The 59703-nt window shown below is 34.6% G+C and overlaps 3 protein-coding genes across 3 annotated transcripts; all 3 read left to right on the top strand.

Annotated features, from left to right (window-relative positions):
* The first annotated feature begins 1048 nt into the window (after positions 1–1048).
* Positions 1049–19421, top strand: LOC102808992 (uncharacterized). The gene is made up of 22 exons (XM_085500602.1): positions 1049–1336; positions 2743–2884; positions 3197–3316; positions 3937–4059; positions 4256–4426; positions 9177–9440; positions 9776–9931; positions 10079–10336; positions 11019–11138; positions 11368–11481; positions 12118–12141; positions 12546–12656; positions 13000–13303; positions 14056–14165; positions 14883–15046; positions 15465–15554; positions 15827–15932; positions 16300–16372; positions 16468–16525; positions 17390–17460; positions 18948–19023; positions 19171–19421. Exons 1-22 carry the CDS (start codon positions 1049–1051, stop codon positions 19306–19308), a joined length of 3081 nt encoding a protein of 1026 aa, XP_085356728.1. The 3' UTR covers positions 19309–19421.
* An 11715-nt stretch (positions 19422–31136) lies between these two features.
* LOC144344652 (perlucin-like protein) lies at positions 31137–34128 on the top strand. Its single transcript, XM_078006531.2, has 5 exons — positions 31137–31251; positions 31365–31448; positions 31855–32218; positions 32787–32860; positions 33417–34128. Exons 1-5 carry the CDS (start codon positions 31137–31139, stop codon positions 33455–33457), a joined length of 678 nt encoding a protein of 225 aa, XP_077862657.1. The 3' UTR covers positions 33458–34128.
* Positions 34129–37800: 3672 nt separating this feature from the next.
* Positions 37801–58863, top strand: LOC144344653 (uncharacterized). Its single transcript, XM_078006532.1, has 25 exons — positions 37801–38085; positions 38498–38639; positions 39054–39173; positions 39328–39450; positions 39656–39766; positions 40072–40215; positions 41462–41599; positions 41693–41812; positions 42039–42302; positions 45099–45236; positions 45414–45674; positions 46752–46871; positions 52077–52190; positions 52607–52630; positions 53013–53123; positions 53906–54209; positions 54690–54799; positions 54939–55102; positions 56241–56330; positions 56665–56770; positions 57211–57283; positions 57903–57960; positions 58219–58289; positions 58411–58486; positions 58705–58863. Exons 1-25 carry the CDS (start codon positions 37801–37803, stop codon positions 58861–58863), a joined length of 3426 nt encoding a protein of 1141 aa, XP_077862658.1.
* The last annotated feature ends 840 nt before the right edge of the window (positions 58864–59703 follow it).

The following is a 59703-nucleotide window of genomic DNA, read 5'->3' as shown; positions in this document are numbered from 1 at the left end:
TATAAAATCATGTCATGAAATATAAAATGTAAATTTAACTCTAGCCATAGAGAGACTGAAACAGGAACATACTATAGTGTGATCCCACCTGCTGTGCTTTAACCCTTTATTTGAGGTATTCGAACTTTCTATCCACATGAGACGGACTACTAATGTGGCTGAGGTTGTGCTCAATGACATGTTGACCTCCATCTATCCGATTCAGTGTGATCATAGTAATTGGATATGATAATATGTCAATATTATTCACAGTGTCTCAACAACTGACAGTTAATACATTATTTAATATATGATGAATTGAGTCTATTGTCAGCTTTTCCACTTAAATATCTACCTTGAGTGCCCCCAAATCGTTGATTGTGATATTGGAGAATGTGATACCTTCGCCATTAATGAATTAGTAATTTAGTAGGTTTGTGGATCACTATAACATTATGTTTGGGCGAGTGATCAATCAGCGCATTTGTATGAGTAGATTGATGCAGGGCACAAATACCATATATACCATAACCCAAACTAACGCTGTTGGCTGCTTTAACTTTACAATGTCGCATGACCACAAGTTAGCATTTGTTTCATATTCGTATTTTCACATTAAACGTTATAAGTAATTTTTATGACGATCTGAGCAGTAATCTTCCGTGGTTATTCTATTCATCAGGATTGACCCACAAAAATTAGGTTCATAATTTAGTTAAAATCATGCATAGATATTCACCAGATAAAAAACATGATTATCAAAATGTAATAATTTTTTTTAACTTATGTTACACTAATAATAGAAGTTATGTGGAATTTACTAGATTACAAGTTGTTATACATTGGTCTAGCTATGTCAATTGCTGCTATACTACATCCGATTCTAAAAAATAAAACTTGCATGTTGCTGGAGGACATACTTAAATACTGAAATGTCAAGATTTGCGATGTATTGTAACAGGGTTGGGCTGCAGTTAAATGCATGTGCATTTACATATGAGAAATTGCATGATATATCGTTTCATTTGTTGTGTGTTGAAGGTTAAAAAAGAGAAGGTATATATATACCATGGGAAGCAGGCATGAACTTGAAGAATTAGGTTTAAACGCAGAAAAGAAAGGCGTTCTACCAAGAAGTTCTCAAGTATCGGAACCCGAAGATGACAACGTTGTTAAAAAGATTGTTGATGGATTTTTGAACAGCACCACAGTGGCTGGTTTGCCACGTATATTTGAAGGAAGGGGACCTATCGTATCTTCATTTTGGGATGTCGCTTTCATCCTGGCTATGGCGGCTTCCGTGTGGCAAATTGAAATAATTTTCGAACAATACTTTGAGAGAGATGTTAACGTCAGGGTAAGGCATGCGTATACTGGTAAGGTTTTATATATTATGTGGCAACCATGTCCACCATCATTTCAATTCGCGTTTTAAATATTGTTTCATGTGATCCCGAATTGATAAAATCATTTATATAACCCTTTTGGGGTAGGATTTAAGAAAGGCTTATGAATGACCAATAATGACCATGGTTTATTTGTCACAATGCTTGATATCACAACATGCACCTTTTAACCCTTTGAGACTTTTTTGGCCTTTTAACGTTCACGGTGATCAGCGGAGTCAATGCACCCTCATCGATAGACTCAGAAGGAAATTAATAGAATTATATGTACATGATTCAAGTAAGATTAAATTGTGATCCGTCTGTGATGTATGTGAAATCCACTCCCTCTTAGTGGTTATTTTAGAAAGACACCGGAAACATCCCTTAGTATTCTATTCTTATTAACCTTTCTTACACGTGGAATTCCCGGACACGACATGAATTTGTATGTGAATAGCTGCTCACTTCTATATTTCAAACTACCCGTTTCAAAACAAATGAAAATCGACCGTAGAACAGCATAAGCTATTACTAGTAGTATTTTAAGTATTCGACTGCAAAGCAACTCGTGATTTTGTTGTACAAAGTTTAATTGTTTACATGTGATCACATCCTACCCACATCCTACCCTCAACGAAAAACAGATCGTGGAACAAACAGTGAGATTTCGAGGGATGGTAAAATATAAATCAAAAACAGATGGGGAGCGCGTTTTTTATTCGGGGTGAGCGCCTTGAAGCCATTGAAGCGGAACATTGGAGGAAAACAGATTTGAAACCCAAATGTATGAAAACTAATCTAGCCACAATGAACTAAACCAGTATTGATGTAAATATACACTTTAAAACCAAACAATATAGTAAGCGTACGAAGATTCAGTCACAATAAATACGCTACCCTGAGTGCGCATAATCCATTCCTTGTCGAATGCATTCGCGTATCAATGAATTTTCTTTGAAATTTCACTTTAAAATGTGATCGAGATCTCCCGGCAGACAAAAACTGTTTAAAAATGGGTAAATGGGTGCGTGTCGCCGTATGATTGTTGAACGTCATAACGATCAAAGAGTTGAATGGTGTCACGTGAATTCTAATATTAAGTACTTGTGCTTTGAATTCGTTGTTGCTATATGCCACTTTCTAAATTGGCTATCTAAACGCGTCCATGCTAATAAATGATTGTTCACTATAATGAATGGGAAGAAATAAAAGTGGTGTGTTTATGTTTTTATTGTAAGAACCAGAATACTCAAAGGGATAAAAGCTGTGCTTATCAATATATGGTATCGATTAATATCGATCATTATGCGCTGGCAGCGATTGATCACGGATTATAAATACGTGCAAACAATACACGTGTCTTTTTATTTTACAGATAAAGGTCGTCACAACTCAAGGCTTACCTTTTCCCAGCGTTTCAATCTGCAACACAAATAAATTTCGTAAATCTGCAATATCAATGTCGCCATACTCCAAACTTGTAACTGTTGACACCGAAATAGTACGGTCATATTATGGTAAGTGCGTAGTAACATGTCTTGTGGAGATATTCATATTGACGGGGTGAACGGTTCTGAACAATTGTATATTTCAATCGGTCAGTAATTGTGTAATATTCATATTTTGAGGCGTATATTCAATAGTGTAATATATGTTTTTTTTCATATCCTTGCAACCTTACGAAATGCGCTGTCGACCGAACACTTCAACCATGTGCTAGTGTTTTAGCATGATTTATTAACCGATGTTATCTTAAAACGATAGTAAATGAAAATTACACAGTGTCCAAATCCCTTCAAACAAAAAAAATCGGTGCATTATATTTGCAGCTCTTCAGTGTCTTGAGGGAGATTTTCCATGCAATAATAGTGGGTGTATCAAGCCATATTTACTTTGTGATGGTTATGATAATTGTGGCGATAGAAGTGACGAAAAAAACTGCGACTATGGTGAGTTCTATGTCGACTTCTTTCTCTTTTACCAATTCAGAGATCTAGGTATTATACATATTTGGAGAATACAACGAATATTTGTTAACAACGTGTGACTAGTCATTGTTGACTGAACGTTAACATTATGCTCAAACGGAAGTATTCTAGGATTTTCTCATTTATTTTTTTACAAAACCAAATGGCGCCAGCTGTGTTAGCTTTATGTTAAGCAGAACATCAACGTTAATGAGAAGTTTATTTTTCTCGAAAAGATCTCAACAATACCACAGTGTGCTGTGCCACATTGTTCTTGCTCTACTTAGTTGATCCTTCCCTAAGAAGTACTAATTCAATTTTGTAATTCAATTAGATAATCAGTTTATTCAGTTGCGAGTGCAAAACGTAGGCTATCTGGTTAGGCTATCTGGTGTCGGATATAAAACATGTCTTCACAAAATCGGATGACTAAGTTGCGACTAGATGGATCTTGTGCACGTTAATAAACATGTAATAATAATTAAGAATAAAATGACAATGATTTGATTCTGAAGTATTTGTCCTGGCAATCGATACATTGAAATATGAGCACTGACTATAATACGTTACCATGCTTTTTTCTAAACCTTCATGAACTATAGGCAGTTGCAGCAACGATCTTTTTAAATGCAAAACGGGAAGTGATTTTGGTGTTTGCATTAACCTCAACTCAAGATGCGACAGAATATTAGACTGTTATGGGGGAGAAGATGAAGACGACTGCGGTGGGTTGATAGTTTTAATGGCATGAGACTAATTTGTTAAATTGTAATAGAAATTTAAATAGTTAATTTGTTTGTTGTTTTTGTTGCCCAGTGATAAATAAATTCGTTTCAGATGTGTCCACCTCGATCTCTACAGTGTAGAGTTTTACCGAGACTGTAAGTAGTACCACTGACAATGACAATATTTGTATTCCAGAGTGTATAGATAAGAAGGAATACAAATGTTCGGATACTGGTCGCTGCATCAAGTCTTCTAAACGGTGTGATGGTGTAGACGACTGTGTAGATGGCAACGATGAGAAAAACTGTGAGTTTTGTTATTTCCTGTCTAGAAAGCATGCAGACAAACACGCACCTAATTATATTTGCCAGTAACACACATAATTATATCAGCTTATGCGCCTGCACAGACATTGCAAGTGATCGCTGCTATCTTCTTGTGGTGTCAAAATATTTCCCCCAATGAATCACCTTTAATTGATGGTCAGATCTAACAATTCAACAACTGTTTTTGAATGGTAAATCATTTGCCAAGATGTAATATGCTGACAGTTTTTCAAATATCACAGCGTACACAACAGCTATACATCACATGATTTGTACGCAAAAAAACTAAACCGAAAAAAAAAACAACGAAAAATGTCTCTGTGAAAACGATTCTAATTAGTTCGACCATACACTGCGTTATCACCTAGAGAGATATTGTGCGACGGACGAAACGATGAAGGCGTATTCACACCAGATTTAAATTCAGATAATGATTTTATTTTAGCACAAATTAAAAATATTTTGTAGGGACTAAGAAAATCTAGGAATTATATAGGAAAACATGACATTGGCTATCTACGACGTTAAACACGACATATTAATAATTACTAAACCCAATCAACGGCCATTTCAGGGCCCCAATATCGAGGACTATCGTAATCTTCACATTCAATAATAAATTTACGCATTACCGAACCACGATAACACTCACTACTCCGATACATGTTTCAGTGAAACTCCACATCAGCACGGCTTGCGAATTTAGCTATATCCTGACTGACCATTTTGTAAATAGCATAATATTAACAAGCGATTATAAAGATGACTGAACATTTAGTATGTTTTGTGAGTGTTTAACACACATTGATGGGCACATTTCGGGTTTTGTACTACGTGAATTATCATGATAAAAATACACATAAAAACTAATGTAATAAATCAAATTCAGACGTATGTGGACATTTGAGACACGATTTGTGCTTGACGTTCTACTGTAACAAGTTGTATCGTAAAGAAAATGTATAAAATTTTGACTGCAATGTTTCAATGCTGATTACAATCACGACAAGGTTTGTCTAAACATACTTAAACTCAATACGGACGCTCATAGTAAAGCAATTTTAATAATAAAAACTATTAGAAATAGAAATAGCACGAAACGCCTACTCGTGTATTTTTCCCTAAAGTATATTGATAAATGTATAGAAAAATATGCACATACCTAATATTGAGTTGTACAAAAAGCACAATCCAAAAACCATTATTAGCAAATATTAGATATTTTCATATTTGTTTTTGCATTGCTGATTATGTGTTTCTTTTTAAATGTTATGATTTTTGTTCCATTCCAGTTAGTCCATTTTTTTTTCTTTGGGGGATCTCTTCAGTAAAAGAGAAATATTCTCACACCAATTACAATGTATTTTGCATATCGTGCATAAATTACTTATTTGTTCGTCTATGATATATTATATCATAGAAATATTAACCCAGGCCGAGGTGGATATGTAGAAGTGAATATTGTTGACCGAGGCAAATCTGTATATGGACCTTGGCTAGGTCAATATTTGTATATACCGATTAAAACAACCATTTGTAAAAGGCTGAATTTCACCATCATTGCTGGCCATGTTTTGGCAACATCCCGAATGTTCTCAATTCATTGGTAGCTGTTTCATCACACTTTGTATGGTTCCCATGTATTTATATTCCATAATCCTTTTCAAAATATACTGTAATAATTACAATGTGTGTAGGTATCACTGGTTACCGGCGACTGTTTGACACTTTAGAAGCTGCGACGTTTACACACGACGCGTGCAATACATTTTACTTGATGAGATAACTAGAAGCATTAAACGACGCCAATAAATCACGGAATGCAGTGCGAAATTGAAGTAATAAACGCTAGCTATGTGTACGGTACGGCGACTGTGGTCGGTCCTACCGATATAGTCGTGTTGTTCGATGACTATCTCACGGTCAAAAATATCCACATAAAACATAACTCGTCCAATGTAATGGAATATACATTGTTGGGCAAATAATACACAAGTAAAGGTGAAACTTAACGCCAATATGTGTGTTTACGCCCTCTCTTGTTCGCTTCGCACTGTTCTATGCATGCTCTGTTTTCTTCATGTATTAAGAAATATTAAGAAATATGAGTTATTTCCGCTTGTTTAGCGCTCCAACTAAAGTGTCTTGTTGTAGTCCAAGCTTTCTATACAACAGGTCTTTCAAGTCAATTATGCAAATACAAGGACCATCAATTGTACGTGTCTGATTGGCTACGATGTATAATCATAAATTATCTTATATTATCGGTTCACATTCAGGCTCACTCAGCTACAATTGTCCAACACGTTCTTTCAATGTGATGATGGACGTACGTGCTTTCCACAATATTATCGATGTGACGGCGATTTTGACTGTCTAGACAAAACGGACGAAACAGGCTGTGCAAATCGATCAATCAGTGATGGTAATTATTACTCATATATTGTATCTAATGTTTATTTGTTGCCACAATAAGTCTGGCTAGGCTAGGATTGGCTAAGGGACAGATACATTTTTATAACTAATTTGTTTAATGATGTTGAATAAAAATAAATCAAAGTTGTGCATCATTAAACACGTTTTGCAATTTTACCAATGTGATTTGTCAGTGTCATTTCGGACTTTTACAAATGTATGCGATCATTGATTAATTGATTTATCTTATAATTGAACGCCCAAGCAAGTAAAGTTATTCAAAGATAAACATAATAAATATATACTTCTATTATTAATATTGTTATTGCCATATATTTGTGAGTCATGCTGCCGTGCATGAATAACATTAGGTAAATATGTTCTGTTATTGTTATTGAACTTATTATACTTCTAAAATAATAAAGGAAAAACGGTAAGTATTGTCAATGTTAAAGTTTCAATAACATGATAGCAAACATTTATTTGTTTGCAATTTTCTCTATTCTCTGCAAGTCAACTGTAAATAACCCAACTATACAATAATATGACGCTCACTCATATCACATTTTTCTGCGATGAAATTACCAACTGAGAGGGAGTACACCAATCGTTATTTGGTTCGTGACACAACTGACAAGCGTACAATATACATACTTTTTGAATATGTACTTTTATTTCTATAATGCATTCGAAGTGAGAAAACCGAATTCGTATTTTTTTAGATAATGTTACCTGTCCAGACACTATGTTTAAATGCGAAGAAAAGTGTATACAGGATATGTGGGTTTGCGATGGATTTGTGGACTGTCTTGATGCCAAAGATGAAATTGGTTGTCATATATATGGTGTTATTGGTAAGATGCACCCCATAACACAGCTAATCTCAACAATTCCAATTGTACAAAATGGACAATGAATATGAAAACTAGTGGTGCACGTGGTTGACAATTTTAAATGTTTTCACAGCCTGCAACGACATGGAATTTCTCTGCGATCTCAGTCAATGCATTCCTAACACGTGGCTTTGTGATGGAATGGCCGATTGTTTCGACGAAACTGATGAAGACATGCAGAATTGCTACGGAGGTAAGTACAGGGACTTTTAAAGGAATATAAATAAATATAGTATTACAAAAAACAGCCTGATCATGGTATGAATAGAAGCACATTACCTGTTGTGTGACGATGGTCCATCTTGCAAATAACAAGGATAGAGTATGAACCGTAGTGGTCTATGGGTCTTTTATTAGAAGACAAGACGAGAAGAACAAACGCAAGAAACTGTGGCACAACAACTCATTATTTTTACAAAAACAGTCTCAGTTAAATCCGAAAGCACATCAATTTTTAATGTAACATGATACATACACAAAAAGACCTACCTCAAGTTAAGTTTGTCAATACATACAAACGATAAAAATACGAAAACTCGTCTTTATGGTGAGAAACCTGCCAATTATATTACAATCACTTTAATCATCACCATTCTAACGAATCTAGTATAACACTAACACCATTATCAGCATGATCTCTTCATTCTCCAGTTCCAACTCCTATATGTTGTACATCACTCCATTTGACGCGGGGCTACATATGTTCTACTATTACCAAATCAGCGAACATTTCACGACTGTGTTTCATGTGCGCGCCTGTATTGAGTATACAGTCCAAGTGGCGAGGAATGTAAACAAATAACTTATTACCGACCGACTGTCCGCATTCGTACACGTACCATTTACTCCATTTAAACTTTCATCCAGGACGCTTTCTTAATTTTTTGGGGGTGGCTTGTTTATTTCATGTTATAAAAGGTATCTGCAACGTTTTCAATTATTTACCGAAATCCTGACATCGTGTCCATTTAACCAGACAAAAAACTTCTTGACTTTACCCAGTATATTTTAAATATTGATGTTTACTTTAGCTTTAAACAAACGTGTAAGAAAAATACACATTTCTCTGATCGACACCAAAACAATTAACTCAGATTTTATTGGCCAGAAGAGATTCACTTACCACACTTACACACTCCACAGTGCATCCAAAATATAAAATTGTTCTTGTCGCAAAGAGTAGCGGTTTATACTGAAATATCCCTCTCAAAACATGTGTATGCTGTCTCTCATTTTCGAGTCTGTATATAGACTCCAGGCCTGTTGACAGGAAACGATAATATCTGTTGGTAATAAGCATCTTTAATTTGATAATCATTGTCTGAATAAATAAATAAATAAATACATTTATTCATTTTGAGTTCTATTTAATCAATAACAGTTTATCTCAACAAGATTGTGCTACACTACACTACATTTACCACAGAGGGCTTCATTTTATTAGGAGAACGGGAAATATAAATTCACGTTTAATCTTCACAGGTGTTGGAGAGTGTTTTTTCGATAGCAGAGGAATAGATTATCGAGGTACGGCAAACATCACTGTTGGCGGCAACATATGTCAGAAATGGAACGCCCAAACACCACACTCGCACATTTATACACCACATGAATACAACAGCAGTGGCATTACAAATCATAACTATTGTCGCAACCCAAGTGAATCATCCGCGACGTGGTGTTATACAACAGATCCAATGGTGCGATGGGATTGGTGCGATATTGGTGAACCTGGAGTGAATTGTAGTAAGTAACAATGTTTGAGGACATTTGTACAGTATTTGTATTTCTACCATGTGTTCAACACCATATTACAACTTAAAATAATAGTATGTACAACTTCATAATAGTGAGTTCGGGTTCCAGCTTGGCCATATTTATTCGACAAACGTCGGCATAAATGATCATTTAAATGTAGTATACTCATCGTAGTTACAACAATTCATTGAACAATATTGTTTATTTCAAAGTTAATATGGTTACAGCCATTATTGAAGTCATCTTTGTCAACATAGTCATATTGATGAATCAAAAGGATTGTATTATTGAAACATATTTTATATTGTTGTTATTTTTTGCAGAAAAGCCTGTTGATGCCTGCTATAACTTTGAATTGAGATGTGACGAGACGTGTATACACAAAATGTTGCTCTGTGTTGGTATCAAGCACTGTCCTTCAGGAATCGATGAAGAGAACTGTGGCGTAATACGAAACAATAGTATGTTTATACAAAAGAGTAAGGTGACAATACGAGACTAACCACAATATTAAGTCATATATATAATGGACTAATATGTGAGATGTCGCCATGTGACATAATGTCATTGTTTGCTACTTCGTGTGCTTGCCTGTTTCGGGCCTGTATCTATTATTTGTATTACAGGTGAATGTTTCTACGGTTTTAATGGTGAAGACTACAGGGGGTTGAGGAATTTCACCATCAAAGGCAAGCCATGCCAGAAATGGACGGAGCAAACACCGCACGCACACGCATACACTGAACACGCGCTCAATAACAGTGCCTTTGGAGATCATAACTATTGTCGTAATACAGGTCGCGATCAGGCAACGTGGTGTTTCACCACTGACCCGGCAGTACGTTGGCAGTGGTGTTCTATCGGTGATCCAGGATTGAATTGTGGTATGTAGTAGAACTTGTGTATATTTTGCTAGCTACGTGTTATTACTGCCATCGGTATTACACGCTGACTCATTTTAGTACCTGAGTCTAATTAATGATTTACTTAGTCCGTTTTTTCTGGTTTCACATTAGTTATTGTATATACAAAACAGACCAACGCGGCACCATATTATTATTAAATTCTTATATTCAAAATTCAACATTCAGTAAGTGCAGTGTTCCATCGCCGTGTCATTTTACGGGCATTCTGTGCACACACTTCGTTCACAATTTCTTGTTGTCCCATTCTGTTCAGACAACACCCCGTCCCCATACCGCGTGAATCGGTGAAATATATTTTCATCAATGATTTTTATATCGATAACCCAACTTTCTTCTTAATCTAGAAACGCGATGAAACGTTCTGTTGTTGTGAAAAACGTATATATTGCGAAATAAACAACATGAGTTAGTAATAGCTCGGTATCAATTTGACTAAAAATACCATTTGCTTGGCGACTAAAACAAAACCCTACCTACCTAATTGTATCATTCACATAAATATAATTATGTTGCGGCAAGTGTTACAGATTGGTCACTTTTGATCATAGTATATGGTGCTCCACATATTGCAAGAATATTCATTATGAAATATATGTGTTGCATCGTTATATTAATATGCATTATATCATTATACTACTAGGGGATACTTGTGATAAACCAAATTTTGAATGCAGCGACTCCTTCTGCATTCCTGGTGACTGGGTATGTAATGGAATCCGTGATTGCTTCGAAGGAGAAGATGAAGCAGGATGTGAATATAGTACGTATATAGCAACACGTGATACAATGCAAAATATCAGATACTATTTTAGACAGGGTGGTGCCACATTTGGGGCTGGCTGCAAAACTCAAAGAAATCGTATGTAGATTGTTTTTTATATACGTGTATGACGTCGCCAGGATTTTCTGAAATTTAAATGTGATTGTAGGACAACACAATACGAATATGTCCAAAAACATAAACGTATCTTTTCTACATCACTTATTAGGCACAGATGTATTTATTTGTGATGGCGGGAAACGTACAATTAATATTCATTTTCTATGTGACTACTATTTTGACTGTGAAGATGCTACCGATGAAGAGCCAAGAAACTGTCCAAGTAAGTTCAAATTAATGAAATTAATGTCCTTTAAAAATATAAAAAGTCAATATTCTTATATATATCTCTATATTATTTGTTTCATTGAAACGCTCTTGCTACTGGCTATATTACATTGCGCTTTTCTCTACACAAGATTTGGTTATTGTGACTAGTTTTTATTATACAAATGAACACCCCAACAGAGGTAGACATAAAGTTTTCGCGACCTGAAGAGCTCATTGTCAATTGGCTCTGAACGCAAACCTGGCAAACTAATCAGTTCATGAATATTGCCGCGTATCGTGTTCCCTCAACAAATCAGGCAAATTCAGGAATAAGGTATCTGGATGGAGGTAGACATACGAATATGGCAGCGGGTCGACACACGAATATGTCTACCTGCAATACGCAAATCTGATTGGCTGTCATGGCCATGATGTATAATATAATGATATGTCACTAATGTGATACGTCGATGGCTTATATTTAAATCAATCGTGTTCAAACTATGCTATTTGTTTACGACATCGTGAAACAAGATACACAGCTTTATAATGAAACAAATTAAAAATATATATTTCACAGACATGTCATTTAAAATAGATCGTTTTTAAAAGTGCTTATGTTCATTTTTCGCATTTTTCTTCTTCTCAGATGTGACAATTCCAAAAGCACCGGGTGAGTTTTCAATTTTTATTTACGGGGCTATTTATTTGTTATCGGCAATTCCAGTTCCGATTCAAGAACACTTTGTCAATACAAAATATGAATTATATAGCACATCTCTGTCCCCACCTAAATTTTAAAAAAAAAAACATGAAATGGACCTTTTTTATTCAGGATTACGAAAGTACAACATTGTTCAACTATGATATGCTTAGATAATACTATTATTTCTTTGACCTTTATTGGTTTGCATATGTAAGTCACAATTGGAATAACGTATAACAAAAGAACTGCATACATAATTATTTTCCAGATAGTAGTTATGGAAACTGACCAAGCATATCATGATTTATTTGTGATATTTATGATATTTGTTAACAAACACAGTATTAGTGATAACATGCTCACATTTTCAGGTTTCCCAGTTTTCCGATGTTTTTCAAATGGTAAAGAAGTACCACAGTTTAAAGTGTGTAACAATGTGATTGATTGCAATGATGCCAGCGATGAACTTGAATGTGCACATGGTAAGCTGATTTTGCTTTTTGAACATCTCAATTACATTTCGATTGTGATTTACACAATCAAAATCGAATTGAGATGTGCCGTCTAACTATACATCACAAGCTTTTTCTGTGGCAGTTGAATTTTTTAGTACATGCCGTTGGAAACATGTTAATGCTTGTAAACAATTGTGACATGTTTTACATCCAAATTATCAAAATTCATACCATCTGAACGCAGGAAAGGGAGTCAATTCTCACATCAACTATGGATTGGTAGACTTATCCATTTAAAAATAAACCAGGAAGAAGGCCAAACAATTTTAGTTACAGTTACATGATCTACAATTATTTTTACATATTCCAGGTGAACGCGCAGATTATCATTTGACTGCAGCTGGTTTACATTCACTATATTCTAGCATTACTAATGATATGAACGTATTCAACGAATTCGTGGATAATATATACCAGGACCATATGCTAGGAAGAGTAACTCATGAAAATCCACCAGATTGGAACGGGTTCATCGCTTACAGCAACGCGCCTGACAACAGTGATCTGGTGGATGTGTTGAAACTTCCCGTTGAGAAAACAGCAAAATATGGCCATCAGCTAAATGATTTTGTATTGGAATGTACATTTGATGGTAACAAGTGTAATATGAGTAGGTAGGTTTTTTGTTATTATGTTGGCGAATGTAATATGTTCTTACATTTATATACATATATATTCTGTTTATCGAGTCATGATCATAACTGTCTACAGCTGACATACATGTACTATTATTCGTCTTCATTCTGATTTGTAAATCGAAAATTCAACTAGCGATACAAAGTGCAGTTTTTCTGCAAAAAATGCCTACGTCATTCAACTTATCATCCTGTTGAAATTTAGACGAAGATATTATTACTTCCACATTAAAATGATTTCATGTCAGATATGCTGTTTCACAATAGCTGTTTCAAAAATTTATTTCATCGATCCGATCTTAATTAGAGTTCATCACAAATAATATTGTAAATAATATTGCACAGAATGATTGTTCTTACCAAGAATACATGTGTCTTGAAACAGTATTCTGACAATTCCTAGTATGGTGATGTCAATTGCGTGACTGTAATGCGCAATAGTCAACTGTGATTAAAGTATAACGGCTCCCATTCTCCTAGTTTTTATATTGACTGACCTATTGGCACTCACCCAACAAGTATTTAGAGGGTATTGTTTTAGAAAGTATTTTTCAGATATGTTTTCAAACGTTTTGTCATATGAAACAAATACATACACATCTGAAACAAACCAATCCTTGCGCAGTATCTAAATATCTGAAGAAAAATAAAAACCATATTACTGACTCTTTATACAAAACTTTGTTTTTTCCGATGAAATAAAATGTATTTTCTACACAATTTTTTTTCAGTGATTTTAAAGAGTTTTATGATGGTCGTTATGGCAACTGTTTTCAATTTAACCCTTACAACAATGACAGGAAACATGGGCATTTCTCAACGAAAACTGGTGCCAAATATGGTTAGTAAATGAATAGTCCATGTTTGATTCTAGACTATACATGTTCACCCTTTTTAGCTCCGCTATCGACTTTGTCAAGCGGAGCTTATTATATGAGTGATTGTCGGTCGTCGTCCGGCGTCGGCGTTTTAATGAATACTTTTGTCATTTTTGGTAAAAAAGTGATATTTTCAACTCATTGTTGAAAAACGCAAGTTTGATTGCTTTGATATCATATATGTATAGTTAATACAGATGGACCTCTCTCATATTTGTTCATTTGATGATGATATCTTCAATTATTATATTGAAATGTGCTTTGCCATCTGCGGAGCTATCTCAGCCGCTGCTTGTCCCCGTTTGGACACAGTCCGGACCTGTATCTTAGACATGCCTGTACCAATCACAATCAAACTTCACACATACATCGCACATAGTATTATACACATACACATCAATTTGTTTCACGGTCTGATTCAAGATGGCCGAGAGGCGGATATTTTTGTGCTGAAAAATCATCAAAATCAAGCATTTCTCGGCTGTTACAGATGGATTTTGTTCAAACGTGGTATATACATTAGACATTATGGCACCTTGATGCAAGTTATTTTGTTTTTCAGATAAGATTCAAAATGACCGACTGGCGGCCATTTTTCTCTAATGAATGTGGGTCTAGTGCCATATTTCTGATTTGCTTTGACTGATTATGTTCAAATTTTAGTAATACATTAATTTCAGGACTGAAGATGACGCTTTTTACTGAGCAAAATGAATACATCAGTATATACGGACGTGATTCCGGTGCAAGAGTCGTGATTCACCATCCAACATTGCGTTCCATGCCCGAATCTGAGGGAATTACAATACCGCCAGGAATAATCACATCGCTCGGGATGAAGGAGGTGTGTTTTCGTTTAATGTTTTGAATAATTCACAAAACATATTTAGTTATCGGAAAAATCAATGCACTATGTCTGATATAATAAAAATAAAGTATGGGACTGATAGATAATGAACAATCAATATAGCTACAGGATATTACAAATTTATTCGAAAGGCATTCAGGTCCAGGGAGTATAAATCCAATTACGTGGCTATGGTGAAATGATCATGGATCACATCACATCACATAATATACGTTAGAGATGATATTAAATGTATCAAAAGAGTATATTACAAGTCGTCATTGGGGCAGCTTGTGAAGTCACAGTCTAAACTTGCGTACAAGGAACAAGTAAATTTCCAACTGTTATAAATATCATATAATCTCATGAAATCCACACGATACTAAACATGTATATGAGTGTTTGTTAATTTCAGACCAGGATAAGTCGACAACCAGACCCCTATGGAAACTGTACTCAACAAAAATATTTTGATAAAAATCATGAATTGTTTTACTCTCAGACAGTAAGTAGGTATAAGAAAATGTACAACTTTACATCTATGTGTATATTCTCTATCTATTTCACATGTGGGTTTATTGCACGCCTGCTTTATACTAACATAAAATTTTACTGTTGATTGACCATTCTGAAAGTAATTAGCTTATCAATCTTCCTTGGACATGTGATAGTAACACGTGGTTATGAAAAGTACAAACAGTACAAACGTGTATTTTTCATAGAGTGGTTTATAATCGCTAAAATACCCTGTTTTCCTCGCCATCTATATTACTCCAGATATGTGAGGAGTCGTGCTTACAAGATAACATGTTAAAGTATTGTGGGTGTGTCGATACAATGTTACGAGGTGAACCTCAGTGTCTGTTGCTCAATAGAACACAGGGTAAGTTGCACATGTTTTTACATAAAAAATTAAACCAAGCAATCATAAGCGCAGCAATATTGATCTATGCTAGGGTTGTCAGTAAACCTATTTATCTAGTCAAAGCTGTGGGTTACGACGTCCTTGTCCGCATTTTAAAATACTGCAGCTGTAAACTTTAAGCATTTATATTCAAGCCAATCGCATAGGTCCTGTCAATCGCCACTGTCTTTTTACTTTCCATGATTTCCTTTGTTTTATACAACTAATTCATGTGGAGAACTACTTACAACATTCGCTTGGACGTTGTTTGTAAGTGAGATTGTTATATCTCATTTGTCAATTACAGATGTTAAGCAATATTTACCCATTTCTGCTTATTCATCAGATTCCTGCAAACAGCTGATACAATTTTTTGCCCGAAAGTTGTTATTGGGCTGCAAGTGCCCTCAGCCATGCACGTGAGTATTACGTCAATTAGGAGACCCAATGGCTATTTGAAATGATTGAGCCTGTTATATTAATATATTATTTATTTTTACGCTTTCAATTTCAGACAGAGTTGGTACTCAACAACAGTATCACAGTCGTTGCACCCATCAAATAGTTTTCTTGTAAGTGCACGCAATTATCTGAATTACATCACATAGATTACACAATAAATAAAAGAATGTGATATTATTCTTTAAATATCGGGATAACACAATCATAGAGAAGTTGCATACTATTTCAAGTCATGTCAAACTAACCTTGAACTAATGTCCCGCCATAGCCATTAACATGAAAAGGCGGCCTTTAAATAAAGAGAAATGCAGGAATAACAACAAACCAAAACAACATACAAGTTCTTAACCATTATAGACAAATTAGCTCAAAAACACAAACTGAATGAATAAATAATATAGTGTATACGATGATGCATCGTGTTTAAAAAAACGAACACAGTCTTCCCTACCCGATATATATATATATATATATATATATATATATATATATATATATAATGAATTACATATTGCTTAATGTATGACCTAAATCTCTTTTCAGCAACTTTTATACTAGCACACTCATCGAGTGCGTTTGGATTTCGCGTAAACACGCGTATTGTATTCGTCCCTTGAGACTCGCATCAAACGCGCTTTGATGCGTCTGCTATGTACCTTTGATAAATGCAATAATAAACGGCACGTGCACTGATGGCTAAACAGCTGAAATAGATTTTAGCTGAAAACACCAGCTAATGGAAAGGCATTTCACTCATTCCTATTAGCAGACCGTGCAACTAGGATAAGTTTATAGCTCATAATAATCAATTAACGTTTAAATTAGTATCAAAAAGTTATAATCTCTGTCTGTGTTTAAACATTGCCAACAAGACAACTGTATGGTTATGGAAATAGGCCACATGATCAAGACTTTTATAAGTGTTTACACTTTCACATATTAATATTTTTTTTTGCGAATTTTGTTTGAAACAGAAACATTTACTGAAACAGATTCACCATAAAAACGCGAAGACCAAAGTGATCAATGACTTGGAGGGTTTTAGGTACGTCTTAGAGTATATCACGTGAGATAATGTATGTGTGTTTTCAATATCTTCTCATAGTCCATTGAAACAAGAATAAAATAGCTGAATAGAATCACAGAAGTATATTAGAATATCTATACAGTGGGTATAACCAAGGGATTTCATATTCAGATATTGAATGACAAGTTAATTACCATTGCAGTAAACAAACAACAATAGTTTGTAATGTTCAAATTAAATTTGGTAACATTTTATTTTTCAGCAAATTTTGAACCGTTTTCGGCAATTATTTCCTGAATAATCCATGTAACGCAGTGCCAACATTGTTTTCTGTATGTATATAGGATATAAACTTGGTGAGAATTTGCCTGCTAATGCAAATTCAGTATTCATACAAACCTGTATAAACAAGTGACATGATAGTGAAAAATGTTACCTAATAAGTATCAATCCAAACGCCCTGACAGTTTTGCCGAAAAATAAAGATTTGATGACATCATCACGAAATGATCAAATCAGAACTTAAACTACACATTACTATACATTATCAACATATTAATTTGCTACATTTTGGTCATTTGTTTGTTATTCACAGTCCAAACAATTTCACATGGAAAATTATTAATTGTGACACTATGCACATGGAAATACAATACTAGTACACAACTCCAGCACAAAACTCTGACTTTCAGATTTTTGGAAGAATACAAATCAAAATATAAAAATGCTCATCAAATATGACCTAGAAATGCAATGCAATCATGAGATTTAAGAAAAATGAAATTTTCACCTACATAACATCGTAACAACACTTTTCCATCTCCCCCACCTGACATTTATATCAAACCCCAACTTAACGGTTTTCCAAAAATAGTTCCATTTACAAATCACAAATTTACACCTGAGGAATTAACACTATGAGGAATCTACACTTCATATTCTCGCTAGCAAATTAGTAGTTAGAACATTGAACATTGTTCTGCATGATTGGCAGATACTATGCTTTATTTTTTACTTTATATGTAGTGGAAACCATTCTCTTGCCTGCGAGTTCATGATTAAAAGGTCATGTGATCATATGCGCACATGTGATTATACGTAAATTATTGTATAAATATAAGGGGAGGGTAAATATAATAGATGACGGTATTCAGTACAAACAAGCTAACGCCTGTAACAGAAAGCATTACTGGATACCATTGAAATAATTGCCAATATATTAAATATACGTATCAACCTATAGCAACAAGTTCAAGAACTACATATAGGTTCTTGCTCAATATACCAATCATTGTTTCGACAATGACAAATACATAGCTACATGATTCAGGAGCCAATTAACTGTTAGTCGACCATTAGTTTTAATTCAGTTTGTTCTCTACCAGTTTTAATTAGTGTTCTAATCAGAGTTTTACTTTGCTAATGGCTAATATCAATCTATATTATACGTAATTGTGGCTAAAAGTACGCAGTGTAATTAATCATTTGACGTATTTTCTCTCCAGGCAAAACATTGTACAGCTAGAGGTGTACTTTGAAGAACTGAATTATGAAACTATTACTGAGGTGCCTGACATTACGGTGAGTTTCTCACACCAACAATATAACGTCAAATGCATTTGCACTTATATTTGTTCGGAATATTCGAGTTCATATACGAGTACTGGGTTTTATTTATTTTTTGATGATTTCTTTAACAGATTTCAAATAAGAGTTTTATATTTGCAGATGGAGAACCTGCTCGGTAATATTGGGGGTATACTAGGATTGTACTGCGGTTTTTGTGTCATGACAGTAGTAGAGCTTATACAGCTTGGATGTGATTTAATCCGGGCAGCCTGGATTAAGAAGAGTAAGACACACTAGATATCATCATAAATCAATATTTTATTTGTGCGAATTATAAATTTAGTTTAGTTTCATTGCGTGTTATGTATTTTTCAATTTCTCACAAAATGTATAAAGGAATTATAAATAGACCTGTGACAACGTATCTGTGTGATAGTCGTATTGAATTCAGGCTAGTGCTGTTTAGTTTTCGATTTATAGATTTTTGCCTGGCACACTAAAAAAGCCAATCTTTTGTCGAACCTTGTCATCGATAAGGTGTGTCTGCCTCACAGTGCAGCCCATACACAAACGTAAAAGTGCATATAACTGGATTTTTGGCCAAACAGTTGGGTTTTTTTTTTGTCAGCTTTCTACACATTATCGAAAATGCTATTTTGAATTTCCACACAAATTGCGTGACCGAAACCGGCCAGGGGCGGATTAATTGAGCCCCGGAACACTAGGCAAATGGGCCGCTTCAAAGACTTAATATAATATAATATGTCATGAGCTGAACGTTTTAACACCAGGCCACTTCGAAATACTCGAACAACTAATAAAGATTCTGATATTTTAATTCGACGTGTACAAAATGTTTATAAAAATCGACAGAATAAACATATTAATTTGTTCATTAATTTAGGAAAATATATTTGTTTGGGGGCTTTTGTTCAGTTGTTACAAGACTGAATACTAAATTGTATCTTCTTGGACCCCGTAGACCCGCTTGACCTCCTTCTTACAACCCTGATAATAAAATATGATAACCAACGGCCCCATACCCGCAGCTTTCTTGTTAATGTTGGGCCTACGTCCTTACGATTGAGACAACCACCGACCCTACCCGAAATTACTATAGTCTGCACCTAGAAAAGTAGCAGTTTCTTTGCCGTCGCTAGAGTAAAGTTGGCTGGACCGATATCGAGGTCATGAAGCAGAATTATTTTGCTTCAAATGCGTGCAGCGAAATCAGATATTTAGTCCAAATTTCTGGATCGGTGTTTTGAACATTTGCACATGTCAGTCTATGGTGTATATGTACGTGGAGGGCGTCAAATTCAAAATCCGTAAAACAAAACCCGTTACAAATAAAATAGAATATTATGAAAAAACAATGGTCAAATAAATACAATGATGATAATGTATAAACTGTATTGGAAAGGGACTTATGACTATATATCATTTTGAAGTGAGTGGCAATTAATGTTTATGTTTTAACTATGTTAGTCAGCTTATCGCTGGTTGCTATGAACGTTAGCGTGGTTGTTAGGGACTTTAGGGATGGATACTTTAACTTTCTAAGTGCGAAGGCGATACTTTCATCCATGTTTACTGAAAACAAGTCGATGTGAATGTCCAATGTGTATAACTAATCTTTCAAAATCGGTGAGAGGTCACGTACATTAACATAGATAATATATGACATATACAGCTGTACTCTTATTCGTTGTCAATGCTCGTCAACGGCTTTAATTAGCATAATCACGGGAGTGCTTCCGCTCCAGTTTTTACTTCAACGCAAGGGGTCGCCTGCAGATGCGTCCAGTCGGGATTTCTTTCACAGTCACGCTAGTTTTCACGTTAAAAAGGCTAAATTGACAATTAATTATATTATTAATTATAAGTCTCGACTTTGCCAGTCCACGCTAGTCCCAAAATATGAATGTTGTCTGTGAATACTGATAGGAATATCCTATTAACATTGTATGGAAAATTTTAAATGAAGAGCGCCACCATTGGAGCCACTCATTACCTTATTTGATTATGAACGTGCACGTTCTCTAGAATATGAGAATCAGAATAAATCAACCATGTACGGGTTGTGGTGCATTTGATTACGTACCATCACGTGACACGGATCTGGCTGCGCGTGTGTGTTTCTTTCTTTGTTAATAGTGAGAGAGATGGCGTTGAGGGCGGAACTGTAAGAACGTGTGTTGACTGACCTCCGTAACGAACTAAACATTTCTCAAATTAGATGCTTAGCTTTCGTATAATTTTGCCATCAACTTGAGTTTAAGTATTGTTACTATTGAAGTAAGCCATTTATGGGGATCTCATGGAACCAAAATTTTTAAAAGGGCCCAGAATTAGATCTTCTACCAGCTCGTCCAGCAGTGAGATGGCGTCCATTGAAAACGTGAGTATTGAACAGTCTGCTATTACGCAACACGCTCACGAGGACAAATTCCCGGAGCTTTCATCACCTGAACTGAAGATTTTAGCAAGTATTCTTACCAACCAAAATGGAGAACTGGCAAAACAAATTTCTGATATGAAAGCTGAATTAACAAATGACATATCTTCGATTACTATGAAACTAAATTCGAACATTGACGAAGTTAATGAGTTGAAGAGTAAAATTGGCGACATGCACACGAATTGTAAATTTATGGAATCCGAGATTGAAGCACTACGTGGCACGTTGGACAAAGAACGTCGCAATAGAATATCAGATCAGGTCGAATTGGATAGATATAGTCGGAAGAATGATGTTATCATTCGAGGCATAAACTATGAAGTAGGCGAAGACATAGAAATGAAAACACGAAAGATGTTATCTGAGGCATTGAAATTACCGTCAGTGAACAATATGCAAGTCCGCCGCTTAAATAAATCGTCGGCTGACCGTCCACATCCCCCAGTTATTATTTGATGCATTTCTCGTAATGATAGAGATGAAATTCTTGGCCGTGGCAATTTATTGAAAGACAGAAAATAATTGTACACGAACACTTGCCGATACTGTTGCAGCAAGCACGCAATAAACTTTAATTTGCCGGCATACTACAGCGCTAAAAAAGACGGTGCCCGTGTTCAAATTCGAGTTCCAGCGAGAGATACCTGCGCTTTGCTTATTGTTGATAGACAAATTAGTAAACGTATTGAAGCTATTATATAAGACATTTTATGATACTAGCACTAGTACTGTTAATAGCAATTTACTGTTTTCACAGCTCCCATAAAAGTTAGACCAGTATTGGCGGAGGTTGGAATAACACGTGCTTGTACGTAATGGGCACGTAATGTTAGTAAAAAGGTTGGGTACGCCATTTTATTTTTTCTCTTTTTGTTGGTGACTCTCAGGTGCGGTCAAGTTGGTATAATCTATGTTTAAACTTTGTTTGTATTTTATTTTGTTTATTGTGTTATAATTTCCTTATTGTCAATTACAGATATGTAGTTTATACACGTTTTTGTTTTCTGCGGGTCTACTTCATTATTAGCAGTGAGTACATATTTGATCATTTTATTGTTGCAACAAGCTTTACAAAACCACATATCAAGATAATGTGGGTACATTTTATTTTTACATTATGTTATCATGATTGTTGGGTCTGAAAAAAATAGAAATAATGTCATATAATTGAAATGGATTAGCGAATAATCAAAAACGACGGGAAATATTCACATGGTTACGAGATAAATGTAGCAGTATATATTGTTTACAAGAAACCCACTCTATTATTACTAATGAGCATATGTGGAAAAATGACTGGGATGGGGATATCCTTTTTAATCATGGTACTAGCAATCAGCGTGGTGTAGCCATTCTTTTTAGAAAGTGTTGTTCATATGTAGTTCACAGCAGTAGAAATGATTCAAATGGTAGGTGAATTATGGTAGACATTACTGTTTTATTTTAGTTAATGTGTACTCTCCTAATGAGGATAATGCCGTCTTTATTGATAATCTGAGTGTCACTTTAGAAAGGTTTTGCGATCAATCGCCGAATGTGATTTTTTGTGGAGATTTCAATACAACATTGAATGAAAGCATGGATCGAGCAGGGACTAATACAGACAGTTATCACCCAAGATCACGGGAAAGTATTCTCAAGTTATTATTAGCGTGGGATGTTCACGACATCTGGCGCTTACGTAATCAATTGACTAAACGTTACACCTGGAGAAGAGGTAGGCAAGCAAGTAGAATAGATTACATGTTGATTCATTTTTCATTTGTGTCGAGGGTTACCACGGCAACTATTGGTGAAAGTTACCGTTCTGATCATTGTTTAATCAAGGTTGGAATTGAAACTAATGCCCACCCCCGCGGCAAGGGATATTGGCATTTTAATTTATCTCATTTAAATGATCGCGAGTTTGTCAACACCGCCAAGCAATTTATTACAGAATTTTTCGAGATGAATGAAGGGTCAGCCAATCCACATAATGTATGGGACGCATTCAAATGTTCTTTCAGAGGTTTCTGCATAAAGTATAGTTCTATGCGACATAAAAAGTATAAGGAAAAAGAAAACACACTTATCAAAGAGATACATAAACTGCGAGCCATTGTTGATTCTCACAACCTTGCGCCTACCGATATTATGCAACAGCTGTCAATAAAACAAGGGGAATTAGAAGCAATATATTCTGCAAATGCCTCTGGTCTTGTAATGCGTGCTAATATTTAGTTAACTAAATATTTTTTAAATCTCCTACATAGAAATTATTCCCGAAAAAATGTCACAAAATTATTAACACCAAAAAATACCGTGCTGTGTGATCCACAGGATATATTAAATGAGCAGGTGGATTTTTACACATATCTTTACAGTGTTGAAAGGGAATTCATGGAATCTAAAAATAATTCCACTATTTTTTATCCTGATATGTATGATTCACGATTAGACAGCTCGGAGAGAGATACATGTGAAGGTCTTATCACAAAAGAAGAGTTGATCGAGGCTATTAATTCATTTTCGACTGGCAAATCTCCTGGTTTAGATGGCATACCCGTTGATGTATACAAAGTATTTTTCCACATTTAGGTCACCACATGCTTAAGTGTTATAATTATTCGTTCGAAAGTGGAAAAATGACAACAACTCAGCGAGAAGGTCTTTTGACACTACTCCTTAAACAAGATTCTTGCGGAAAAGACAAGGATCCAGTATTTCTAAAAAAACTGGCGACCATTAACTCTCCTTTGCTGTGATATTCGTATCTTGGTCAAATGTCCTTCATTACGGGTAAAAGGGGGTAATCTCTAGAATAATCCATGAAGACCAAACAGGGTTTATTCATAGAAGAGTTGTTGCGGATAACATTCGCCGATTTTTGGAAATTATTGATTCATATGAGAAAGATGATTTACCAGGGTTAATTTTTATTGCCGATTTTTAAAAAGCATTCGACAAACTTCGGTGGGAGATTATATTTAACAGCCTGAATTATTTTAATTTTGGGCCATCGTTGGTGACTTGGGTACGTGTTATGTATAGAAATATAAATAGTCGTATCATCAATTATGGAAATATTTTCCTGAAATTTGGTCTCTTTCGAGGTGTTCGGCAAGGCTGTCCATTATCGCCATATCTATTTGTCATTGCTGTTGAGCTTTTGGCTATTAGAATAAGAAATTGCGAGGAAATTAGAGGTTTATTCACAGGACCAATTGAAAACAAAATTTCACAATGTGCAGATGACACGAGTTTCACAACTGTGCCCACAAAACAGTCATTTTGTAAATTATTGGATATTATTAGTGGTTTTTCTAAAGTTTCCGGTTTGAAACCGAATTATGAAAAATGTAAAGTGATGCGTATTGGGTCATTAAAACATACTAATTTTCATATTGGGACGTCACATCCTTTAACTTGGGTTGACGGATCTGTTGATGTATTGGCTATTCATATTCCTGAAGATTTATCGCAGCTAGTCACACTAAATTTTAATACTCGTCTTGAGAAGGCGAGGAAAATACTGCAGCCATGGAGAGGTAGGGGTCTTACGTTGTATGGTAAGATTATTATAATTAAAGCATTAGTGAATTCTCAATTTGTACATCTGTTCATGTCACTTCCCTCGCCCAATGAGCATTTTATTTAAAAGTATGAAACCTTGGTGTTTCAGTTTTTGTGGGGAGGTAAACGTGACTGGGTTAGAAGAAACACGGTTTACAACACGTATGATAAGGGCGGTCTGAATTTAACCAATTTGAAAGTTTTCAACGATTCTCTTAAAGCTGCTTGGATACCAAGGCTTATTCATGTGAAAAGTTCTTTCTGTAGTAGATTTTATAACTATATTTTAGAAAGCTTTCAAATTGGTGGTTCTTTGTTATATTTATCACACCTTAAAGGAAAGGACCATACAATATTGGACCCTTTATATTCTAATTTCTTAAAACAAATTCTTACAGCATGGCTGCGTTATAATTGTAATGAATCAGAACCTATGATTGAAAGTCTTTGTCAGGAAATCATTTGGAATAATTCTAATATCCGCATAAATAACATACCAATAGTTTTGGAGAAGTTTTATTGAGCATGGTATTGTTTTTATCAATGACCTTCTTGATGAGAATTGTAATTTTCTAGCATTTGAACAGTTTATTTTACAATATGGGAATGTATGTACCCAATACAATTTTTTTCCGTTAAAATCTGCCATTCCTTCAAAATGGAAAAATCTCATAGCTGGTTGTGCTGGAAAAAAATTATGTGTATGTAAACCAAACATGCGTAATTGTAAATGGCTAAGTGGTGATAAAATTAATAAAGAGTTGTATGCTGTGCTGCTGAAACCTTTTTTAAGCGATGAAATTTCAAGACGTATCCAGTACTACTGGCATGATATCCTGGATGTTATAATACCATTTGGAGCTGTATGTACACTCCCGTATAAAATCACAACCAATACAAAGCTTAGAAATTTCCAGTACAAGCTTACTATGAAATTTTAGCCTTCTAATCAACTTCTGTATGCATGGAATCTCAAAGATTTTCTACTATGCTCTTTTTGTGAAGAGGTTAGTGAAGATTACTATCACTTATTTTGGGATTGTAGATTTATATACATTTTTTGGAATTCAGTTAGAAAATGATTATCCTAGTTCACAGAACTCATTTTCACATTATGTCAAACATTGTAGGTTTCAAATCCTGTGTAAAACAAACCATTGATTTGGAAAGTATCATTGCGAAAGCTCAGAACAGAAGAACAAAGTTTCTAAAGAAGTGGGAGCCTTTTATTGAATATTATGATCTGTAACTGTTTTTCATTTTACTTTTATTGTTGTTTTGTCTGTAATTTGTCATTGTAATTTTTGCATATTGAATAAAATAAAAAACACCTACTACAAAAACAACACTCCGGAAGACAATTGATTGCGTGATCGATCGCTCATGTTAAAAGAATTTGATGTTAACAGTATAAGGATACATTGATAACAATTTAATGAAATGTTTTGAAACTCCCTGCAAAAGTGACACAGATATGTCATAAAAGTTCGGTTGCACATTGTGATTAATCTGGTAATTATATTATCAACAAGCAAATAGCACAGTATTTGTATCCGTGCTAGTGAACAATATATGGAAGGTTTGCAGAATTGACTGGATATAAGCAGAATGCTAGTTGAATATGAATCGCACAATATCAAATGTGCGTATTCTCCAAGCGATGATTCCCGACCCTATCCTCCACCCAACATTTCCAAATGCGTTCCCATTGTTGAATGTATTTACAGTTGGAGCTCGGGTTGATTCTGATCATATGCCACTTGAATTTGCTATATCACTTGCTTATGTTTCCATTTCTGCGAATGTCAATGACTTCCAGCATAGTGTCAATTATTCTACTACTAAACTAAGGTGGGACACCAAGGGAAAACCAAAGTATTATAATAATATTAATTTAAAACACGTTGAGGGGATGCGCCATGATTTCCATGATAATATTAGGCAGAGAAATGCAAGCAATGCTGCAAATAATTTAGTTGATATTATATATGCTTATAATACACATATGATGCACAAACCTAATTATGTTGGCAGGTCATATTTAAACTCCTGGTTTGACAATGAATGTTGTACTACTAAAAGAGAAGTAGATCAAGCATTGAATCGTTTCAGAAATTGTAGAAGTCAGGCTACCTTGACTATTATTTGCAGTCTAAATACTCATACAGGCAACTAGTTCGTGATAAGAAAACTAATTATCAAAGAAAAAACGTGATGAATTTTTAAAAATGGCGATACAACCTAATTCAAAACAATTTTGGAAGAGTTTGAAATCCAATAGGCCCAATGTGCCAGACAATATATCAGAGGTTGAATGGTTTAACTATTTTAATGATTTATGTAACCCACTAACCTTGATGGAGGACGAAAATCAAACAAGAGTTTTCGCATCAATCAAAAACTACATGGATTTATTTAGAAGATAATGTGGAGTTAAATAACGAATTTAATGTTTCTGAATTTGATAGGCCTATTTCTTTGGATGAAATTAGGGAAAATTTTAGTAAATTAAAGACAAATAAAGCCCCAGGACCAGATGGCATACCCACAGAATTTTGGGAAAATGCTCCCATAGAAATCCATGAAATGTTATTTGTTTTATACAACAAGGTATTCGACCAGAGAATCTTTCCTGATGAATGGGGTAGGGGATTAATATCGCCTGTATACAAGAAGGGAAACAAGGATGAACCCAGTAATTATAGAAGTATTATGTTATTAAACGTCATAAATAAAATGTATACAAGTATATTAAGTAATAGGTTAAATACCTGGTTAAAACATTATAATGAAATTGTGGAAGAACAAAGTGGTTTCCAGAAACATAGAAGCACGTTAGATAATGTTTTCATTTTACGTACTCTTTGCAACAGGGCTCTGTGATTTCACCTCTTTTATTTTGTTTCTACATTAATGATCTTCATAGAACTTTTCAACAAGGTCATGAAACTGTAGTTTACCTGTGTGCTTTGAAATTGTGTTGCTTATTGTATGCAGATGATCTGGCTCTGTTTAGTAGTACACCTGTTCGTTTACAACGATTATTGAATAATTTGTCAGACTATTGTTCAAAGTGGAGACTAACAGTGAACCTTAAGAAAACTAAAATTATTGTTTTTCGGAAATGGGGTAGTTTAAAAAACAGTGAAAAATGGTTTTGGAAGGGTAAAAGCATTGAAACTGTTTCAAAATATAATTATTTGGGGGTTATACTTTCCAGTTCTGGAAAGTGGTACCAGGCACAAAAATATGTTTCTCAACAGGCTAGTAAAGCACTTTTTTGTTTGGAAAAACAATTACAGAATCTGGGTGGTGTGCCACGAGATGTTGCTTTTCGTATTTTTGATTGTAAAATCCTCCAATTTCTCCTCTACGGTAGTGCTATTTGGGGAACACATTCTGATATTAATGATGTGGAGAAAGTACACAATAAATTTTGCAAATATTTACTAAGTGTTAGTTTTGTTGCCACTAATTCCGCTGTGGTGGGAGAATTGGGTCGGCATTATCTTAAAGTGTATGTAAATGTTGAAGTTATTCGTTGATGTGATGTTTTTCCACATATTTTAAAAGAATCGTATAAATTTCAACTTAATATGGCAGGAGCAGGTACTATCTGCTGGACTTTGACAGTTAAAAATCTTCTCTATAAATACGGTTTTGGACATATTTGGATTGACCAATATGTAAGTAATTCTATTGCATTCCTGAAACTGTTTAAACAGAGGTGCTTTGATATTTCCAGACAAGATTGGAGCTCTGAAATTAATAGAAGTTCCAAACTTGTAACTGATTGTAAGGTGAAACATGAATTAACATGTGAGAACTATCTCACAAACATTGGTCAGTCTTCTGCAATATACAAAAATGCTTTATGTAGATTAAGGATCTCGTCCAATGCAATACAAATTGAAAAGGGTAGGGTCAGTGGTACTCCACGTAACCAGAGGTTGTGTCCTTTTGGCTGTAATTGAGAACGAATACCACTTTACATTAGTTTGTCCCAAATATAACTGAAGGTTGAAGTTTATTGCACAGTATTACTACTCCCCACCCACAGAGATAATGTTTATTTCATTATTTCAGAATCAAACCCCATATATAATTAAACCTTGGTAAATTTATGTTTTATAGTTTGCAAGTACGACAACTTGTGCTTGAAAAGAACACTTAATTATGCAAATGTTATGTATTATGATTTTATATTTGTTTTTCTTTACTTGTTTTTTATTTATTATGTATTTATTTGTATCTGTACATAAGGCCAATAACCAATGAGATATTATTATATTATATGTTCCCATTTCTCCATGATCAAGCGTTATACATTCTATACATTATACATATTACAATTCTCAACAGAATGGTCGAAATGAAATAATGGTCGGGTGTCAAATCAAACTTAATTTGCATTGATTGTTTTAAGCTACGTACAGTTGTATAGCACTATTTTGACTGAATTTAATGATTTGCATACGCTTTCGTAGCAACAAGCTAGCCAGGATTCTAATATGTTGTATGGCGTTCCAACAAACAATGACAACTCCACAAATCCGACCACGAGTTTTATAATCTTGTAAAATTTAGACCATGTTGGAGGAAGGATAATATGCTTCAGGTAATGAACGTATACAGGTTTCTTCTTTAATTTGTGTTCTTGTCTGATTTTCGAGGAATATGTTAGTGAGTATGAATAGACAAGTTACGGACGAGAATGGATTTGCTTACGAGTCATTGCGTGTCATTGGTTGTGTGTTTGTGAATGGTTCTCACGCTTGCAACACAAAATCATTTCAGAATGGCACTTGATTTTGTGAACACTTACGTGAAAAACAACTATTGTAAACAGCATCTGAACAAATCTATAACAATTTTATAAAATGTAACTGATCTCCCACAATAGTTAGACATACACATGTCATTAAAGATCGGATGTCTAGTGTGATTGATGGTAATTGTAATTTCCGTCATCATATCAAAACGCAAACACCATTTTTATCAGTGCTTAGTGCAACACATATGTAAAGTTTACGGGACTGACAGGACATAAGCAGCATGCTATTGTAAAGTACTTTATTTTCGCTTGGCGTTTTCCAACTCGTCAATAATTTGTGAAAAGAAAGTCAAAAAACCCGTTCAGCTGAAATTTATTTCAGCTAAAATATTTTACAATATTCTAAGTCAGAACTGTCGTCACGCCACGTCACGTCAAAGCTGTACCGTTTGAGTGATGCACCCAAAACACGCTGCCCAACAACCACATATACACACATTCCTTCATGATGGTGTTCGATCTGCCTTGTTCAATATTACCAAAAACTGATTACACGGTAGATAGAAACGAGATGAAAGGAGCAGACCAGCACCATGTCACCTTTTGACCTATGCATTATCCAATCTATTTTTATTAAAATGAGCTTTTGAAGTCGACAATAAGGTAAATTTTAAACAACATGGCTACGGTTATTTTTACACAAAAAGAAATTTCAAAAAAAGGAAGTCTTGGTACAAGCTAATCCTTTTTTAGTGGTAGTGGTTGATGTTGGCGGGTTGATGCTCTTACGAGGAACACAACCACATCTGTCAATGTGCCTCTGGGACTACCCATTAGAGGTAAAAGGTCCGTCTGATGGAAATAATTGTAAATATTTCGGACTGAGAATTGTAACAATTGAAAGTTATGATTGTTAAAGAATGAACATTTATTTAGTGTGTAAACGGGTATTGTTAATGGTTAATTGGTTAATCATATCTTTATTTGTAAAATACTTCAGGGGAAATACATGTTTAGCAAATCATTTTGTTCTTCTATCTTCACTATTATTCAGAAAATATTTAATTGTTTTCTAAATGTACAAATAGCGTATTCTAACTATCCAAAATAAATTTGTTGAAAAATTACTGATTGAACAAATTGGCAAGCTATTTTTATCAACGCCAATGCTTTTAAAGTGGCAAAATGCACATAAAAAACAGGTATCGTTATAAAATTGATGCTTTTAATTATATTAATTTCACAATATGCACCACTCTAAAATTGTTTTCAATTGTGTAGATGCATTAATATGTATCAAGTTACTTCCTGTTTATCTTGTCCAAATATGTACTTGCAATGTTTGATGGATGTACGGGACAGATGTTTTATTACGTTTGTCGCTCTATAAATTCGATTCACCCATTCTCTAACATCGTCACTTTTGTCGAATCACAGGTCGAACAGCTTATATGTAAGTATGGCACGTATGTCGTCGAAACATGATATTTCAAGTAATGTGTTGGTGTTAATACAAACATTTCATCTTAGTCGTTTATGTGACTTATTGTCTATTTTTGCTTACAGATTTCAATAACATTGGTAATATCAGAATGAATCGTCTGGTGTCAGTAATCCTTCTTTCATCGGTTTCGCCCATTTTGGCGCAAAGTATGTAGTTATAATTTACGGAGCTTCGTTTAAATTAAGTCACATTGAGAGGTATCTGCCAGGGTTCGGAGGTTCTGTCAGGATTTGAGATGCCTATCTATCAGGGTTTTGGAATCCCCCGCCCACTTTCAATATTTGAGAGATTTCTATGTCTGTATTTGAACGACTTCGCTAGAAGGGTACCATATTCAAACCAGAAGCGAGCTCCCCGAACATACTATTTCATTTTTGCATCGTGATCTTGATATCAAACAAAAACAAAAATCACATGAAGAGTGCCCCGTATTATTCTGTATCTTGTGTTTTAGTCTACTGTCAGGAAATATAAATTATACAAATTGTATTTGACGCAGTACTTTAACTCTAGTGAATATCACTTTAATAAAAACTTCATATTACTTTTCAGACGCTTCACAGTATGACACCGTATGTAATCGTGTACCTGGCAATACCGTACAATATCACTTGTTCACGGATGAAATGTTTTGGTTCGATGCTCAGACGTTCTGTGAAGACAAGTTTGGGGGAATCCTGGCTAGAATTCCAAATAAGGAAACAGACGATCTGATACGGAGCCACATAATTTCTTCTGGTGCCGGCGATGTCATTCAAACTGGGTTTTGGATTGGTTACAATGACATCCGAAGCGAAGGCGAATACGAGTGGGCCGGTGGTAAAATCTTGTGTCAAGATTACGTGAACTGGGCGAGAAAGGAACCAAATAACAATACCAAAAAAAGGACAGAAGGACAGGACTGCGTACAATTAAGGTGAGCGCAATGTAAATCTATTTTCATGCAGTGGTTTACTGTTTTCATGTACTGGGGATATACAATGCATCGCAATGAGTTAATACCTTTGTTTCAATTCTGACATCTAAATGACCATTTGAATGAGTTCATCTAAGCAGGCACTCGTCAGTTGTTGTTTTTTTTACTTTTTTCAGGGATTGTAGATGTAATATATATTTACTTTATATCTAAAATCGCTGTGACTGTTATGTTTCTCGTGTATTATTCTACATTTTTCAAGAAAATATTATGCCTTCCCTATCAATTTCTTCACAATAGTCATTTTAATCTTCAATGAATGATTTTTTTACAGTCACATAACCACATAATGGTTATATCTAAAGTAACATAAATTTGTAATTAGAGTGAATTATGTGCTTTCATAAAATATATAGTTCGATATGGTTTAAAACAATTCTACTATGCAAATATTTAGTGTGAATTTTACTTTCTGAAAACTCAACTACATCCTTAAAACAGCATTATGAATAATAAAATAAGTTTTGTTTTATATTATAATGCGCAATTGTAATTGGTGTCTTCTCAGGAAAAAGGTTAATTTTCTGTGGGATGACGATTATTGCGACTACAGAGAGAAAGGGTTTATTTGCGAGACAGCGGGTAAGGATAACACTTCATGTTATTTCCAATTTTTACTTTCAACAGGCGGGTTCCTTCCATATACGATGGGAACTAAATGTAATCTAACTGCATGTATAAACTTCAAAAACCACGAGCTGTGTTTAAACCTCTGTTTCATTAGTTTTAATATTTGAAATGCTGAAAAAAAATATCCTTGTCATACCAAATGCGTAAAGACACGGTATGTGTTTATGATAATAGCATTTGATCGACTAAACATACATTTTACACTAATATAGGTCTGCGCATGTGTAGCAGAAACATATACATTAAAATGCATTTATTTGGTACCACAAAGTTATTTTGGTTTTTATATTAACGATACATACTTATGTCAATTTTATTTATTGTGTATGATTTGGTTTTTTAACTTCCTAGAAGCAAATCAATATGCAGAAAATATCATATATGTGTAAATATATTTTCGAAAGGCTTTTTACATATCCTGTGTTTCGTATTGGATTGCATTTGATTCTAATAATGCCGAATATACCCCTAACAAAATATTGAATCATCCTTTCTATCTTAATTTCAGTCTGTGATTCCTTCGACAAATGCAACATCTGTTCCAAGTAAAGCATGTATTATTTCCCGTACATCTATTGGTGACAACGTACCGAATGACGAATGGATTTCCGTTGGTTTCAGTTTTTCTTCGTTCGTTCTCAGTGAATCTTTCAACTACTTGTAACGTTTACTATACGCCAATGATCTCTTAAATATTAGAAATTTGAAATGTCAAATTTTCTCATTGCTTGGCATCAAAATAAACGAGCAAACTAGGCTACATTGTGTCTATGATAAATTATGAGGCATATTCACAATTCCAGTTGCAAACACACAAATTTATTCACGTCCAATTATCGAATACAACTATGCATGTACCCACTCATTTCACTATTTATTTAATTTACATATCTGACGTCACTCTGAATTATATCTGATTTTCATCTCGCCCTTATGAAAAAATCGGAATTTGCAGACATTATTGGCTTTTGATACAGTTGGATACAGTAAAAATAATAATACAGCCGCAAGCAGCAATGATCTACTTTGGTCAAGCTATTAAATCCACGTTTCTGTGAATGTGTGGGTGGTTGGGACAAACTACCAAAAAACTTCAAGAGATCCAATACCTGTACCACATGTATATATATATATATTGGTTTAACTGGTTTCTTTGTGTTGTTAAGTGTCAACAATTCTTTTCTTAGTATAGTAGTATTAAATAATTATGTTCACCGAAATTATTGGTTGTTCCCGTAATGCATACTACTGAGGTCATGTGACCAGCCTATCGTTCCTCGTGCGTGTACAGGAGCTTAGAACACCCACTTACACTATTATGTGCGTCACATTATTCAGAAAGTTGATATACAATACCAATAAATACAGTCTTACACTATTATGTGCGTCACATTATTCAGAAAGTTGATATACAATACCAATAAATACAGTCTTACACTATTATGTGCGTCACATTATTCAGAAAGTTGATATACAATACCAATAAATACAGACTAGACTAGCAACCTGATTGTCGAAAGAGTTCTATTGTCACATACGAATATATACGTACTAAAGCAATCATGCTGGTGGAAAACTAATCTTATCATCATCACACAAATATGAGGAATCTCCACGTTGTATCACCACACATTCCCATAAATAATTGCTAAAGGTACTTAATATGGTTTTAGAATTACACCAAAACCGAATTATAAAAATAAAAATAAGCAGATCAAAAGCAATAGGCTTGTGGGCGGTACATGCATTGTGATTACATCAGTGCACTCAAGACTAATAATAAAACAAGGGTAAAATAAATACAACATGATAATGAAATAATAAAAACAATCGCAAAATAAATACAATATAATAATTAAATAATGAAACAGTGGTGAAATTAATACAATTTAATGATAAAATAATGAAACAGCGAAGAGCATTAAGAAACACGACCCGTCGGGCAATGTGTGAAACACAGTAAGTCAGGCAGTGTGAGGATACACAGTGAATGGTGTACATTGACTATTTGCATTTACAGTTTCTGTAAACTAATTGTGACATAGTGCATGCAACATGTTTAATTAGATTCATAGCAGCATCTACAATACGTTTGTCTACACCACCAGGTAAACCATTTTTATCCATATATGAGACAGTGAATCGTTTCTATCAACTGTGGGCCTATAAACCAGAAATCTCTGATAACTCATTGGCTTTCTGTGGCGGAACCACCGCTGATCATGTATTCACAGCAGTTTCTAGAAATCATGCAATATCTTCATTACGCCGAATGACATTTCCTCTGCCAGCGCTTAAATATATGATGATGAATTCTTTCATAGCATAGAATAACAAATTCAACTCACACGCGGTAATTTTATTTCTATGTCATGTTCACCAATAATGTGGTGTTAGACATATCCAATGTAAGTCACGATTAAAAAAATTAAATCACGGAGAATGACTGAAAGATTTGTTAAAACAAATTGAAACTAGACACTGAGAAAAAACAAATTGTGTGCAAGATGTTGATAACAAAAAAGGTTGCCATAATCGTCAAAATAACATAAAATGCACAAGGAATACTCCGTAAAATATATGCACTGATCACCCTCGTCCAGCCAATCCAATCATTTCAAATCTGGACATTTAAGTCCGTTTCACATCGTTATTGTTACTGGTATTTGATATGCTTTTTAACCATGAATTATACTTGTAAATAGTTCAATGCGCTTTTAATTTGCTTGATTATTTGTTTAAATATAATCAATTTCAAACATATTCATATTTAGTTTCTTATTTTATTTGAAAAGTGCACATTAAAATTATACTATTGTGGACGTTTACCCGAGTCAGGAACTACGTCTTTGGTGCAATCAAAGCTTAAACCAAGCACTATCTTTTTGTACCCACATAGATCCCGCTACGGACTGTCCCCTTTTGGTAGTTCCACACATCCCATCAGAGATTGCACCTGTTTGTGCCCACAGGAAAACAGAGACTGACCAATATGGCATGTCACTGAAGATTGATTCCTTTGTCTGACTACTACCACGTTTAAACACATGTACCATAATAAATCTCAAAAGATACCAAATTTAACACATTGCCCAGTGGCTCAAAGGTAAATATTCAAATTCCAAACACCACATTCATAGGGATCCACAACATCTGTTCAGCGTATGGATGACGCCCAGTACTAGTATGTTTGAACACAATTCAATCACAATATCCCTCAGGAATACTCAAAAGCTTATTTTATTCCTGTCAATTTGAAAGTTTCATTAATTCAAACTAATGCCTCTAAATCACATGTATAGAATGTGGTTTTTACCTACTGGTGTTTTGGGCTGGAGTACAAATAATGTTGCAGATATTGTTTCATCTTATCTTTCTTACTCTGCATCATATTGTAGGCCTCTAATACATATGTATTGTATTTACACTTGTATCACTGACAATGTCAATATAGATTTTATGGAGAAATAAATGTAAATAAAAGTAAATATTAAATTTGTTGTTTCCTGATTTATTGTTTTGTGTATTAGACAAGTTCGAAACACATCTCATGTGTGCCATTGATGACGATCAATGTTATACTATATTATACATCAGCAATAATCAGCGAAGTGAGAAATGCATGTGAGGCACGCGGTTTAGATTAAATATGTGGGGGGGAGTATCAAGTAGATGGCATACATCCTAGAAGCAATATAATTGTCAATATGACTGGCCAGTAATTAAAATGTCGAATGTCTAATTTTAGTAGGTTTAGCGACATCAATTTATTTTTGAATGTTTTCCTAGGCGATGTATTCTGGCAACCAACCATGATGATAACCAGGACCGCAACATATATATCAATTTCGTTGGCCAGGATTACTTCAAAGTTAAGTTTGTGCTGTTTCTTCGACTGTTGGCTTTTTTCACCGACTCTTTGACCAAAGTTCCACAGCATTTTACACAGAACCCTTCAAAATACATGATATAGTGGTGCGTGACATAGCAACATAGAACGTTCTGTGACGTATCCTTTCCCTGTGAATAGACCTGATACAAAATATAGAAGAGCGAGTATGAATACGGCTAAGAAAATCTGTGAATGCCAAGACATTTTAGCAATCAAATAATTATAAAGATTCAACAGACTTTCGCCAGCAATTCAATTATTCAATTGTATGACACTTCACCAAACTGCGTGCAAACATTGTTTGTTGTGTTTAGAACTCACACAAATATATCTACCATGTCAGCCAACCTGATTTATTCGTACATCGGTTATTTACCAATACTTCTAGCAATAGTATGTAAAATCAATATTTTAAATCGTTATTTACTAATTCATGTTGTTGTTATGACAAACATGCTGCCTGAGACACTATGCAAGATACACAGTATTGATAAACAGTAGATTATTTGTTCGAATTCGAATTTAAAAAAAACTTATTAAACGAGTTATTAAGTAATATGATGTGACCAGTAATTATTTACCGAAATTACCAATTGTCCAATTATGCTGAAATAGTTAATACCATATTATTATGTTTCAAACAATTATCTAAATTGTAAATCAAAAATAGCTTATGACTAATTATATTACTGTTTGGCTAGGACAAATATTTCAGCAATAAAAAGTTGGGGGCTTGACAAGACAAGAATTATGTGTTTTGAGTAAATTTTAAAACAATATTCTACAGGGAAATTTACAAAAACAAGTATATTTATGAAAACAATCTCACAAAAAGTGTGGCTCGAAAACTAGGTGTAGTAAAATATGTTTGCACAGTACTCCTTCTCCAGATTTTCTAGTGGTAGACCCCTGATTGGCTGTTGTATATAACATATTTCAGTCTCATAAACGCATTTGTGCGTCACATGTGTTTTAAAAAGCGGACGTGCCCAGCATCGTCATGACCAGGAAGCAAGCACAAATGACCTCAACAGAAGAAGACAAAAAAGACGCCGCACCGAGCAGTATGGCAGTATTGGAACCCGATTTTAACAACAGTGTGAAGAAGATTACTGATGCCTTCATGAGAAGCACCTCAGTCGCTGGTCTGCCACGTATATTCGAAGGAAGGGGGACTATAGTATCTTCATTTTGGACTGTAGCTTTCATCCTTGCCATGGCGGCTTCAGTGTGGCAAATAGAAGAATTGGTCGTACAATATCTTGCGAGAGATGTTAACGTCAGGGTAAGGCATAGATTTGAAGAGTTTCAAATAGTATACATTGGTGTTGGGACACATGTAAAGTCAAGCAATGTGTTGAACATATGTACCTGAAGCCACGTACATACCCGTGACAATAATGCCCCATATATATGGTATTCATACTTTTTGTATATATTGATTAAACCACATGTGCTTTCATAAACCACAATACAGATTTTACTCACAATGGCATACTGTTTATGCATTGACTTTTACACATTGATCCGGGATGTTGACGTATGCATCTCATCATCCAATCGAGAATCGGTTTTGATTGACAATTCTAATTAGTAAACAGTTGACAATAAAGTGATCTATTTGTTTTCAAATATGAAGTTTCATTATTTGTTTAATTTAATAAAGTTCATCTTTGTCAACATGTTTCTGTTCGCAGATAAAGGTCGTCACAACTCAAGGTTTACCTTTTCCCAGCGTTTCAGTCTGCAACACAAATAAATTTCGGAAATCTGCAATATCAATGTCGCCATACTCCAAACTTGTAACTGTTGACACCGAAATAGTACGGTCATATTTTGGTAAGTATCCAATCATATTTAATAATATTTGTGAAGGTTAGTTCAGACCCTAGTTTGACATCAAATATATGTCGTTATTTGCACACTAATTTTCTTTTAATTAATCAATATTAACAAAGCTAAATAGTGTACATAATTACATGTTTTAATAGTCATCGAATATTCTAATGTATTGAATTACATTACACATATAATTAAACTGCATAAACGGACAATATGCATTAACGTTCAGTTTCGTAATGCGTCTTACACCATTTGAATCATAAAGCGCGTACATATTCTTCAGTCATTATGCAAGACTTGAATAACCCGTATTTGGAAATTTATATAACTATCACATAAAACTTGTTAATAAAGAAGGTTGTAACAGATGTTTACTTTACATTTTTAATATGTTAATTCACGTATTTGCAGCTCTTCAGTGTCTTGAAGGGGATTTTCGATGCAATAATAGTGGATGTATCAAGCAATATCTTTTTTGTGATGGCTATGATAATTGTGGCGATAGAAGTGATGAAGAAAACTGCGACTATGGTGAGTTATATCGACTTGTATTATGTTTCAGTACAGTACTTGGCGTGAGTAAACTGGGCAATATCGAGTACGTGTATACGCTAAACAATTATGTGAGAATGTTAGCTTATAATATTATTTTATTTCATTTTTCTGGAACTATGACTTGCTACAGGTAGTTGCAGCGTCGATCAATTCAAATGCACGTCGGGAAGTGACTTGGGAGTTTGTATCGAAAAGAAGTTCAGATGTGATAGAAAATTGGACTGTTATGGGGGAGAAGATGAAGACCACTGCGGTAGGTTAAACATTGACATGAATTTTAAAATAAACATTTATTTAGTTAGTTATTATTAATGCTATTCAATGTCTGATATTCCCATCAACATTCCATCAAAAATCTTATTCGTTTCAAATTCATGTAAGGAAGTGTAACTTGTTAAACTGCTACATGGATCAGGGTAGCGTCTACTGACAATTACAAGTTACTGCTTGTATTCCAGAGTGTATTGATAAGAAAGAATACAAATGTTCGGATACTGGTCGTTGTATCAAGTTATCTAAAAAGTGTAATGGTATAGACGACTGTGCAGATGGTAATGATGAAAATAATTGTGAGTCAGGTTTTTTAGTATCGGATAGCATTTGGAAAATACGTGAATAAGTAACGAATATTGGTGTAAATGCGATGTTATTAATGCATCTTGTTCTTATAACTTGCATATCTTGTCGAGAAATAAACTGTCATGTCGACATTACATATACACTCCATTTTTCAGGTACTATATTGTTTCTATAAGTTTCAATTTATAAATGTATAATAACAAAAAAATCACAACCAATACATGCAGTCGACGTCAACGAGATTAAAGCGTAAAATAAAACAAATGTGCAGTACTTCTTAAATGTTCATACTCAGGTTTTAACATGGAACACCAATGCCCAGAATATTATTTTCAATGTGATGAAGGACGTGTATGCATCCCTCAGTGGTATCGATGTGACGGCGATAATGATTGTCAGGACACACTAGATGAAACCGGATGTACAAATCGATCAATCGGTAATTAGTGGTTATTAATTATATCATCAGCATATATCAGGGTAAAAGTGAATGATTGACCAATTCCGTGTGTGCATTGAAATTAGGTCAAGCAAATCGAGGAACTTGAAACATATGTGTGATATATATTTGTCTAGTTACGTAAAGACTACAATAATTCTGACCATAAAATATTACTTCTGGAGTTCCCCGTTGCTATAACGTGCCACTGGCCACTGATGCCAAGATTTGACATAAGCAATATGTTCTAATTGTAAATTGGCGTTTACTGAATATATAGGTCATGACTGAATGTATATTTTGTTGAATAATATGTTACTATTGTCATGAGAATAAACTATGATCATATATTGGGATGATATCAGTAACAACGAGATTGATTGATGACTGTTTTTAGGACCCGGTTAAGACATTTAGTTCAGTTTAACACGACAACATTACAAGTAACCTCAGCGCATCCAGAAATATTGTTCTCATAAACATAAGAACTTCCGATGTGAATCTGTACTACTTCCTGTTATACTACTTTTGTTAGTCCTTTATAACTAAAATATGTACCTCCGAGGTTATTTCTCTAAGTTAAAAGTACTGAAAATGTTTATGTTCTTTTTAAGTTTAGTCGTCTCTTAGTCCGTACACAATTATTAAAATCAATCCTAATCATACGGAAATGTATTCAAATATGGTAAAGAATCTATTAATCAAGCACATGATTAATAGAGAGTATGTGTTTACTTATGACGATTATAATTGCCGTATTAATTCCAGAATCAAGCAGCACATCAGCTGTAATTGACTCAATACAGTTTTGATATACCCAGGTGCTATATCAGGAAAATCTACGGCTACAATTACCGCTGACCTAACGCACAAGCAACAATAAATTCACTGTGTAAATGTGCGCTGGCGGATACTACTTGACTTACATACATACCAAATCACAGCCATGCAGTTAAACTTGATTAGTTTTTATTTTTCTAATACCCATGTGCATTTAGGTATTGTAAGTTCGCATTTGTTTGTTTAATGTTTATATGCATGCATATATGCCTGTAGTTTTGATTGGTGGAAACTGATAGACCCACTGATTGACTGACTAACTGACTGACTGACTGATTCGTATAGTTTCATCAGTATTACAAATCTCTCACGGAAAATTGTTACCACTGAAATACAATTAAAGAGCAGATGTTATGTCTAGGATTTATACAAATGAGATACATGTAAACCGGACACTTTGTTTCAGATGTCATCGACTTTACTTGCCATGCAAATGAGTTTAAATGCGAAACGGAGTGTATACCAGATGTTTGGGTTTGTGATGGATTCATTGATTGTCCATCAGCAGAAGACGAACACTACTGTCACATGACTGTTATTAATGGTACGTCCATCGTTCATAATTCTATTGTAACAACACGCAGTAAATTAATGTAAATCAACACAAATAATATGTATAAGTTAAATGTTTTCACAGGGTGCGCTGAACACGAATTTATGTGCGATGTTAGTCAATGTATTCCGAATTCGTGGCTCTGTGATGGAATTGTCGACTGCTTCGATCAAACCGATGAAATTATATACAATTGTCTCGGAGGTGGGTAATATGCATATAAAGCAATGTTCCGTTTAAGAAAGTAAATTAGAAAATAAATGTCCTTGATATAAAAGTCTGAAAATTCTATAGAAACGTTTTAAATCAGACCCACAATGCCATAACATCAATCATATATCCGATTAGGTGATTACATGAGCTATAAATATAAGTTTAGGGGACATTACTATGGTGTAATTTCCGCATCTGTAATTTATTGGGTTCACAGGAATTGGAGAGTGTTTTTACGATACCAGTGGAACGGATTATCGGGGTTGGACCAACACCACAATCAATGGCAAAGTATGCCAGAATTGGAGTGAGCAGATACCGCACCAGCACTCGTACACACCTAATAACTACAGTAATCATGGTATTGGGACACATAACTATTGTCGCAATCCAAGTGAATCATCTGCGACGTGGTGTTATACAACAGATCCAATGGTGCGCTGGGACTGGTGCGATATTGGCGAACCTGGGGTGAATTGTAGTAAGTGTGATTTGTATATTCCTAGAAACATGGTTATTAGGGTCACTGAATAACATCACCGTTGCTTCACCTTAATAGATAATATATACAAATATCTCCTGATCAAAAGTTCACACTTTATTTTTACACATTATATCGTTTGCTCCACTGTCATTGAAATAGTCCGTCAGCTTGCTCACGTTCAATCTCCCCTAGCATGCCATCAACCACAGAAGTATTACTAATATTCACTATGCATTATTAATATTCACATTTGCTGATTTAGATTTAGACCTTTTCTACCTGTTATTTACGAACCTTAGGCAGATTGCGTTCTTACGTAATATGTTAGTACCTTAAATGAGTTCAATGGTTTGACATTTTATAAGTTTGAACATTGTATATAGATGGTATTTTAATTGTAATTTTACATTTTTGGCGAATGTAATTTATAATGTTCGGGAATCATTTTTGTTGACTAAGTCGATAACTGACTTTGACCTTTAATAAGGCTATAATGCCTAATTCCGAGAACTACACTGATACCATGAAACCAAGAAAGACCACGATGATATACATATCTTGTCAATAATTAACACTGTTACATTAACATGTGTAACATGGTGGTTGAAGCGAATATTTACACGATTGTGAAGATGTTAACACAAAGTTATGCGCAATTATATTTGTTGTGTAGGAGTGACAGTAATGATTAATCAACTATTAGTAGCAAAATTAACAAATAATAATAAATATATACTGCAAATTACCAAGCAATCACAAATAGAACAAACATAACTAATTACAATATGAAACTAGATACTGTAACTAATCACATAGGTTAATTGACTCAGGTAAAGTAAATTTAGACTTGATTATTGTCGGGCACTATAAATAGAGAGGTTAAGGTAGAGATGCAGTTTACCTGAACGGTATTTTAATTAGTTAATTATGAAACCAAGATGAACCCACTTGTTCACAAAACTATATATTTTCGGAAAGATTATCGTATGAATTTTAAAATTGTGTTATGTTTTATGGACACTGTAGTTTGAAATATGCACAAAAATGTCCTTTTTTGGTCAAAAGAGATTTAAAAAAATAGCTTCTAAACCATGCTTCTGTTTCCTTTCAAAATTGGTATATGGGGACAGCTGTTTACTATAAAGAAAGTGCCGTCTTGAAAACTGTCTACCAGTTGTCAATTTTGCAGGGCAGCAGCTCAAATTTCACTATTTCAAGTTTATGCATAAATTAACACACAAGCTAGTTGTCTGTACGGTTGTTGTAACACTGTTCAACCAAAAACAATGCCCCGACGGCGTTTTGAAGATAAACACATTGTCAATCATTTGTGAAAATTTCAAAACAAAAGTCTAGGAGCTATTTTTTTTAAAAGTGCTGGGATGTGCACTAAAACGAAGCCGAGATAATTGCTAATTTGCATAACAAATTCACTCAGTAAGACGTTTGCTAATGCTCATAATTAAAATAGATGTAACAGTTTCAAATTTAAATGTATTATCATTTTGTTAAAAGTTAAATATGGTGCATAATATCCCGTCATTTCGTTTTTTCACCATGTTTCTTTTTTTTATTATTTATGTACAGCCTTGCTAAATCTTGCTTCAATAGCATTCAAAAGTGAGAATTTTTGCACCTGTTATCTATATTTTAAAATCGTTTTTTGAGTATGTTCAACTATTTACAATTCTACAAAATGTTAACAGGCTATAGCCAAGACTGTTTGGATAATAAAGAAGCAAAATAAAAATTCACCACCAAGTGCCACGAACCTGCATCTCTACCTTAATATCTGAACAAAATGGGCTTTGTTGTCTTAATAAGAATGATATATTTATAGAGAGGGCTGTGCTTAGATTTCATTTGGTTTCAACCAGCGGCTTAGTTGCAAATCATGCTCCGACATCAGAATGATAGATTAATATCTTTTAAGTCAAAAGAAAGCAAAACAAATGTATAACTAGATCAACATGTAAATGAATAATCACTAGACATATTATAAATCATAAAGTAAAACCTTTGGTCCAACAATGTGAATATTCTAGTAAAAAATTATTAATTATTAAAGTAATTATTAAAGTAATTTATTAAGTAATTATTAAAGTAAATAATTAAGTAATCAAGGGCAAATCAGTGAAGTAATTATATATGTGGGAGTTATACAACCAATATGTAGTGTCGGGGATTTCGAAAGGAGACATATTTAAAAGGTTTCTGTGAAAAGAAAAACCTGTGTGACATTACTGTTGTTGGGAACAGATTTCTGTGTTTAACATATTTGGAGATACCGTATGATATTCTTTATCTTACATTACGTCACTATAGTTTATAGCCTATCACGTTAATGTAACTTGAGATTGCCCGCCAGAATGTAAACTTGTCACATGTGTGAGTCAAGGCTAACACGAGGCAGTAGTAGACCACGGAATAAAGTAGTCGTGTTTTTCAACTCGAAGTAACTGACTTGTTATCTGATTCAGTAAAAGATCCTATACCCCACAACTGATGCCATCTGATATCATACGTGTCACAATCTGTGTCGCAACATAACTGTCAAACATGCTTTGATAGATGGATATGCACTGAAATACAGACCTACTGAGTTCGGGTGCAACTAATCAATTCAATGCATTGTATATTACACTCGATACATATTCAAATATAAGCTCCGATAAGTACAGCATTTAGAAAGGCATTTCGACTGGGTTTTGCGTAATGATTGGTTAGTTGTCCCGAGTGAGAATTCACATATTACACTATTGGCATTTATATAAGCACTACCTTTTATTTCAGACAATACTGGCGATGATTGCACTGACTCTGAATTCAGCTGCGACGATGTATGTATACCAACATTGTTTCTCTGTGATGGTTTTATGCACTGTTCATCGGGAATCGATGAGGATAACTGCGACATGAAAACAAATAATAGTATGTTTATAAAATTCCGTTATTATATTTTAGTGTGTTATGCTATCGTCACATTGTCGTGGACTGGTGTATTAGCATTCTTATTCAAAATTTCAAATCACCCATAAATACAATGTGAAATGGCACGAAAATTCGCACTTAATGATTACATTAATGATTACATATTATTCATTGTAGGCGGGGAATGTTTTTACGGTGTTAATGGTGAGGACTACAGAGGAACAAAGAATTACACTATGAAAGGCAAGCCTTGCCAGAAATGGACTGAGCAAACACCACATGCACATACATACACCGAACAATTTTTCAATGCCAGTGGTTTTGGAGATCATAACTATTGTCGTAATACAGGTCGCGATCAAGCAACGTGGTGTTTCACTACTGACCCGGCAGTACGTTGGCAGTGGTGTTCTATTGGTGAACCAGAATTAAACTGTGGTGTGTATTACAGTTTACATTAATTGTTCTTCTTATTATGTGTACTAATCTGATATGATTGTGTAATAACAATTTCATCGATTGGCCAAATCTCATTCACTCCAGTGGTACACAGCCACAGTCGCACTGGCAGGTTCTGGTTGAGTTATGTATATCTTATTAAGTTCGTAACATACTGGTTATACAAAACATGTCAGCAACAAAAAAATGCCACACATGTGGGGTAAAAAGCATAACAAAACAAACGCAAATGAAAAGAGCTTTCATCAGAAAAACCGCGTGACATGGAGACAAAAACACAAATGAACAGGTAGTCCCGGGTAGATCTTCGGCATAATTGAAAGTAGATTTCATGTCGCCTGTGTACTATTTTTAGCTAGTTGTACTAAGTCGGTAATGTATTTTCTTAAATAACTGCTAAAATAATTACGTAACAAAACAAGCAAGGATTACCCATCCTAACAGAAATTTGAGCAATACATGTTTTTCAAACACATGAATCGTCTATTGTTGTATTAATGTTGTTAATTTTTTCGTTAATTGGAAAATGAAGGTTCTTACATCTAATTAAATAACATGTTGACATGTACCGCGATATATGTATCTATTTACCTGGATTAAATTAACGTGCAATTAAACAGCCAGCATGTAATAATAGTATTTAGAATGTTCGTTATGCCTATCACATTGGCACATTCATTTGTAATTCTAGATTAATTGTATAATCCGCTTTTAAAACAAAGCAACAAATCCTTTGGCAGTAATCAGAATATGCAATAACATTTAATCATGATATGCTGCTACGTCATCAGATGTTTCCAATGTTTTAATAAACTTTAAACTCGATCTCGTAATTGTAATTATTAACGTCAACTTTCTGTTAATATTATGATATGTTGCATTATTTGTTCATCCTTATACTATAGTCATTGTTATTATAGTCAGCAATTTTCTTCGAAAAATTCAGTTCATCTGCAAATGAAAAATGGTATATTTAACACATTAAGGTGGAATATGCATAACTCACGTCCTCAATGTAACAACTATAATAAACATATGTTATCGTCACACTAATAGGTGGTCTTTGCGAGGGCACAAATTTCGAATGCAGTGACTCTTTTTGCATTCCTGGTTATTGGCTCTGTGATGGCATTAATGATTGCTCAGATGGGGAAGATGAAATAGGATGTGAAAATAGTAAGTACTATAGCAACACATTATGGACTGTCCGTTGCAAATCAACAACATTTTACACAGTTATGATCAGCAATATCTGTAACGTTTAAGTAATACGGATGACAACTAAGTTAATGATATGACTAGGTATAACGCCAAATATGTATATTTAAATAATAACACATGCTTGTGAGGGTAATATCACCCGAGGGCAGACAACAAATCGTGATATTACCCTCACAAGCATGTGTTATTTATTTTATCACATCGAACAGACATCCACCATGCACAATCACAGCTACCATAGATCACTCACACCAGCTCTCCCACAAAATAACAACACTTATATTTGAAGTATGCAATATTTTATTTTATCTATTATAACAAGTTTCACATTACTCAATAACATACATACATTGTTTGCTGAAAAAAACAACGAAATACACTCAGTAAATGTTATATTCAACCATGGATACTCTTTTTAGTTGAACCGTGTTTCAGCAGTGTGAATCACTCAAATTATCGAGAATTTTTGAAATGAATTGAGAAATTCTCAAACGCAAGTTATTTGATCACTCTACAGATAGAAATGTCAGAGTGCCGTGGAAATGACTGAAATTACTTTCTCACACCTATTCACAAGCCACACAGCTTTGTTTAGAGCGTTTTCGGTTAGCATCGGCGTGGAACGCATAGAAATGCTCACAGCGTAGAACGCGCTGCAGCGACCCCGGCTGCGACGTTTCAGTGGCGGCTTTGCCGTACATTTTTGCTCCATATAAAAAATACCCTGTACATCAAAACAGAGTCTCTTACTTAATATCCATTCTGGCACGTTCACTGTCTATTTCGGATGGCTAAAGTTCCTTCAAAAACCCTGAAAGCAACCCCGAAAAAAACAGCGGCCAGAACAGCACCAGTGCAGCGAACGACAATTTGTTATGCGCAGTATCGTTGCGCAGTGATTTCAGTGACGTCATCCATGTGATATACCCATGTAATATCCACTTGGCGGGCAATATACCATGTAATATCCATTTTTATTCCATGTCATGTGACCGAGTCTCAACCAATCACAGCATGCGTAACAGCAGTGAGATCAATCTGATTAAAATCCGATGTAGGTATGAGGCTCCAATTTTTTTTTTTTATATTTTTTTTATATATATATATAACCCTTTATATTATATTTATTTGTATTTTAGTTTGAATATGTCGATTTTTTTGGTTTTTCTTGCCGTTAATCAGTTCTTAGAAAATTGTGTCCCACTCGCCTCTAACTACATCTGACTCAATGCCTATACAAATCTCGTACAAATCTCGCACAGGGACCAACCAATCAGATCACGGGTTACAAACGCGCCTGAGCATGACTCAAAACATGGCGGCGTACTGCTGCTACTTTTGCGTGAGCTGGACCTCATACAACTTATTGACAACGCAGTTTTTTCGATGATGGATCGTTGTCTAAAATAACAAGTAAGTAGCATTCATTAACTCTTTTGGCCTTGATTGTATTTTATTTCTGTTTGGTGGCAGACGAATTACATGTAATGTTGTTTTTTGCCTCTGGATCGGCGTCGGTGATCCGGTATCAACTCTACAAGTCGTTTTATCCCAATCACGATCTTTACTTGAAAATTCATTTTAGTCGATCGTTTCTAAACTAACAATTCACGAAAATGGATGTTTTTTCTACTGCTCCTGATTGACAGATTGGTCACCGTCAACACGCATGTTTACGATCGGGGGCAACGCTCGCTATCAATTCACCATGTTCCATGTTTTTTTGTTTTTTTCAGGAAGAACGTGACACCCCAGAAACAATTACCCCCCAGGGCAGATGAATGTGTTCATTGTGGTTTGTGGATTCAGTTTTAGAAACCAACCACTATTATTCGCGTGTCGATAGTATACATTTATATAATTTACATAATATTTATGTTAATCACCTATATTGTATTTATTGATGTGCATTGCTAACAGCACAGCTATCTCAGCTGAGAGGCTGCAAGCTCAATGTACTTTTTTCGCTAACTGTTGTAATGCAAATTTCATACAACTTACGTTATGAGATTAATGCAGCACATGGATTAATTTAACATGTTAATTAGTATTTTCTTAGACATGATGCTGTACTATAATTTTTTTCCCATACCAGTTTTTTTGTAATTATTGTCTATGTCTGATCAGAATTGATTCCATCTATTTTTTAGTCAGTGTTTTTGATGCAAAATGTCTTAGTTTATATCTTTGGTCACACAAAGAAAAATCCACCAGGTATCTTTAGTATCCATCAATTTGTTATTTAACTAAGATTCTCAACAGGCATTTTGGAATAGTTGTGCTATTTTGATAAACAGTACCATCACAATTAACTCATAGTAGGTAGCCACATATCCCTGTTGAATTCTAAAACTGTGATGAATAGATGCCAAATACTTTTGTTATTTTTATAAGAGTATTTTCAGTAAATTAGTGATTGACGAACATATTTTCTTTGAGATAAATATTTATTGATACTTAAATAAACCTTGTTCTGTCAATTTTTTTAAGCAGATGAACATGTTATGCTTAAAAAAACAGCTGGAAAATAAATTAATGGCTTAAGGATGTAAATATATGCTATTTTTCATGAAATAAACCAAGATGTCACTTATTTAGGTGATGTGGTTTATTGTTCATGTCACTGATGTCTTCCATTTGATGCAAAATCTTCAAATAAGTTAACCCTCCTATATACTGTTACATTTATTATATAATTTACATGATAAAATAAGACTGCTGAGATGGTTCATCATCTCTACCAACTCAATCTGACCCCTGTATTATAATTTTCAATATCGAAAGAGGGATCTAAATGGAGTACATTTCTGATAAAATTGCCCATACCAAAGGCTGTGTGGCAGAATATTAATCTCAAACTTTAGTTGGACACTTCAGCTATTTCTTTTGGATGCAATTCTTGTACAATACTGTCAGTTTCCCTATAGTAACGGTACATTCGCATATAAAAAAAACTGACTGGGAATACTCCTCTTTGATATAACGATATTTTAGAGCTAATGAAAAATAAATAATTGTCTGTGGGAAAGTATCTTTTTCTTCTCTTAGTTTGTCAACCATCCAATAAAATATGGATACACTGTCCCTAGGAGTCTGGAATAATAGGCTGTCTTTCAACTGAGACTGTAGAGATTTTGAGGCAGTTGTGGTCAGTGCAAGGACTGTAACATCAGGCAAAACAGCGTAGTTCCCCAACATGCTAGAAAAATTCCTTGAATGCACTTTGTTGTGTCTTGCGCATGCTTTTTTTGGCTGTCATCTGGTTTTTCACCCCTACAAAAAAAACCACATGTACACGTTAGGACTCCAAATCTAATCATTTCCTGATTTTTAAGAAAAAAATTCTCTAGTAAAGCATGTACACTGACATTTTGGTAGAATGAGCACTTTTATAATGAATTGCCCAATTAACATAATGAACCAACACAGCTCTGTACATATGCAGTAGTGGAGGAATATGTTCACATATATCCTACATTAAAATATTCGTATTTTATAAGAAAATATGAAATGAGTGGCTAAGCCACTTTTAAACCGCATTCCATCGACCATTCAACATGAACTTCTACAATTTATAACACACATAATGCAAACTATGATTTGAATGTTGAGTGGAAATCTTACCTGAACTTTTATTAATGAAACCATAGGAGAAACTATAACAGAACCAGGTTCCTCAATTATACATGGTAGATTAGTGATTTAACCAAATCCAGTTGGCACGATTGCTTGGACATTGTTTTTTGATAACAGGTGTGTTAATGCCTCCTTCTTGCACACCTTAAAGAAAGGGGAAATGTGCACATTCAATATATCGCAATAACGAAATTGACTCGGCAAATACATTATTCACGTTACTGGTTCATGCATATAGGTCACAGTCACGGCGTCACGTGAAGACAAAACTATTATTGTTACTCACAGGCGCTCGGACCGTTTAAAGGCCCAATTCACTTGCCCTGGGCACGTGTGAATTGGAGGTGTGGCTATTCTAATGCATGGTGTTAATCACTTGCATAGCCTATGACGCATCCTGTTTCAGCGGTCTAACATCACGTGACTGTGATTGACAGTAGTAATTATTCAAGGTTAGTTGCGCATCCCTTTCCCCGGTTCATGTTTTTTACTTGTTTATCCGCCAAAATCTCAGCTCGTACACAATTTATTGTCATAAATATTACACACAGTCAATGCTGTGATATTCATAGTCACATGCATCCACTTTGGCATGACATAATCGACCTGTAAGTTCGAGAAAACACGTTTTTACTAGAGCTTGGCTGGAGCTGTTTACTACAGCGTGACAAGCAAGGAAATAATCCCTATTGTTTAGGAGCGTATTTATAGTATACCTGGGCCTTTAACGGTTAAGACGGGAGTAGGGGATGTCGTTGAAAGGATAAATACAAATACGAAAATTACTGACATGAAAGCCATAGGTTTATCAGAGACTCGCAAAAACATTGCCTGGCCGTAACATATTAACTCATAATGCAATAGTTAGATCGTTCTGACTGTATCAGTATAAAGTCGAAACAACATGCACGTAACTGATGGTTTATATTGCGTCGAATGTGACTCGTTAACATGATCGGTGACTGCCGCCTCACCTGCGGTAATACAAGGTCATCAAAGTTAAAATGCAAATTATCTCAAATGAATTAAATACATCAATCGTGATTGCTCACAAATAATAATTAAGTTTTTGCAAAAGTGACTAAAACTCACCTCAAATTCGGAATCCTCGATTGATTTCACATCGGTTCTAACATTACTTGCAGCCATCTTGAAATAGCCTGGAACGATGAGTCTGGCGCATGTGCAAAGCTATTTTTGTAAGCCGCACTATGATTGGTCGACAAAACTCGTCGAAAACTGATCTCGTTGTACGAGATTTGTATAGGCATTGAGTCAGATGTAATTAGAGGCGAGTGGGACACAATTTTCTAAGAACTGATTAACGGCAAGAAAAACCAAAAAATCGACATATTTCAAACTAAAATACAAATAAATATAATACAAAGGGTTATATATATATAAAAAAAAACAAATATTAAAAAAAAAAAATTGGAGCCTCATACCTACATCGGATTTTAATCAGATTGCAGTGAGATGTGATAAATGAGTATAAACGTATTATCTTATTGCACCATTAACTAGGCACAGCGTTGTTTACTTGCGATGGTGGAAATCGTAGAATTCTCAATGTGTTTCTCTGCGACTACTATTTTGATTGCGACGACGCTACTGACGAAGAGCCTAGAAACTGCCTGAGTAAGTACATATATATTTTAACTATCTCCATCAAAAGACCTTGCAGCATCATAACATCGCATTTATTGTAACTGAATTTGACATCATTATTAATCATATTTATTTTTCAAATTAACATTAATGTTATTTTGCGTTTGTGTGCACCCACATGAATATTGTTTGCTTTGCGCTGCGTGTCATCGCAAATGCATGTGTACAGTGTATGTTCGTTCACAAATGTTTACATATGCAAATGCACTAATAAATTCACATAACGTTAGCAGAGAAGGTGGGGGTAATTGTTCGAACTAGTTAGATTAACAAAATCAATTCGTTATTACACTATATTTATAAAAATAAAACTATATGCGGGATACTAAAACCCGGGTTAAACACATATTTAGTAGCTGTTTCAAACATTATTGTTTTTGTTTCAGACGTCACACTTCCAAAAGCAATGGGTGAGTCTGATTCATTATATTAAGTAAAGCAATAACAAACACATGCACTGAATGTGACCCGGGGTATTTATGATATATTGACTGACAATTTGTGGCTCAATTTTTTTCACGATTGTTTAGATTCGAGGGAGGATCATTTTATGAACTCAATATTCATTATCGTTTTACAATATTAAATATTAGTTATAATTATTAGGGGTTAGTATTAGGAATTATTATGTAATCCATGGCTACTATTAATTGCGTGTATTGGTATGTATGTATAATTCTGCTATCATATGAATATAACAGGAGTATTATAAGTATGCCATCACTTTTCCTATTATTACGTTACACACATCGGCTAAAACTTTCGATAGATTTACTCAATTTCAACTTCCAGGTTTCCCAGTTTTTCGTTGTCTTTCCACTGGCGAAGAAGTACCACAGTTTAAAGTGTGTAACAATGTGATTGATTGCACTGATGCAAGCGATGAGCTTGAATGTACACATGGTAAGTAAAGAAGTGGGATTAACATGAAGCAAAATCTATCTGGCGATGTCGCGGTATTAGTGTTCGGGACTGGAAAGTGGTGAAAGTTGCGCCATGAAACAGCAAGGTGTTTTGCAAACCTAACCACGCAAATGTTACGAAAGAATAAGTGGTGACTCAGTCCAGTGCTGCTGCATGCTTTTCCCTCTCCACAATACAATTGAAGTAATCAGGTCAGCTGTTTTAGAACGGGGAATTATTGCTTAGTGCTGTCTCGGATTCGCTGTTCGCGTTACCAATCACCGGTTGGTTTATAAAGACAGAAATTAAACAAATTTTCAAACATTCAGAGCTGTCTTGAGAATATTAATTCTCACTAACTTCGAAATTTGATTGTTAAACACCCAGTATCAGTCATGAAATCAGTTTCAGTGGCGGCGACACAGCGACCCCTCTCCCTCGAAATAAATGTTGAAACCAAGCTGAAACCCATTGTGCCAGCAAAATTGTCCCCTCAAAATGCAGGAAATGGCGTTTCAGAGGGTCTATGTTTCAAAATTGTTAATAGTGAGCATGCCCCTATACCTCCTAGTAAGGTCGTGCCTTCGGTGCAAGGTTAGTGTGCAGATTTCGCCGTCTCTGAGTTTGTGTTGTGACCGTGAGTTGTTTATATCTTAATTTAAATTTCGGTAGGGTATTATATTAATTCTTCTTTTCAGTACTTAGTATTTGTTATATTGATTTTGTGTTTATTGTTAAAATAATACACTCGCTTCATTATTAATTCAAATCTTTCATTCCAGGTGAACACGCCGAATATCACGTGACTGCAGATGGTTTACGTTCCCTGTATTCTGGTATTACGGATGATATCAACGTATTCAATGACTTTGTTGATAATGTGTTCCAGGATCATCTATTAGGGCGAGTCGCTCATGAACATCCACCAGATTGGAATGGATTTATCGCTTACAGCAACTCCCCTGACTACAGTGACCTGGAGGATGTGTTAAAACTTCCTGTTGATAAAACAGCAAAATATGGCCATCAGCTAAATGATTTTGTACTGGAATGTACATTTGATGGTAACCAGTGTAATATGAGTAGGTGAGAACTCAAAATTGACATTTCAACTCAGGAGCCAATCAGTGACGGCCTCAGAGTTAGATGATACTTTCGGTTTCAAATACCCCAGGAAAGAGTTCTATGTTCTTCGTGTAATTAGATGTTCATATGCAAGGGATTTTCCAGACAAAAACGACGAATTCGGCCGAATTTTGTTAGCAGTTGGCTTAATATTAGCCCCAAAAAATCATTTGACCGTGACTATTTTTCTCTATTTTTCTTAAAAAAATCGTTTCTTAGCTTCTCTCTCTTCTATTGAGTCCGTATTCAAGATGGCGGCCCCATATAGTAAATACCGCATTTATTTTGTTATCACTTGTACGCCAGTTGACTGTGAGTTGACGTTATATCATACGACGTACAGACATAATAACATTGCATTAACTTGTTATAGATTGAAGACATGAATACTTTCAAATCAATAATTCTCGTAATGTTTTCTTCATTGAATATTTCTTGCAGCGATTTTAAAGAGTTTTATGACGACCGCTATGGCAATTGTTTTCAGTTCAACCCTTACAACAATGAGGGAAGAAATGGGCTTTATTCAATGAAAACAGGTGCCAAGTATGGTTAGTAAATGAAATCATCCTTACATCAAATGACTAAAATACAAGAATCGTGGTTTCTAAAATGAGCAGTACAGTACAGTATTTATACAGCACATCTATAATCCATAACGGTACTCATTGTGAGGTATTAATATTTCAGGACTTACGATGACGCTTTTTACTGAACAAGATGAGTATATCAGCATATACGGTCGTGATTCCGGAGCGAGGGTTGTGATTCACCATCCAACAGTGCCTCCACTTCCCTGGTCTGAAGGAATCACAATACCACCAGGAATGATTACATCTTTAGGACTGAAGGAGGTGGGTATAATGAATAAACGAACGAACAAATTATTGTTTGTTTTATTTTTTTCATTTGCAAGCATGGTAAAATCCGTGTCGTTGCCATGTTCGATTGTGCCAATTTTGATTTTTGTCCTGTTCACATCACTAAGTAATTTATGTTCACCGCCATGAATTAAAAAAAATGTGAGATTCTTGTAAAATTGATGAAAGCAAATTGAAAATAGGAGAAAGTGATTTTTCAATGAAAATACAATACGGGGTCACACAACTGAAACCCATGTCCTATGATTCCGATATTTTTTTTTTCAAATGTATGCAATCCAATATTTGCTTATTCCCAATGTCAGAAGCAATACTCCAGAACAATTACATATTGCCTATGGTTTGTGCATTATGACCTATGACCTATCATTCACAGTTACCAAGGTGTCTCGATACGGTCTTGCATCATTTAGTTATTGTATTCACTTTCAATTTCAATTGAATTTCATTTCGTCTAATTCATAGAACCAATGAAAACACACTAAAATAAAAAGTTATGCTTATTTATTCAATGAATCGGTTCTCAGAAGGGCAAATATATTCTTTGCTTTACAGGGAATAGGAAATCTCTCCATTGGATGGGGTACCACCGCATCATCAGTGATGCATGCCATCATATTCATATTCATATGATAGCAGAATTATTGCACACATAACAATACACGCAATTAATAGTATCTATAGATTACATAATAACTCCTAATACTAGGCCTCAATAATTATAACTAATATTGAATGCGGTAATACGATGATGAATATGGAGTTTATAAAAATTTTCTCTAAACAATCGTGAAATTGAGCCACAAATTGTCAGTAAAAATAACATAAATACCTCGGGTCACACTCTAAGCATGTGTTTGTTCAAAAAATAAATTGCCTTTAATTGGAAAAGCTACAACACAACTACCACTGCTGTCCAGACCATTCTACAATTCATTGTCTAAATCATTTTTCTCTACACAATCATATGTTCTTATTTTACTTAAGTTGTGACACAGTAAAATGAATTCCTTTACCAAGTTGCAAAACTTGTTAACATAAATTCCAGTTGACATCCGGTAAGTCAATGCAAAAAGTTGGATCTTGCATATAAGTTTAGGATTTATTTCAGACGAGGATAAGTCGACAACCGTATCCCTATGGAAACTGTACTCAACAAACTGATTTTAAAACCGTGTATGGAAGTTTTTACTCTCAGACGGTAAGTATAACACTTGATACCGATTTTTTTATAGTATTCAAACGTGGTGAATGTCACGATGAAATAGTTACAATAATATCACGACCAAATTGCGGCGCAAATAACATACGGTTCAAGCAAATGAGTTTGCAGCTCTTCTTCTATAATCCAGAATGATGTTCCAATTATCAAACATTACACCAACACCGTTGTGTTATCACGGTACATCCCTTCTAACAGTAACATATTCAATGACTGCTCCATCCATGTTTTTTTTTAGCTCTGTCCGTTTGATTTTTCTTGCCTGTTTATCAATGAATGAGATGACAGTTAATATTAATTTATTTCGCGCCAGGTATGTGACGAGTCGTGCTTACAGGATAATATGTTAAAGTATTGTGGGTGTGTCGATACAATGTTACGAGGTGAACCTCAGTGTATGTTGCTTAATAGAACACAGGGTAAGTTGATAAAACTGCCCCACAGAAAAGGAACACATATATTCAATTAGACGGTGCATAACAACGTATTATATGTGTGCGACTAGCAAAGGTAAAAAGCAAAAATAGCTGTAAAATGATGCTTAGGGGTTGAAAATATCACAACATGAAACATGAAGTATTTTGAACTCACGATTCTGAAAATCGCCTTGTCACTGCAGGCATACATGCTACCAAAACCCAAAACTAACTCTGCAAAAACACCCAAAATGTCATTTTGACTATAAATGTACATATTGTTGTATAGAAATACAAACTTCCACGTGGTCTCAATAGCTTGATTAACGAATGTTACAATTATTTTCAGCATAGATATCAACCGTAAATGGCAGATAATACATATCTTGCAATTATTTACATTCAAGCCCCATTAGTACTTAAAAATGTGTATCTAACTTCAGATTCGTGCAAACAATTGATACAGTATTTTGCTCGGAAGTTGTTATTGGGTTGCAAGTGTCACCAACCCTGCACGTGAGTATAGATTATATCTGATTATTGATTATTGAACATTCATTGAACGTGGCACTAAAGTCCACAAGGCCTATTTTATTGTTGTACTTGTTATCACTGTTGTTTCGACAGTTTGTCCCTGAGACATTTTTTACTGATGCGAACTAGTAGGTATAACTTTGCATCAATGGTTCACCCTACATCTGAAGTAGGTTATCAGATGCGTCATAATATTTCCCAATAAAATAATGGTTACGTAATCGTACAATCTCTGTGACGAGTATTCTCTATTCCTCAAACATATAGGTCAATGACAATATGCTTTGCAACCAATATTAGAGTATTGTCTGTTTAGGTAATGGCCTACGCAGGGCCTATTTATTCCAATGTCGGGTCAGTATGGAATAAAACAATAACAGACATTTAATGTACTAACTATTACCTATTTGAGTCCGGGTGGGAGAATATGTCAAGGGGAAATCTTCATTGAATTGGTATTGAATTTCTTTCAATTGTCAGTGACCAATTGACTTAATCTCCTTCAGCCTCATACATTCTAAACTAAATGACCAATATATGTTATATTCAATTATGATAATGTGTGATAATGTTAGAATTAGTATGCACTTTTCTATTTCAGAGAAAGTTGGTACACAAAAACAATATCCCAGTCTCTGTACCCATCAAATAAATTTCTTGTAAGTGACATAAATACACAATTTTCATTCTCAATTTTGACGCTTTAGAAACTCGGTAATTGATAATTAGTGTACTGGTGCAACAACTAATGTCAATGCTTAATACACAAGATCACTACTTTTCATTCACTCTATGGGTTACTATCTTGAGCAGAACAAGTGCTAAGCTGTGGGCTGAATATACGGTGTATTGCGATATTAGAAATTTGAATAAGGTCGATAATTACAACGTTCTCCTGTTGTAATTGTTTCCAACAGAAGCATTTACTGAAATTGATTCATCATAAAAACAAGAAAACAAAAGTGATTAGTGATTTGGAAGGATTTAGGTAAGTGAATGAACTTACATTAATCCATACTGATATAAAATGTGTATTTATGCTAGATTGATAAATAATGAATGCAATGCAATTATTGTGAAACTAATCACGGTTGAAAATTTCCTTCCAGGCAAAATATTGTACAGCTAGAGGTGTACTTTGAGGAACTAAATTATGAAACTATTACTGAGGTGCCTGACATTACGGTGAGTGCAATGAATACTAAGAACATATGATTGTGTGGAGAAAAATGTTGAAAGTTATTAATGTAGAATGCTCTGCACAGCAGTGTTAGTTGTGCAATGAATTGCATTTTTGAGACCATAATGATGTATCAAATTTCTACAAATGTGGTGTTTAGGGATACCGTGTTTGTATATCCTATGTGACGACTGTGGCTCTAACAACATTATTATCATTGCAGATAGAGAACCTGCTTGGTAATATTGGTGGTATTCTTGGCCTTTATTGTGGTTTTTGTGTCATAACTATAGTGGAGCTTCTTCAATTAGGGTGCGATTTAATAAAAGCAGCCTGGAATAGAAAGAGCAGAACAACGTCAGCCAGTAATAACCAGATCTAAGTACATTATGTATTTGTGTGATTGAGTCATTAAGTTTCTATCCTTGGATACTGTGGGTGATGTGGAAGTCGACATGTTTGGTGACATATTATTATCACAACCAAATAGACTCAATATATTTAGATTTGTCGAAGACATTCAAATTATGTAATCGTGCGTTACTTTTACGTCATATTGAATTAGTGGCAGCTTACTGCTTTGGTCCAGGATCATATATACATATTAACATACACGAAAGTGTCGGTCGTTTTAAATGGACACGTATCAGACTGGTGTGGATTCACATCAAGTTCACCTCAAAGATCATTTCTTGGGTCATTGTTTTTCATTTTTGTAGGTTAATGACTTGTCAAACTATATACATAATTAAGATATTTCAACGTATACAGAACACTAGAAGGTGTATTAATCTATTTATACATTATTCTTCTGTAAAAAAAAAAACTCCAACAGTCGTGCTTTACGTTGGTGAGCCAATACTGCATCTTAAAATTAATATTCGTAAATGTAATGCTATTTCATTCAGTACTGAGCGTAACAGCCCCATGTATGGGGTAAATGTTCAATAAAATTAAGATTAGGTTTAATTAGTGCACGTAATTTAGTCATTTTATTTATTAGTAAATTTACTACAGTAATAATATCTTAATTATGCAAATATTGTGAACAAAATTGATTTTTTCAAAAGAAATGTAATAATATTTAATGTATGAAAGAAAATACTACTTACCAACGTGTAGTCGATTTAGCCCACCCTTTGCAGTTCGCATTGATCTTCTTTGTTCACAGAAATCTATTCATTCCGCATCAACAGTTTTTATATTTCATTTAAAATCCTTA

Source organism: Saccoglossus kowalevskii, chromosome 6 (genome assembly GCF_978046115.1).
Source record: "Saccoglossus kowalevskii chromosome 6, keSacKowa6.1, whole genome shotgun sequence".
NCBI classification, from domain to species: domain Eukaryota; kingdom Metazoa; phylum Hemichordata; class Enteropneusta; family Harrimaniidae; genus Saccoglossus; species Saccoglossus kowalevskii.
The sequence above is the reverse complement of the archived record's forward strand: the minus strand, read 5'-3'. Positions and strand labels throughout refer to the sequence as shown.

What these genes read in the sequence shown, in the direction of transcription:
- LOC144344653 (XM_078006532.1), top strand. Translation starts at nt 37,801, where the DNA reads ATGACCAGGAAGCAAGCACAAATGACCTCAACAGAAGAAGACAAAAAA. An exon ending in AATAGTACGGTCATATTTTG is followed by an intron (nt 38,640 to 39,053) that starts GTAAGTATCCAA and finishes ACGTATTTGCAG; the next exon opens with CTCTTCAGTGTCTTGAAGGG. An exon ending in TATATACAATTGTCTCGGAG is followed by an intron (nt 41,813 to 42,038) that starts GTGGGTAATATG and finishes TTGGGTTCACAG; the next exon opens with GAATTGGAGAGTGTTTTTAC.
- LOC144344652 (XM_078006531.2), top strand. Translation starts at nt 31,137, where the DNA reads ATGTTTGATGGATGTACGGGACAGATGTTTTATTACGTTTGTCGCTCT. An exon ending in CAGGACTGCGTACAATTAAG is followed by an intron (nt 32,219 to 32,786) that starts GTGAGCGCAATG and finishes GTGTCTTCTCAG; the next exon opens with GAAAAAGGTTAATTTTCTGT. An exon ending in GTTTATTTGCGAGACAGCGG is followed by an intron (nt 32,861 to 33,416) that starts GTAAGGATAACA and finishes TCTTAATTTCAG; the next exon opens with TCTGTGATTCCTTCGACAAA.
- LOC102808992 (XM_085500602.1), top strand. Translation starts at nt 1,049, where the DNA reads ATGGGAAGCAGGCATGAACTTGAAGAATTAGGTTTAAACGCAGAAAAG. An exon ending in CGAAAAAAACTGCGACTATG is followed by an intron (nt 3,317 to 3,936) that starts GTGAGTTCTATG and finishes CATGAACTATAG; the next exon opens with GCAGTTGCAGCAACGATCTT. An exon ending in TAGTATGTTTATACAAAAGA is followed by an intron (nt 9,932 to 10,078) that starts GTAAGGTGACAA and finishes TTTGTATTACAG; the next exon opens with GTGAATGTTTCTACGGTTTT.